Genomic DNA, 68,987 nt, shown 5'->3' with positions numbered 1-68,987 from the left:
CATTTTGAACGTTGTGAGCTCATTTCGTATTCAATATAGACTTAGGTTTGATGTCCCTAAGTCTCAGTATAGCTTACTCAGCATGTCATAAAGAGTTGAAGTTTCAGTGTTCATAATTAGTTCAAGAATACATGTCTCATTCTAGTCCTATTCAGTATTCCAGTATTATGTAACTCAGTATGATTTAGTATTCCAGTATTATGTAACTCAGTGTGATCCAGTATTCCAGTATCATGTAACTCAGCGTGATTCAGTACTTCACTATCATGTATTGCAGTATGATTCTCAGTTCCTGATTTTAAATTCCTGAATGTTGAACACCTGTATTTGGGCCTGAGGCCGTAGTTTATATGCTTTATGCATACTTGGGCATGAGGCCGTAGTTTATGCTTTATGTATGTTTGGGCCTGAGGCCGTAGTTTATGCTTTATGCATTTTTGGGCCCGAGGCCGTAGTTATGTATACGTATACTTGGACCTGAGGCAGTAACTTGTGCACATATATATTGGGCCCGAGGCCGTAGCTTATTCAGATAAACAGGTTGTTCATCATTCAGAAGAGGGAGTATTCATAACATTAATTCCTTTGTTCAGTTCAGCTATCGGTTATCATTTCAGTTATCCATTATGAGTTATCATTTCAGTTATCAGTTAACATTTCAGTTATCAACTATTAGTTATTATTTCAGTTTCAGTTTCAATAGTTACCATTTTAGTTATCAATTATCAATTCTTAATAATCAGCTCAATATTAGTTTCAACAGTTATAAATCTTTCTTTCAGTTGCTTTACATACCAGTACAATTCAAATGTACTGACGTCCCTTTGTCCGGGGCCTGCATCTCACAATGCAGATAATGATTTACAGGTTGACAATTCAAAGAGCTAGGACTCTCGTATCAGCTATTTGGTGATCCCCAGTTCTTTCGGGGCATTATCATTACTTTATAGCCTTTCAGTATTTACATATAGTTAGTGTTTTCAGTACTTCAATAAAGGCTTCCTACACTACAGTAATAGTTAGATAGAGTCTCAGGCTTTTCATGTTAAGCTATGTTGGCTACAAATATGTTTCAGAATTGTATTAGTATTTTCGCACTTTGATTTATATAATCCAAACTTTCAGTATATCGGCATGTGTTAGTTTATCTTCCGCATTCAGTATGTTATGATATCACATGTTGATTCAGCCAGCCAGTTGGTTCGCTCGGTCACATATAGTCAGGCACCGAGTGTCGTGTTACGTCCAGGCCCAGGTTCGGGGCGTGACACTCTTCCACATAATGAGCAGTCTGAACAAACTGCTATACCCCAGCCAGTAATCTGTCTCTCGTGTATAGTCTTCCAAGAATTGCCAAGTACAAGATGAAAATCCATTTTGGGCTACTTATGTTATTAAATTAGTCTCTTTCATTCCACTTTAGGTAGCTCACCTCTAAATTTATCATATACGAGCCTGATGAAGTATTCCTGAATATTCATTACTTCTTCTACTCCTATATTTGTCTCATTCAAGTATTTAGCAGCACCTAAGATTTTATGAGCGAGCCAAAAGGCCTGTCTAACATTCACATTCCAACCTATTTTTTGATAGCTAGATTGATAATTATTATTATTTTTTGTTATTTTGCTTGCCAAACCTCCCACATGATAATATCGAATACCAACTCATTAATTTAGATAGCAACAAACAACTTGAATTAATGATACCAACGACATATCTATAGCAAAAAGAATAAAACTTTTACCAGACAAGCAAATCTTTGCCAAATTGACGAATGCATAATAATTTTTTTTTAAAAAGGTCTGAGGAAATCTAATACTACTAATCTACTTCCAAGTTTGCTGTTTTGTATTTTGTGAGTCTATTTCCCACATTATTATATTTTAATAATCAAAATCTCAATATCGGCAGAGTTCAACTTTACCGGTAGAAATGAATAAAAGTAAAACTTGATTGAATCTGTTTAACTTAGTTTGATCAAATAAAGCCACAAAAAAGTCCCTTTAATAAGATTCTTCAATATTTCTATTTCTAAACTATCATAAGTACTAGATAAAAAAATTCCCGTTCGGCTCTTGGAATCATATCTAGTAGTGGTTGGAACAGCTCGTAAAATCCAACCACTTTACCTACTTCATTGTCCCCAATCGTTTCTCGCACCTCTATTGAAATAGAATGGTTTTATGTTCTTTCATCGATTGGTTATTCCTCTCCGTTCTTATCTCTTTTTCCAATTTCGATCTCCATTAGCTCACAAGATTGAATGGCCAATTCTCCTCCGAACTCTGGATTCTATTGTTTTCTCGACGCCAAATCAAGCTTTACATCGACGAATCTGAGCTTCCTCTCCAAATTCAATTCACTATTACTGAGCTACGAATATGGCTTTCAAATGAAAAAAAGACGAAGGAGAAGGTACAATTGAACTTTATGCGAGAAATGGAGGAAAATGAAATCCAAAAAGGGGGAAATAGCGAATTTTGGTACCGGAATAAGAATAAGAAGAGGGCGGAGAATGGCGGGAATTAGATTTTGGGGGATTTTTTTTCCTTCTATTTATGAAAATAATTATATTTATATACTATGACCAATTCCACTTCACCTTCATTAACCCCATACAACCATTAATGTTAATCTATATCTATATCTAGATTTATATTTATACTATATTAAAAGCACAAAGGCCTTATCGGTTCCTTTGTCTTTTTTATCCTTTTATAATAAAAATTTTATTGCACAAAATTATAATTTAAGTTACTTTCCTACTACTATTTAGGACTTTATATAATCAACTCTTATTAATATTCTTGGCCTAATATTTAGGACCTTCAATGTATAATAAATTCCTTAAATTTAAATTTCTCTTCGTTAGGCAGTATAATAAAATCTTTATATATTAAATGTTCATACACCAAATAATCCGACAATGCGATTCCTTAGTAGATGTGTATTTTCTTTTTTGTTTTATTTGTGTTAAGAACTCGAGGAATATTTTCTTTTTTCTTTTTCTTATTTTGTAAGGAATTTTACGAATACCTTTTTTAAGGAAGTATAATTTTATTTAAAAGATAATTGGCTAACCTAGACCTTTTTCATACGGAGATCTAATTTTTTTGGGAAACTTACACAAACGTCCCAAATAAGTCTTAACTTACCAACCTCTAACCATTAGTCATAGACTTACCAAAACTAGCCAAATACATATAAAAATTGAAAAATCAAATAAATAAGGTTCTTTCTCTCAAAAAATTACATGCAAAAATCACCTTCCATATTTGTAAGCGTAATTAGCAACATAGATGCAAGACGGAAAGGAAATTTTACGGATGAGGAAGCAAATAAGGTGATGAAATACAAAAAAATATATACAATATTCCAAAAATCTAAGCAAAAAAATGAACTTTTTCAATGGGTATAGTTGAAATCTATTAAAAACATATAAATAAGTCAATATACAAAATTTGAGGAAGATTGGAGGTGATTTGGACTGGTTTTGTACCAAACTTTTGTAATTAAATCGTGTTAAAAAAAATTCTTCTGCAACACATGTATGATACATGTATCTCACACACAGGTATACATGGATATACATGTGATACACAATTGATACAATATGATACATATGTGATACACAAATGATACACAGTGTAATACACATATCATTTCTTTTCATGTTCAGTTTTTACTTTGAATTTCAATTCAAACCATCTCAAAACTTCACCAAATCATCCCAAAACTGAGATTCAAGCTCCTTAAGATGTACTCAATCTATTCTAACAACACCCACTCAAAAGAAAGCAAAAATTTGACATTTGTTTTTACTACAAATAGCCAATTGGCTAATATTAGTAATATTTTATGAATTGACCAATTTTTTAATGAGTTACTTATAAATGGACATAGCAGGTAGTTTTTCATTTTTTTCTTTAATAATCTATATTTTCTGTCTCATATACATTATTTAATAATTTTTATGTAATTAAGGTCTTTTAATTGAAACCAATTATATAAAACAAAGGGCAATTTTGTTAGTTTTAAGAAATTAAAGGGGTAAAAAAGCAAAATACCAGTGCTACAATTGCATGATCTCTCTCAACTGTTCTAACAGACAGAGAAACAGAGAAGATACAGATTGGGAAGGATGATGGTGGATCTGAGTTCCTTCTCCGACGAGAAATTCGACCCGAAAAAATGGATAAACGAAGTGTTTCAGTCACGGCATCCACAGGATCCAGTGGACAAACACCTAGTGGATCTGGAAATGAAGCTTCAGATGGTTTCCGAAGAGATCGCCGCTTCCCTTGAGGAGCAAAGCGCCGCCGCACTCCTCCGTGTTCCCCGCACCACTCGCGATGTCAGCCGCCTCCGTGATGATGCTCTCACCCTTCGCTCCGCTCTCTCCGCCATCCTCCTCAAGCTTAAAAAGGTCGGTTCCGCATTTCATTGTTACTATAGTTGAAATGTCGAAAATCTAAGGGTTCCTTTTTTTGAGTGTATAGAATTTGTAATTCTGAGAATTTACTTACAAGTCTTCAATTATAGGCTTACCAGTAGTACTAGTACTATTCTTGTATTTTCTTGTTCCTGGTTCTTTATTATTACATGTTGTGCCATTCGCTTCCGTTACCCTATTTCATTGTTGTTGCTATTGTTTGTTGCTTTATTATCACTGTTCCTTGAGCCGAGGGTCTATAGTAAGTAACCTATCTACCTTCACAAGGTATGGGTAAGGTTTGCGTACGCATTACCCTCCCAGACCGCACATGTGGGATTGCACTTGGTTTTTTGTTGTTGTTGTCTTCAGTTATAGGCTTGGTATTATGAGAATATAGTTCAATAATTGTGGGGTTTTACCAGGTAGAAAGGTCCTCTATATCAATGAGTAATTCTCCTCTCTCACAACTTTGAATTCCTTCGCAGGCTGAGGGATCATCTGCTGAATCTGTAGCTACACTTGCAAAAGTTGATGCTGTCAAGCGCAGAATGGAAGCTGCATATGAGACTTTGCAGGTAATACTTTTCTTAAAGTGATGTTTAACTTAAATTTCAACTCTAGATAAAAAACTTCCCCTAAGGCTACACTAACAATTGTTCGAGTTTCCTGCTAACTTCCCTTGTATTTAAAAAACTTGTATTATCTCGTTGGAAGGATGCTGCTGGTTTAACTCAACTAAGCTCAACAGTGGAGGATGTATTTGCCAGTGGTGATCTTCCTCGAGCTGCAGAAACTCTGGCTAATATGAGTCACTGCTTGGCTGCCGTTGGAGAGGTGGTGTTTTAACTTGCTTGTTTTTAGTTACATAACAATGTGTGTCACACTTGCTTTATTAAAGTTCCGTGCAATTTTCAGGTTGCGGAATTTGCTAATATTAGGAGGCAGCTTGAAGTTCTAGAAGATAGACTAGACTCAATGGTCCAACCTCGACTAACAGATGCTCTAAGCAATCGAAAGGTGACTTTAGTTGTCTTTCTCCTTTGTAACCCTTTCTAAAAGTTACATTTTATATTTTCAAGTGAATGCATATTCTCCTTGAACCATAGGAGACAGTAAAAGACCCTCGTTGCTACTTTATAGGTTGATGTTGCCCAAGAAATGCGTGCTATTCTACTGAGAATTGGGAGATTCAAGTCCTTAGAGCTGCACTACACCAAGGTCCACATCAAGCCAATAAAGCGGCTTTGGGAAGATTTTGACTTGAGGCAGCAGGCTAATAAAGTTGCAAATGAGAAAAGTGAAACAGAAAGACTATCAAATGCTCAGGATTTTCATTCATCCATGATATCATTCTCAAGTTGGCTGCCTAATTTCTACGATGAATTGTTGCTTTATCTTGAACAGGAGTGGAAGTGGTATGGATTGCTTTTCTTCAACTTTTGCTCACATAATTCTACTTGGTTTTGCCCCTAGGGCTTTGCTTGACGCACTGTGAGATGTGAGAATGGGGCGCATGTGATGAGCTAGAACCCTGCCATTCACTAGGAGCTCGGAATTTAAATGAGTAGGGTTTGGGGGGGGGGGTACATAATCTCTTGAGTTTTGAACTGTGGGCCAACTAACTCACCTGGGGGTTTTTCGGTTATCAAAAAAAGAAAAAAAAATCTACTTCGTTTTTCTGCTGGAGTGTAATTGGAAGTCAAATGCTCTCCTGCTTTCAGAAAGTTTTAATGTTGTCTTACTAGAAGTTATGTTATTATTAATAGATAGAAAGTCTCATTATTGATTGAACTGCTTATATGTTAGATTGACATCTAGATGTCGATTCTTATATGAGTACAGCTACGGAATGAAAAAGATCTACCTATCAGAAGACTTAAAGTCCCTGAAATGAGTGGTTGAGTGGTTAAGGCATAGGAGTAATAACTTGGAGATACCAGGGTTGAAGTTGCTGCTATAAAACTCAGTGTGACCCCATCTGCTCTAACATCGGTAGATAGGTTATCTGGCACCTACGTTTCAGGGCTATAGCAAACTGCTTGATGAGTTGGTGATGTAGAAAAAAAAAGCATGTAATAAAAAAAAATTGCTCGTTCTTTCTGATTCCTTTCGTGGCTTCATTTACATTGCATGTTTTTTTTTGGATTTCTTTTTTCTATCTTCTTTTTTAGGTGCTCTGTTTTGTCTCTGGTAAACTTATTCCCTCCTCACTACTAGTAACAAGAAACGAAAACTAAGGTCAAAGGGTACATGCAACCTGTGGGTGACAGACTGCAGATTTAAGTTGATACTATTTCTAACTGATAAGCAGAAAGAGAAAAGTAAGACGTAAAACAGGGTCAAAGGAAGGAAAAGAGTGAGCTCTTGGTTACTATAGAAAAGCCTTTTCGGAGGGAAGAATCATAGGAGAGACCAAATTGACTGGCATTCATTTATTCCCGATCCGAGCTGTTAAAAAGAAGCTTGAATGCAACCATAACATTTTTTGCCCATTCAGGATATAGTATTCACAGAAACTTTGGAATCAAAATTACATTTACCAAATCATATTTTTTGGAGAAAGTGATGAGAGAATTCAAAAGTTTCTCCTTACTCAAAAAGGAGAAACTTTGGAATCATCTCATCACTTTCTTCAAACATTATGATTTGGCGAATGTAATGTTGAATGGCATTGCGACCTCTTTTATGCAGTTCTTATTTGGTCTTTTCTAAAGCATGAAAGCATCTTGGTTTTTCCGGGGAAGGGTTCGGCATTACGTGATTAATTGGTGAGTTTTTTCTTCTTTTTTTTTTTTTTTTTTTTGGGGGGGTGGGGAGGGTGGGGGGCAATTGAGTGGTTAATTGGTGAAATACTAGTTTAATATGCCACAGCTACTAACTTTGCTAGTCTGATTTATGAGGAAGATGCCTTTGATTCAATATTCACCAACCTCTTGCTTTATAACTCAGCCATGGCCTCCTCCCCAATAAACTCAAGAAGATAAAAGAGGAGGCACTTCCCCTACCAAAATAAAAATAAACTCAAGAAAATAAAGAAGATTAAAGGAGGCAAAGCTTAGGACATCTCTCTTTGGTGTTCCTTAGTGAACAATAGATCTTTTTGTTGCAGGTGTATGCTTGCCTTTCCAGAAGAATTCAGAACTCTTGTACCAAACCTACTAATTGAAACAATGTCAGCTATTGGTATGAGCTTTGCATCACAGATTAACCTTGCCACTGGGGATGCTGTGCCAGAGACAAAAGCCTTGGCTAAAGGTGAGGTTTTATCATTCTTTAGGAGTTTTGAGAACCATGATCTAAACATAGACTTCTTGCTCTCTTGCATAGTTTCACGTAGTTTCATCCAAGTGATAACGTTTATCATTTTTTTCTGATCTTACAGTTATGATGCTGCCTTCTCTGTTTCATTAAACATTCTGAAGAATCGGTGTCCAACTAGTTTCCAAGCATATAAGTGGCTTAAAGTAGTTATATATATGGAAGACTGAAAATTGAAGTTTCAAAGTGCAAATCAGCTATTTGGATGTCACTATCACCATTTTGTGCATGGAAAGAATCAGCTCTAATTACCTATTATTTTCTTTTTGGATGACCGAGGGTCTATTGGAAACAGCCGCTCTGCCCCATCGGGGTAGGAGTAACGTCTGTGTACACACTAACCCTCCGCAGACCCCACTTTGTGGGATTTTACTGGGTCGTTTTTGTTGTTGTATTCTTTTTGGATGACACTATCGGTATTCCTTTTGGATACTCAAAGTTCTTGGATATTTTTCATCCATCATGCCTCAGATTTTACATTAAATTTCAGGTATAATCGATATCTCAAATGGAGATTTGCCAAAAGGTGCCAAGATTCAGACTAAACATTTGGAGGCCCTAATTGAACTTCAGAGTACAACAGGGAGCTTTGCTAGGAACATTCAACACCTGTTTTCAGACGCTGATCCACAAGTTCTGTCGGATGCTCTGAAGGCAGTCTTCCTTCCTTATGAATCTTTCAAACGGCGGTAAGCATACAAAAAGCAAATATTCTTGTTTATCACCTTTGACTTCACAAATTCACATATTTTTTCCGTTGCATATGGCATCCCTTATCCAGATACCAAATTTTCTCTATTCTTCCTGGTTCTTCCTTTTGAAGAGCAGTGCTCTTAGTCTTATGTGAAGGTCTTTTATTTGATTGAAATGCATTTATATGGTGAGGTCGAGTTGAGTACCATTGCCATGTAAGTTATTCAGTGTTGGTCCTTTCAAGTCTTGGATTATTGAGTTGGAAAAGTTTTGTTCTTGACTAGGTGATTGAGTTGAAAAAATCTAATGCTTTTGATGAGGAGGTTTTTCTTTCATTTCTTTTCTGCAAGTGTTTTTAGGAATAATGATTAATTAATTTCTTGTGATATGCGAGATCTTACATCACACTGTTTCTGTTTGCTCTCTTACATCCTAGACCTTGATAATTTTATGCATAGCTGGAGCTGGTTGTAATAAATAAGTATTAACTCATAGGTCAATTAACATGGGTTTCCTGCTCAGGTATTGTCATCATCCTGGTACCATCAGACATGTTGAGTATTTACATGTAGAAATCTCAAAATTTGGTGGTTCTCTGAAACTGTTGAGCATTTTGTTCAAGTAGCTTGCCTGGTGCCGTATGAGGATCTTTATTGAAATCGCAAGGCCATCTGCTTTTGCGGTGTCAAGTATTAGAACACTAAATGCTTTTAAATTTGTGATCTAGATATGGACAAATGGAGCGTGCAGTTCTCTCTGGTGAGATTGCAGGCCTTGATCTCAGAGGAGCTGCTGTTACTCTTGCGGGAGTCCAGGGAGTTGAACTTAGTGAAACTGTACGAAGGATGGAAGAGTCAATTCCACACGTCATTTTGCTTCTTGAAGCAGCAGTTGAAAGATGCATCAACTTTACTGGTGGTTTTGAGGTGGATGAGCTAATTCTTGTGCTGGATGATGTTATGCTACAATACATTTCCACTTTGCAGGAGAACCTAAAATCATTGAGAGCTGTTTGTGGACTTGATATGGATGCTATTAGTACAAAGAAAGACTCAGCAGAAAGAAGGGAAGCAGCTCCAAATGCACGTAAAGTTGACTTCACATCAAGTGAGGAGGAATGGTCATTTGTTCAAGGTGCACTGCAGATCCTCACCGTTGCTGATTGTTTAACCAGTAGATCTTCAGTCTTTGAAGCTTCCCTCAAGGCTACTCTTGCTAGGTTGAGTACAAGTCTCGCTTTCTCAGTTTTTGGGTCAAGTGTTGATCAGAACCAACCAGATATAGTCAATGATGATGGAAGTGGGCAATTATCTGTTGCTCGAAGGGCGGTCTTGGATGTGGCAGCTGTGAGTCTATTGGATACTCCTGAGAAGGCTCGGAAGCTTCTTAATTTGTTGGAGCAGGTCAGTGGCTCCCACAATAGTTACACATATCTGGGAGCTTGTCTTTCTTCTTATTCGCTTAGCAATTGTATCCTTCTATTCCTTTAATGCGTCCTTGCCAATCTTCTTCTATGCAAATTTGATCTTACATTGATAACTTCTCTCTTGTGCCTTCTGCAGTCTAAAGATCCCAGGTTCCATGCACTTCCAGTAGCATCACAACGAGTTACGGCTTTCACAGACGCAGTCAATGAGCTTGTTTATGATGTTCTCATATCAAAAGTACGGCAGCAGTTCATTGATCTGTCACGCCTGCCCATATGGTCATCGGTTGAAGAACATAGTGCTCGGCCCCTTCCAACCTTCAGTGCATACCCCCAGTCTTATGTGACTGGTGTTGGTGAATATCTCCTTACTTTACCCCAACAGCTAGAGCCACTTGTAGAGAATATTTCCAACAGTGATCCCAATGCTGATGAGGCCCAGTACTTTGCAACTGAATGGATGTTTAAGGTATTGTTTTTTACTTGAATATTTTATGACGAACTGGTGAGCAAATACCTACAGGTATCCTCCTAATTTGGGAGGGGAAAAAAAGAAGAAAAAAAAAAAATACCTACAGGTATCCGTGCTATCAACCGAGAGCTTTAATTCATCTGGCCAACAACACCATTACTCCATTTATAATGTTCAAATAAAAATTCTCTAGAATACCAAAGCCTGAACTAACATAAACTTTGGTAAAAGAAATTAAAATTATCACGAGGAAACATCTAGAAGCTGAGTTTGATTACAAACTACTTGTGGGGTGTGCATTGTTTGCTCTTTCTAGGAAATCATCATTGCTGAGACACTGACCAACTAGTTATTTCCGTGTCTCCAAATGTATTTTCTCTCACAACTATATGTTGACTAATTTTCCTTTGCCTTTATTGAAAAGGTTGCTGAAGGTGCCACCGCACTTTACATGGAACAGCTTCGAGGGATCCAGTATATAACAGATCGTGGAGCACAGCAGCTTTCTGTCGATATAGAGTATCTAAGCAATGTACTTTCAGCTCTATCAATGCCAATTCCTACAGTTCTTGCCACATTCCAGACATGTTTTTCAACACCTAAAAATCAGCTCAAGGATCTAATAAAAACAGATTCAGGGAATCAGCTTGATCTTCCTACTGCTAATCTTGTCTGCAAGATGCGTCGTATCAGTTTAGAATAATGACTACTTCTTAGTCATGCTGTTACAGGAATTGACCAAAACCAGACCCATTTGTCGTAGAGAGTTTGTTTTCCTTTTTCTTCGTAGATAATACTTGAGCCGAGGGTCTCCCAGAAACAACCTTTCTATTCCTTCGGGGTAGGGTAAGGTCTGCGTACATTCTACCCTCTCCAGACCCCACTAGTGGGATTTTACTGGGTGGTGGTTGTTGTTCATAGATAACGCTTATGTTTACTTTCAAGTCCTTGATAAAGTTTTTTACAAGTGCAGCTCTAGAGCTATATGTGAAAGATAAACATAGTGCGAGTTGGATCTTAATTTTGTCTCCTTTTCTTTTCTTTCGCAACCATAGGTTTTGTTTGTTTGTGCAATATTAGTAGAATTCCAGCGGAACAGATTGCTTTTGGTTATATTGTGGGTATTGATACCTCGTTGGGTATACGCCTAAGGGGTCGTTTGGTTGGAAAGAAGTTATTTCAGGATTAATTATTCCGAGATTAATTATTCCACCTTTCCTTGAGGATTTAAAATGGGGCATTTGCATCTATACCCGCTTTTTATGTTACATTTTAACTTGTGTTCGCTTTGCAAAAAAAATTGCAAGCGTACCCGTTTTTTCGCATAACTTCAGCACACGGGGCTGAAGTAGCAAAGACAATCACGCAAAACTTCAGCATTCGTTTTTGAGTTGTAACTGGAAACTTCAGCTCTAGAACTAAAGTTTTTGTGTTGTAACTGGCAAACTTCAACTCTTGTCTTTGTAACTGAGAATCCCACTATCAAGATGTTCTAGTTTTTGATGACTCACCCAAGTTTAGTTTACAGTTATTAGATTTTAACAAGCTCTTTTGCTTTAAACAAGCTCCATGCTCAATTCTGAGTACTCCTTATTCAAATGGAATTTATTTTTGTTCTTTCATTGACATGGTCATGTTTGTATATTGCTATTCAAATGTGAATTTTTTGTATCTCACGAATCCAAAATTTTGTTTTTGTATGTTGAAGTGTGATAAAGCAGGCGTATAAATGAAAAATGTCGCCAGGTGAGAAAGAAACTGACAAACATTCCATGTTATTTTGTTTAGTGTTGGGTATACTGTACAGAGTTGCTTGTTGTAAGTCATTTTAGTCTGGTGTTGTAATAGAGTTATAAATGTTGAACTCTATTCAAGTAAAGGGTCTAGTTAATTTGAGCGAATTTCATGAAGATGTACTGCGTTAAAAGAAGTTGAACCGCAGGTATTAAAAAGATACCACAGGGTGCAAACCTAGTAGAGAGAAAAACTGCACAAGAGGGCCACGGGAGAAGAAGAAAAAAGAAAATGAAGGAGGAGAAGGGGAGGAGAAAGGGAGCTGAAGTTGTTTAAAAGTGGGTACAAGTTAAAAGTTTAAAAAAAATGGATATACCTTAAATGGGGGCGACCAAATAGGGTGCCATGTGCAATTTTTACATTAAAAAATACTACAAATTAATCCTGAAATATCTTCTTTCCAACTGTCTACTGTCAAAAGTAATTCCAATAAAAAATTCTGCATAACTTATAAAATGTTTGATTAGTCGCGTAAAAGAATATTTACCGCATAATTTAACATAATGGGTGTGTTGGTATAACGGGAGGGGGAGGGGGTTGGGGTGGGTGGTGGGTGGTGGGTGGTGCAGAAAAATGAAAAATAGAAATTTGAAATTGCAACAAAAAAAAAATTAAAAGTAAAAAAAAAAAAATTGTGAGGGAGGGGGTAGAGGGGTAGTATTGACCAAAAAAAAATATTTTTTTGGAGAGGGGGTGGGGTGGGTTGTTGAGGGTGGTGAAGGTTGAGAAGGAGCTTTGGAAAATATTTTTCCTTCTCTTGATAAGGGAAACATTTTCCTCCACTTGGAGGAAAATGAATTGATAAGGAAAATATTTTTCAAAACATTTAAGCCAGTCAAACATGGGAAAATTAAAAAATATTTTCCGGAAAATATTTTCCTTCGTACCAAACACACCCAATGTTTTGTTGGCCCTTTTAAACTACCCCCATTATTATACCCGCATAAGTTATGTGAGAATATGTGTTTATTTTATATAGGATAAAATATGAAATAAAAAGATTTGAATGACATCGTTGCATTATTATTCATTGTATATTACAACATGAACTAAAGTTTTTTTTAACAAAAAAGAGAGGTAACAAGATAAATTAGAAACTGTAAAAATAAAAAGCACAAGGAAAATATATGTATGAGATTCTCTACAACAACACTATCACAAAACTATTGGAGGAGTATCTGACAATTTGGTAGCTATCTGCCTAAACAAAAGAGATTAGTTTACTAATTAATCTTGACTTGCTCGAAGTAGGATAGGATTCTTGTGTCAGCTTATCCTTTTGTTTATGCTTTTGATTATATTATGGAGTTTGCTGCTGTGACTTTGTTTGGTCCAGCCGAGGGTTTTTTGGAAATAACTTCTCTTCCTACACATGATAGAGGTAGCTAAGTACACCATACTCCCAGACCCTACGTGTGGGAATAATTTGCTCAACCAGTACCCCTAAAGGCTTTTAATGTTGAGGATGTCAAGTGCTTATTAAATTAACCATTTTCAAAGTATATACATATGCATATATAAAATTTATGCTGAAACTTACGAAATTCGGTAACCCCTCGCTATAACACATAGGTCCACCTTTGTGTGGGCATATATTAGATATGTTGTTGTTTATATGATGGAGTTTTATGTGACATTTATTAGACTCCTATGTGCAGGGGCGGAGCTAGATAGGCGAAAGGGGTTCAGTCGAATCTCATTCGCCGAAAATTTATTGTATATATAATATTAATTTTTTTCATGTGTATATATTAGATGTTAAATTTTTTTAACTTTTTTGTGTGTTTACTTTTTAAATTTTTTGAATTTCCTTAATAAAAATCCTGCTTCCTCTACTGTCTATGTGCAATTGCTGGTCGAAAGATTTCAAATTAATTTGTTGGGAGGTTGAGAATATGAAGATTCTTCCTGTTTTAGCTTAAACAGCAGCATATGATTTGTTTATTTAATTATGTTAATGTGATTAAATTGGTCTGCTCCAGATGAAGCATGACAAAATTCAATTAATAATGCTAATTGTGTGTGTCAAATGTTGTTATTGATAACTCAGTTATTGGGTCCCTTGTCTTTAATCAGTCAACAAAATGCACCTCCTTTTTTGGTTCCCTTATCGGTATTGAAGCCTGATTAAATTCGAATCGTGTCGAGAAGTCCCAAATTGGGGGTAAATTATTCCATAATAAAGACGATTCCATAGGGATTCGAATCAGAGATCTTTAATTAAGGATAAAAGAGTACTTACCATTTCACCACAACCCTTGTTGGTAGCAAAATCCACCTCCTTTTTTGGTTTCCCACCCAATATTCGGTACTCGCATTGAGGCCTGAATAAATTCAAATTCGTGTCGGGAAGTCCCAAATTGAGGGTAAACTGCTCCATGATAAAGACGACTTCATATCCAAAATTCGAATCTGAAATCTTTGATTAAGGATAAAAGAATACTTACCGCTCCACCACAACCTTCGTTGGTAATAAAATCCACCTTCCTTCTCCTTATTAGAGACTTTAGAGTAAAGAATAGACAATGGCAGAGGAATTCAATAGACAATGGCAGAGGAATTCAACATATAACACAGTAGGTGTAGGTGTACGTACATTCACAATCAAGAACTATATATATTTATATGAAATAAATGGACTATTTATATTATATTAAGAATAATGTATATCCATTGAGGTCATACACGATTAAATTAAATTAAAAATTATCAAAATGCACATAAAAAATAAAATTATAAAAGACCTCTTGTGATGGTTTTATCATGTCCTCAATAGTTGGTTGCTCCGGTCTCAAAAGCGAAGCTAGGATCTGAAATTTATGTATTCAGTTTTTCAATTAGTATAAGCAATTGAATTCTAAATTAATAATTTGTATATATTCAATAAATTTCTTAAGACAAATATAGAGATTGAACTAAAGCTACTAGGTTCGGCCGAACCCGCGACCACAATCACAAAACTAGCTCCACCCTTAATCGGTCTGTAAGTGTGACGTGGTGACTATGATAAAAGAGAACGAGTTAGACCTAAAATCATATGTAAAAAACAAAAATATTTTCAAAGATTACAATCTCTTGATATTCATGTGAATCCTAGTGATAAGAACGAAAGAGTTTAAAATCTATATAGGTCATACTAATTAGAATATTTAGTTTTACTCATGTTAGTGCATTCATTAATTTTAAACACAATATTAACCAAGAATTTTTTAATTTTGTAAAAATACTTATATTGTATATATAATATTAAATTTCTTATGTTTGTATATATATCTATATTAGATGATAAATTTCACTGACTTCTTTACGTTTATTTTTTATTTTTATTTTTTGAATTCTCTGGATAAAAATTAAGCCAGGTACTTAGCTAGTTGGTACTATTACTAAGTTATTAAATGAAAATGTTTCATATTTCAAATGATTGTACCATTGCAACCCCCAACAGGAATGTACAAGGGCAAAGCTACAGCCTATCACGGGTGGTCAATTGTGTTAGGACCGAAAAAAGTCACGTGTCATGTGGAAGCTAGCAAATGCGAACCTTGAACGACGATAAATTATACAACAAAAAAGAAATACCAAAAGAGACACAAACATATAATGTGGTTCGGTCAACTGACATACGTCCACAACGGAGACGAGCAATCCACTATAATAAAAAGAGAGTACAAAATACCGAGAGAACAACCTCACGAAGAAGCAAACACAAGTGATACACTAACACTTGTCCCGTAAAGTTCTCCCCCTAAACAAGACTCTCAAGCCCCCTATGGTTACATTGTGGATGCTACTGAATCAGAAAGAAAGATCCTCAATTTATAGAACTCCAAACATTTTCCTACAAGAAAAAGGACTAGCCAAATCTAGAAGAATTATAATTTCCTTCTACAAAAAGGAAAACCAAATTAAGGTAATTATATTTCCCTTTTCCTTCAACAAATAGAAAAACCAAATATAGTAAGAAAATTATGGCAAACACCTAACAAATTGACCACCCTTCGTCGAAAAATTACACTATGTCTATAAGTAAAATATTAGGTTTTAGAGGTATATAACATATATTGAACACCCTTTATCGGAGAACTTTTTTTCACTTCTTTCAAGTTTGAACACCTTTAGAGAAATTTCTGGCTGCCACTAACAACCGTTATCTACCAAAGGCATATATTCAGGTCCTAATTAAGTTATTGTGATCAAGGTATATGTATTGGGGAAAAACTGAGTTTATATTAAAAGATGATGTGGCATGACACGTGGATTAGTTAAATGGTCAAAGCGCAACAATTGACTAAGAGGCACGGATGGAAACAGCCACGGGAAGAAGAATTTAAATAGGCACGAGACGACGTATAGATACGAGTCTCGTACCAATTTAAATTATTTACAGCCAACGGATAGAAGGCATTGAAAGCAAAGATCTGATGACAGAAAGGAGTCCAAATTCATTATTAAATACTTGATACGTTACGAAATTGGTATTTAATAGGAATGATTGTATAACGGCTTATTTAATGTCATTTATTACTCATGATTATATCATTAAAGCTGAGGCTTCATTCCTTTACCTAGAATTATCTATAAAAGGAAGAAGTATCATCATTTGTAAGGACACGGAATACTATTGAGAATTTATTGAAATACACATCTATTTGCTTCTTTACCATCGTTCTCAAAAGTATTTTATTTTTGTCTCCTGATTATCAGTAACCCGAATTTCTTTTTAGCTTTGACCAAAGACTCAGATTTTTGGTTAAACAAATTGGTTCCGTTACCGGGAATCTGATAATCTTTCCTTTTAAGCTATATCTTATCTATTGTCGTCACCATGTCAAACAACAACGCCGACAACAATAGTAATAACACATTGGGAAACCATGAGAATCAAATACATCAAAATCAAGATAACGTGGTTCCCTCTCCTCTAAATTCACCACGTCAATCTCGTGAAGGCACTCCTGTTACTGAATCCCGTGCTGATCAACAAGAGCAATCTGAACATTTTGAAGGAGTTACAACTGAAGCTTTGCAAAAGCTAATTGATGCACAGGTCGGCAAAGCTCTTCAGGCACTTGTTAGTCGATTGCCTGCTGCGCCACCTACACCAACTCCTAATAATAATACATTGGAGAACCCCCGTTCTGGTCTTGATAATTCTGGAAACGGAGCAACCCCCAGTGAACCACAAGAAGGGGGACCAGGTAATTTAAATAATTCGTATTTGCAAAATTTAGTACTAACCTTGCAGAAACAGCTTAAGGAACAAAATGAGCGTATTGAACAAATCCCTGGAGTTCCACCTGTAATAAAAGGAGTAGACATGGACAAATACTCACAACAACCATGGAAGCCTAGTGCTGCTCCCCTTCCAATTCCGAAAAAGTTCAAAATGCCTGACATCCCGAAATATGATGGTACTACAGACCCACGTGACCACGTGACTGCATTTACAACCGGCGTAAAAGGCAACGACTTGACCAAACAAGAAATTGAATCAGTATTGGTCAAGAAATTTGGAGAAACACTCACCAAGGGTGCATTAACCTGGTATTCTCTTTTATCTGAAAATTCTATTAATTCTTTTGCTGAGCTTGCAGATTCTTTTATTAAAGCACATTCGGGAGCACAAAAGGTTGAGAAAAGGATGGAAGATATTTTCAAAATCAAACAAGGGGATTCGGAGTTGCTTAGAAACTTCGTTGATAGATTCCAGCGTGAAAGAATGACTCTACCTCGTGTGCCTGACAATTGGGCTGCTATAGCTTTTGCAAGTAATTTAAATGACAAAAGTTCTGAAGCCACGAGACGACTCAAAGAAAGTCTTCGAGAATTTCCTGCAACCACATGGAATGATGTTTACAACAGGTATAGCACGAAGCTGCGAATCGAAGAAGATACCGTACCTAAGCTCCATCATGAAGAAAGGGGCGGTACCCGAAGGTCAGATTCCGAAAAAAGATCAGGTAAAAACAGGTACGATCCATATATGGGACCCGCAGGAAAGGACCCACGTTTGAAACAAGATAGCCAGCAATATGATCAAAAATCGAGGAACCGGGATTCTGGCTCTTCTTCAAAGTTCAGGAATGATCGGAACAGACAAGAATCACGAGATGATGACAGGAGTTTAAAGGCACGATTCGGTGGATATAATTTTAATGTCTCTACCTCCGAGCTCGTAGCTGTTTTAAGAAGCATGGGAGATAAGGTACGGTGGCCAAAAGAGATGCGGTCAAATCCAAGTAGACGCAATCCGGATCATTGGTGCGAATTTCACAACGATCACGGGCACAAAACTTCAGAATGCAGATTCCTGCAGAGTGAAGTGGATCATTTATTGAAGCAAGGGCACCTCACTGAGTTATTTAGTGAGAAAGGGAAACAAGCTTATATGAAAAACAGACAAGAGCCACCACAACCTCCTTCACCCAAGAGGACAGTGAATGTCATAAGCGGGGGAGAGGACATTCACGATGTAACCTACACAGCCTCCAATAAGGTTTCTAAGGTAACAATTACACACGGGAAACGGGTGCGGCAGGTCCTTGAAAATGAAAGTATTTCGTTCAATGACGCAGATACCGAAGGAGTGACAACTCCACATAATGACGCACTGGTAATATCTTTACTTGTACATGATACTAATGTAAAACGAGTTTTGATTGATCCAGGGAGTTCTGTAAATATTATATTACTAAGGGTACTACGAGAAATGCAAGCTGAAGACAAAATGATACCCAAGGCGCACACCTTGTCAGGCTTTGACAATTCAAGTGTAGTAACAAAAGGTGAGGTATTTCTAACAACTTTTGCTATGGGTGTTGTGAAGGAAACTAAATTTCAGGTAGTTGATATGGAAATGGCCTACAATATGATCATGGGGAGACCATGGATACACGATATGGACGTTGTCCCATCAACTCTACATCAGGTTATTAAATTCCCATCACCATGGGGAATTTGCCAAATTCGTGGGGATCAGCAGATGGCTAAAAGTGTCAACGCTGTAACAAGTACGAGCGCCGAAAATAAAGAAAAGTAGCAATTACAGGAAACAGTTGAAGGTAAAAAAGATCAAACTTCAACTGAACAGGAAAAGACGGATTTGGACTCAAGACCTGACACAATTCAAGAACCTGAAGAAAATGAAAGCATCAAAACGACAATTGAAGAGCTTGAGGCAGTGATGTTATTTGATCAATGGCCTGAACGGAAGGTTTATGTCGGGGCCAATTTAAGCACGAACATGCGAGGTATGATAATCGAATTTTTAAAAGCTAACTTAGACTGCTTTGCTTGGTCCCACGCTGATATGACAGGGATACCACCAAATGTGATGACTCACAAACTCAATGAGGACCCTTCTTTCACACCAATAAAGCAAAAGAAACGGAAACAAGGTGCTTTCAAGAACCAGGTGATTCAGGATGAAGTCCAAAAATTATTAAAAATCGGATCAATCCGTGAGGTAAAATATCCTACTTGGTTAGCTAATACGGTGGTCGTACCCAAGAAAAATGGTAAGTGGCGTGTTTGTGTAGATTATACCGATTTAAATAAAGCCTGTCCAAAAGATTCCTTTCTCTTACCGCATATAGACCAACTGATTGATGCAACCGCAGGTCATGAACTTTTAAGTTTTTTAGATGCATACTCAGGATATAATCAAATTAAAATGGATCCTGGTGATGAAGAAAAAACTTCTTTCATCACAGACAGGGGGACTTACTGTTATAAAGTAATGCCCTTTGGCCTCAAAAATGCTGGGGCAACCTATCAAAGGTTGGTCACCAAAATGTTCCAAGAACATTTAGGGAAAACAATGGAGGTATATATAGACGATATGCTCGTCAAAACCCAGCAATCTCATGATCATATTTCTCATCTATCTGTTACTTTTGAAATTTTGCGAAAATTTAATATGAAACTCAACCCAGAAAAATGTGCATTTGGAGTTGCATCAGGTAAGTTTTTGGGTTTTCTTGTTTCTAATCGTGGTATTGAAGTGAATCCTTCTCAGATCAAAGCAATAGAAGAAATCCCGGATATACTTACTAATAAAAAGGAAGTACAAAGATTAACGGGAAGAATTGCAGCTTTGGGGAGATTTATTTCCAAATCCTCGGAAAGGTGTTTTAAGTTTTTCTCTGCACTTAAAAAGCAAGATCATTTTGAATGGAATGAAGATTGTCAACAAGCCCTTAGAAATTTGAAAGCTTATTTGTCAAAACCACCGTTGTTGGCAAAACCGAAGGTGGGGGAAAAACTTCTCATTTATCTGGCCGTATCTGAAGTCGCAGTAAGTGCTGTTTTAGTCCGCGAGGACCAAGGTAAACAATCTCCTATTTATTATGTAAGTAAGTCCTTATTGGAAGCTGAGACACGATACCCACAGCTAGAAAAATTAGCATTAGCTTTGATCATGGCATCTAGAAAGTTAAGACCTTATTTTCAATGTCATCCCATTGTAGTAGTTACTGCTTTTCCACTTCGAAATATTTTGCATAAACACGAACTTTCAGGAAGATTAGCAAAATGGGCTATAGAACTAAGTGAGTATGAAGTTATTTATCAACCCAGGACCGCTATAAAGTCTCAAGTACTAGCTGATTTCGTGGCTGATTTTAGCCAGGGGATGCATTTAGAAGCAGAAAAAGAATTACTAGTTTTTAATGGTGCGAACCCGGGGACTTGGGTTTTATACACTGACGGTTCATCTAATGTAAAAGGGGCAGGCCTAGGAATAGTCCTCGTACCACCTGCGGGTGAGACCATTAGACAGGCTATAAAATGTCATTCTATAACTAACAATGAAGCAGAGTATGAGGCTGTAATTGCAGGTTTAGAATTGGCACGAGAACTCGGCATAACACAGATTATAATCAAGAGTGATTCTCAACTCGTGGTTAATCAGATGCTGGGGACTTATACAGCCAGAGAGTCACGAATGCAAGAATACCTCGCAAAGGTACGGGAGTTAATAAAGCAATTCCAAACTTGGAAAGTAGTGCAGATCCCAAGAGATGAGAATGTAGAGGCAGATGCTTTTAGCAAACCTTGCATCCGCAGCAGACGTGGCAAACAATACAGATGCTTCAGTCATACATCTATTTCATTCCGTTCTTGAACCTGATAAAAACGAGGTAAATTTTAATCATCTAACATGGGATTGGAGAAATGAAATTGTTGCCTTTTTACAGCACGGAACCGTGCCTAATGACAAAGGAAAGGCTTACGCGCTTCGCAAAAAAGCTGCACGATATTGTTTATATCAAGGAAATCTTTATCGAAAGATGTTCGGTGGACCACTAGCAAGGTGTCTCGGACCCTCTCAAACCGAATATGTCATGAGAGAAGTACATGAAGGACATTGTGGGAATCACGCAGGAGGACGGTCACTGGTAAGAACGTTAATTCGCACAGGATATTATTGGCCTAAGATGGAAGAAGAGGCAACCAGTTTCGTGTCCAAATGTGATAAATGTCAAAGGTACGACAATAATATGCACAGACCAGCTGAGTTACTACATCCTGTTTTAGCCCCATGGCCCTTTATGAAATGGGGAATGGATATCGTAGGTCCACTTCCACAAGCAAAAGGTCAGGTAAAATTTCTACTTGTACTTACAGATTATTTCACTAAATGGGTAGAAGCAGGGGCATTTAAACAGGTACGAGAAAAAGAAGTTAAAGACTTCATATGGCGAAATATAATATGCCGCTTTGGAGTACCAAAGGAGATCGTGTGTGACAATGGACCACAATTTATTGGAGCACAAGTTACAGAATTTCTTCGAAGTTGGCAGATCAAAAGAATAACGTCTACGCCATATCATCCAGTGGGGAATGGACAAGCAGAATCAACTAACAAAGTTATTATCAATAACTTGAAAAAGAGGTTACAAGATTCAAAAGGTAATTGGCCTGAGGTGTTACCTGGAGTACTATGGGCTTATCGTACAACGACCAAAACAGGCACTGGAGAAACACCATTTTCGATGGTTTATGGTACGGAAGCCTTAATTCCAGTTGAAATAGGTGAGCCAAGCACACGATACGATCAGGCAACGGAGGAATCTAATAATGAAGAGATGTGGGTTAGCCTAGATTTACTTGAAGGAAGAAGAGAAGCTGCTTTGATAAGGATGACAACACAAAAGCAAGTAATAGAACGATATTACAATAGGAAAGCACGCCTCGGATTTTTCAAAATTGGGGACTTCGTGCTTAAAAGGTGTTCCAATCTGCAAAAGCTGCTAACTCAGGAAAGCTAAGTCCAACATGGGAAGGACCATACAAAGTCCGTGGCATTGCGGGAAAAGGAGCATACCAGTTGGAAACAATGGATGGTAAAGTTTTACCCTCACATTGGAATGTTGCCCACTTAAAAAGATATTACTTTTAAGAAAGTACCTACGGTCAGGTATCATCATGTTAAAATTTCTCTCTTGGTTTATTAATATTTTACTAACGATTTTAGATGCTAGGCAAAATATCCTAACTCGTGCCAAATGATGAGTCACAACCTGCAAGGCAAAATGGAGTATTCTTAAATTCCTAGCCCAGGGTTACAATTAATCTGATGGAAATACACACGAGTTAGGCAGTCTTCATCTATAATCGCACCGTCGAGTCCCGTATATCTTTCTGTTTCAGGAAAAGGGCCAAAGTAAAAGAAATAAACAAGTGCTCGAGGCTTCATACTTCACCGCTCAAACACTTGGGGGACTACATATTATACACAGATATGTGTAGAGAAACAGATACGAGTATCGAACAAAAATCGGCCACAAAGAAGCAAGTGTTGAGAAAAAGTTACGAAGTCTTCAGCATTCATGAGAACAACAGAGTCATCTCTCAAACTCATAAACAAAGTCACCTCTCAAACCCTTCTTAACATGTAAAGATAGGGTCATGACTATGTACTGAAACAGGTTATGAAGAAAAACCTTGTTTATTTTATGTTATTTACAAATCTGTTACAAGAAAAACAGTTACGAGAAAGTTGTAGATGTATTGTAATACATGTAACAGTCAAACACTTGTTAAAAGTTTATGAATAAAAACTTGCCAAAGTTGTTTCATACAAAACGTGTGTTTTCCTATTTCTTTCATCGTATTATAACACCATTATGAAGTTGAGACGTCTTCTTCATTAAGTGTCGATAAAATAAAAGGGCCCTCTTTTATAAGCCTCATGTTAATAAGTCATGAGAAGAATCATAAAGCATTTTCAAAGGATAAAAATGCTAAACTATTCTATAAGTCCTAAATAAGTAAGGAAAAGGCAAGAATAGAACACATTGAAGTACTAACAAAACTTCTTAATATAATTAAAAAGACTAAGTAGAAACTTAGTCAATAAAAGTTTATACAAGTGCCCCATTATGATAACTGGGGACTTTCACCAAAAAATCCCTTAAAAACTAAGGGATAAAACCATCATCCAATTGAAGGGGTTAGCACATCAGAAGTTGCAATATTAATTTCACTTTCAGCCACAGGCACGATGGCAACTTCTGAAGAAGCAGCAACAGGAACGGTTTCAGCTGAGCTTGAAATGTTAGGATCAATGAGGGAAGCAAGAGTCACGGAAGCTTCAACTTCCACAGACTGAGTCATAGAAGTTTCACCCTCTGAAGCTGGAATTGCAACATTTTCAGCTGAAGCAGGAATTGTAATCCCAATTGTTGCAGTATTCACTTCTTCATTTAAAAGTTCTTCTGTTCCAGGAACTTCAAGTGCAGGAGAAGGAGTATCAGTAGACTGTTGGCTTTTCTCGATGGTATCTACGACTTTGGCCAGTTCAGACTGCAAGTCAAAACCTTCTTGAGCAGCTTCCGTCAAAGCATCACGACGAGATTTCAGGAAAGCCCAACTCACTTCTATGTTAAAATTTTCCTCTAGAAGTCCATATTCCTTTTCCCACATAGCAAGATCGTTTTTTAAGATTTGATATTCAGCTAAATGGGAATCAAGGGAAGCTTCAAGAGAAGCATGAGAACTCTTCAAGGCATGAATCTCGTCAGAAGAAGTCTGTAAGTCAGCCTGAGCTTGAGTCAAGCTTTGCACTAACTCTCCTGCATATTCTTCCTTCCTAGCCAAAAGTGCCTTCAGCTCCCTAACTTCTTCACTAGCCCTGGATAATTGTTCTGACAAAGAGCATTCCAAAAGCTCTTTGTCTCTTTTCAATTGGCTTGAAGAGGCTTTGACAGTTGCCAGTTCAGAAGTTAAACCACGGTTTTGCTGCTCCAGGAGATTTTTATCTTCTTGCAACTCCTCTATGGTCCCTTGAGCATTCTCGAACTGCTCCTTCCAATTGGTTGCTTCAAGCTGGGCTCCCCTAGCTATTTCTTCGGCCTCGTGGACAGTCTTTTCAGACTCACGAGCTTTTCTTTCCAGTAGGGAAATTCTTCCCATTAATTTCGTGCCAATAAGTTTAGCCTACAGAGGTAAGTCATTGAAATGAGAGATTGAAGATAATTAAAAAAAAACTTGTTGGTAAAAATACCTTAAAAGTAGAATGAACTACGTCATTCATCAGAGTTAAGCAACTATGTCTCTCCATCTTCTTCTTCTCGATATCTCCAATTAGAGGTTCGAGCCAAACATCGGCTCTGCCGGTCTTCCTCAAGAGGCTATGATTGGCAGGAACCTCCAAAGTAACACTTCTCATAGTCATACTTCCATTGCTAGAACCTGTCTCTGTATGATGAACAGAGGGACGAGGAGCAGTGGAAGGAATGGAAGGAAAAGATGTAGAAACCAACACAGGAGCGGAAGCAGGTGCGATAGAAACAACCAAGGGAACGGATATAGGAGCGGTAGAAACTGGCAAAAGAACGGAAGTCGTCAAAACTGGTAAAGAAATACTTACGGCTGGCAGAGGAATGGAGGAAATAGGAATAAATGAGGAAAGAGGAGCTTCATCAAAAACAGGGCCGAGCTCGCCACTCCCGAAGCCACTGTCAAAAAGATGCTGAATTGACTCATTATTATCTCTTGGTTCGGCGTCCTCGTCAGATTGAATCAAAACAGGCTCGGTGGCGGAGGTACGAGCAGGAGTGTTTTCAATTTCATCATCAATGATTATTCGTCTCCTGACCCTTGGCCTGGTAATTAGGGAGGTACTCTCCTCTTCTTCTTCAGAACTTTCCTTTGTAGCTTTCCTTTTAGGCAGCAAGGCTCGAGCCTTATCCAAATCAAGAGCAGCATTCGCAGACATGCGAATGGCCATAACTACTTCAGCCGTCATTCCTCTAATGCCAAATCCTGATTAAAGGATGGATATACATGATTAAAGTTGAGGAAAAAGTGCTTAACATGTAAAAAAAATTCATATAAAGGGGGATACCATGTGTTTTGACCTTCCAGCCATGTAAGGAAGAAATTGATTTCCAAGTTCTCTGCTCCCTAGAAGCAATCTTCAAAAGTGAGTCTACCCAACCACGAAAGCTGGGAATAGGTTCCACATCTCCCATGGTTGCTACAAAAAACCAAGAAGGGACGAGGTTAAAAACAACTTTCTTTTGAAATTCTCAAAAGTAGGTACGGTAAATAAAAGGAAACCTACGTTCAAAATTCCACTTCTCAGGGAAGGGAATATTTGTTTCGCCAATCAAGTCCACTGTACGGACAGCAACGTAACGGATATACCATCCACGATCTTTGTCATCCTCAGGATTTACCAAAACTTTTTTGCTCCTTGCAGTTAAGGTAAAAACCCCATGGCGTATTAAGTTAGGATGGTATAGATGAATGAGGTGAGAAAAGGTGAAATTGACATTGGCCTTGGAGGATAAATATCTCAAACAAGCCACTGTTCTCCACACCAATGGACCGATTTGGGCCAAACAAATTGTAAAGAAACGACAAAAATCGAGAATAACTGGGTCAATCGGAGGATTAAAACCTAAAGTGAAGGGGTAAGTGTAAACAGAAGAATACCCACTTCTAAAAGAGGAAATTCTTTGATTTGGGGAAGGAATTGACATTCGGAGACTATCCTTCCAGTTACAATCTCTTCTTATGGTGGGGATTGTAAGCTCGGTTACTATTGTTGGGTAAGTATCGGCTCTTTCTAAATTTTTAATTTGTTTTTGAAGAGACGTTTTGTCACTTTCAAAAGACAAATCGCCGGGAACGATATCATCAACTGAGGGTTCTTGAGAAGAATCAAGAATTTCCCTACTTTTAGAAGAAGGGACTTTTGGGATAGAACTCCTTGAAGAAGAACCAGAGGAGCCGCCTCGCGTAGATTCTAACCCTGTTCGAAGCCTACCTCCTCTGCCTCTTCTGTGTCTAACAGGGGTGTTGGGGAATTGATCTAGAATTGGACCTTTTTTACGGTTAGGGTTTGAAGAAGACATTGTTAAGAAGGAAGTATGTGTTGAAGATTTGTGAAGAAGACAAAGGAAGACAAAGTTATGTGTAAAATGGGAACCGTCAACTTTTGAAGTGTAATGATGAAAAACCTATAATAAAGGCAGCTATCACTTCGTAAATAGTGAGAATGAAGAAGTCTCGAAAAAGGGTATGAATAGCGGAATCAATTAGAAAATGACACATGGGCAGAACATTAAATGGAAAAGACTGCTGAGACGTTAATACTGTCATGAGCATTAATTGTGGCAAAAATTCCTTTTACATGAAGATCCACTTCCCAATTATTTAATTGATAAAAAAATGGAAAGTGGGGGGACTATCTGTATTGGGAAAAAACTGAGTTTATATTAAAAGATGATGTGGCATGACACGTGGATTAGTTAAATGGTCAAAGCGCAGCAATTGACTAAGAGGCACGGATGGAAACAGCCACGGGAAGAAGAATTTAAATAGGCACGAGACGACGTATAGATACGAGTCTCGTACCAATTTAAATTATTTACAGCCAACAGATAGAAGGCATTGAAAGTAAAGATCTGATGACAGAAAGGAGTCCAAATTCATTATTAAATACTTGATACGTTACGAAATTGGTATTTAATAGGAATGATTGTATAACGGCTTATTTAATGTCATTTATTACTCATGATTATATCATTAAAGCTGAGGCTTCATTCATTTACCTAGAATTATCTATAAAAGGAAGAAGTATCATCATTTGTAAGGACACAGAATACTATTGAGAATTTATTGAAATACACATCTATTTGCTTTTTTAACATCGTTCTCAAAAGTATTTTATTTTTGTCTCCTGATTATCAGTAACCCGAATTTCTTTTTAGCTTTGACCAAAGACTCAGATTTTTGGTTAAACAGTATATTGATCTCTCTTTGTCGAAAAATTATATTGTGTATATAAATAAAATATTAGGTTTTAGAGGTATTTAACATATATTAAATACCCTTTATCGGAAAAAAAAAAATTTCACTTCTTTCAAGTTTGAACACATTTAAGAAAATTCCTAGTTTCGCCGCTAACGATTATCTACCAAAGGCATGCATATATTCAGGTCCTAAGTTACTGTGATCAAGGTGTACTATAACAACCACCACAATACTCATAACTCATTTGTCACATTAAGATTTTCTTGTGCTAGTTATTTCTACATCATTAATTACTGATTTAAAGAAAATATTTAATTTATATCACTTAGAATTTAAATGTTTAAAATGATTTTAATAATGAACGTGCAACACTTTAAAAAAAAGAATTGAGGGAATAAAAAAGAACTTCATACAGTAGATTGCCACTGCCACCGGCAAGCTTAGTTTAGTCAACATATAATTTTGAAAACATAAAAAGACATGCAGGAATTGGTGTGGTATGAACCGTCCAAATCTTGTTTTCTTTTTGACTTGCTAACTCCAATCTTTTAAATTCAATTTTTTTTAAGAATAATTTTCTGGGAAAATCGTGGCCACTATTCTTTGGATACGCACTGGTTAACCTGTTTACTGTACAATAGCTCGCATATCACACATAAAATGTAAAACTGCACTATACAAGTTTGGTGTGACGAGCGTTAACTGAGGAGATTGCGCGTAAAAATCAGAAATAGCCATATTTAGAACTGGTAATTAAAAAAATAGCCATAATTTCAAATGCAATCAAAATTTAGTCATTTTTCATGTAAGATAAAATCTGAACAAAAATACTCTTAAAAATCCGAAAATATTCTAGAACAATATGCTGGAGTTCGGATTTTTTTACATATGAGCTTTCAGCATAATATGCTTGAATTTTATAATGTGTTGGAGTTCCATCATAATATGCTGAAAGTTTATATGCATGAGCTCTATAATCCTGCATATTATGCTGGAAAATTTCGTGTACTGGAGTTCCAGCATAATATGCTGAAAGTTTATACACATGAGCTCCATAATCACGCATATTATGCTGGAATTTTTCGTGTTTTAGTAAAATAGCGACTATTTTTTAATAAATTCACAAATACTGCCTATTTTTCATTACAAATCCGAAGAATGACTAGCCCGTGCTATTTCTAGGGAGATTGCTTCTGAGAAAAATCGATCTCAAGTTTTTCATGTAGAAAATTACTTACCCAACCAAGTCAGTCAACTTATGCAGATCTTATATTAATAAATGCAAATCTGGAAATTCCCAAACTTCACTAAAAGGTAATAAATCATTCCCATGATGCCGCCATCCATCTTCATGAATTTCAAGAAATCAGAGTGACTGAGAGTTAAGGGGGCCTAGATCTGTCCATTGTCTACACAATCTATAATGCTACTACTATTATACTAAATACTAAATTATTGAGTTTAAATTTTGTACATTAATGTTGTAAAGATATTTGTACAATTACATTACTTGATATTTGCACAATCGCATACAAGTCAAACTTTTCTCCAACAGCTTTACATGTTTCGGACTTTTTTGGTTGTCATAACGAAATGTTATTATAAAGAATATATTCCGTCCGTTCGCTTTTACTTGACATGTATATTAAAAATAGATTTTCATTTTTACTTGTTACTTTACGCATATCAAGAGAAGAGAAAAAAAATTCTGTTATACATATAATATTTATTACTTATTTCAAATCATTTTCTCAAATCTAATAAAATATGCATCAATTAATATGAGTATCATGGTAAATTATACGCTTCATTTATTATTTCTTAAGAGGCATGAAAAGTTAAAACGTAACAGTTAAAAGTGAACGAATGGAGTATATTATAACATAGCATGAAAATTAATTTCATAAAAAATAGTGAATGAGTGTATTTATAAAATAGTTATAGGTAAATTCTTTAACGAAGTACTACTTGGCAATAGAGTGTTCTGGTAACCTGTTTATTGTGTAAATAGCTCGTAAATCACACAGGAGATGTAAATCACATTAGGCAAGTTCGATGCGACGAACTCAGAAGGCTGTTAGTGAGGGAAATCGATCTCAGGTCTCCCATATGGGAAACTGGGGCAGGCTAAACTATATTGTTCAAATCATTCTTAAAGAGTTTTATTTTGCTCATCGGATCTCAATAAAGACCAAATATTTTGAACGACTGATTTATCCGAACAACTAAAAAAAATAAAGAAGTATAAACAATCTTTACATTGTTATAGCTTATATTTCTAATAATAATGCAAGTCGACAGTCTACAATTAAGTATTAATAATAATGTATTTTCATACAAAATTGCATCATTGCCTGTCCCCTCCCACTATTCATAACCTCTAATTATAATTACTACCCACTAACCCTCTTCTTTTTTCTTATTTATAACCAAATATTTTATGTTTGACCTCACTAACCAATTATTCATTAAAAAAGATATAAAACCCCACATAAGATATTAATTAATTAAAAAGAAATATCCCCAACAGACAGGAGGAAGCTACATTTGCAGAGAAGCACTGCAACTCTGGTACTATTTGTAGTAGTATTAATTTTCAGATTCTTGATAATCAATCTCATTCATTAGTAGACTCAATTTCAAAATCATTAAACCTCCAACTTTTTTATTTTTTTTAATTTTTTTTCATGCTTCTCTTTTACTGTATTATAGGCACTACCAAACACTGATAACAACTGAGATTTCTCTTTCCCTTTTACTTCAAAGGAAGGTTTCCTTTTTGGTATTTGCTTCAATTAAGGAAGGTCTATTTTCCATTTTCTAAAAGACCCTCTATCTTTTTTTTCTTGGTATATTTTCATATCTCAATTTTTTCATAAAAATGGGATTTTTTTTTTTTTTTTTGATTTTTTTGGGCTATGATTTGATTTGAATGGCTTTATTTCCAAATGGGGTTTGGGCATTTTAGAAGTATAAGAGATCTGGGGTTTAGATTTTGCTTCATTGTTTGGGAAGAAGTTGTGTTATAGTGTTCTTGGGTGGCTTATTTCTGCTTCTGGGATCTCATTGCAAATAGGTAAAGACTGAAACTTTGTGCATTTTTTTGTGTTTTTGTGAGTAAAATTGAATCTTTGTGTATCTTTTTGTGTTTCTGTGAGTAAAGATTGAATCTTTACACATTATTTGTGTTTCTGTGAGCTTGTGCATTTGCTTTAGCATTGAAAGTTTGAAGCTTTAATGTTTGATTTCTTGTATATTTAAAGAACTGCATAATTTGATTATATTTGATCTATTCCCTTTTCAGTTATAACAATTCTTTGTGTTTCATATATGGAATTAAATAGGTAAAGAATGAATCTTTGTGCAATTTTTTGTTGTTCTGTGAACAACCGGGAGGTCACGGGTTCGAGCCGTGGAAACAACCTCTTGTAGAAATGCAGGGTACGAGTGCATACAATAGACCCTCGTAGTCCGGCGCTTCCCCGGACCCGCGCGTAGCGGGAGCTTAGTTCATCGGGCTGCCCTGTGAACTTGTGCACTTGTTTTAACATTGAAAGTTTGAAGCTTTGGTTATTTCTTGTATATTTAACGAAGTGCATAATTTGATTGTATTTAGTCTATTCCCTTTTCAGTTATAATAACAATCCTTTCTGTTTCATTTATGGAATTAATATCATCTCTTTTTCCCTCATAACTCTGCCTATCTGAGCTTGCAAAATGTCAGTTCCAAACCTTTTGTCTAAAAAATAGTCTAACTACGATAATCCTCTAATACTGGAATGTATACGAAGGATTCGTATAGCCGATTTCAACTTATATGGAATTGAGACATAATTGAATGGTTGATCTGTTTTTTGCCTCCTCTCGTCTGCATCATATGATTTGCTAGTTCCCCACTTGTGGGAAATTATTGGGCTTGCTGTTGTTGTTCTCGTCTACATCATACGAGTTGCTAGTTATCAGATAATTAGAGGGGTTTCTTTCCATTGAAATAACCATTTTGCATCTATGAATACATTAAGATAGTAAAAGTTTCCATTTTTAAATGAACAAATTCTTTAATATATATAAGTTACATGATAGGCAGTGCCAACTAGTTGTGATCAAAGACTGATTATTGTTGTTACACTTAAATAGGTTTCGCTATTAGTCTGGTTGTTAGTGTAGGAATAAGCGTGATATTTAGAGAACCTCCAATTTCAGAAAATTGCCAATTTACCTTAGAAGACTAATTATTTATTAGTATTTGACTAAAATAGGCCGAATAGAGCAAACTTGATATAGAGGATTCATATGGCCAACCCCAACTTTTTTTTTTGGTATTAAGGCATTGTTGATTGATCGATTGATACATAAGAATAAGATAGATGATCGCTAGTTCATTTTGGAGCTGCTTGTCTGTATTTTTTTTTCCTTTTTATTTTTTTGATTTTCTTATTTTCTATTTTGCAGGTTCACCAAGAATGGCATCTGATCTTAATTTCCAACTGTCTAAGAAAACCCATATATTCCATCTAAAGGTGTGGGTTTTATTAGCCATCTTTGTAGGACTTTTTATTGTAATCATTCTTTTGCTGCTGCCGTTTTGTTTTTCTCGTAAGAAATCCAGAAAGTTTCATGATACACTACCCATAAGCCAAATTCCTGATGTGTCTAAAGAAATAAGGGTTGATCAAAATTCAGCAAGCAAATACGGCGGCCTTTATAGGAATCCCCTTGCATATCAGGACACATACAGTGAGAAAGATTCAGATAAGCTTTTGGCTCATTCAAATATTGACAAGATGAAAGATTTTGACATTACCAGTCAATCAGACTCATTTACTTATTTAGACAAAGACGGAACATTTGAGTCAGGGGAAAATGGAGCTGCTGGAACAGTATATCATCCTTCACATCCTACGAATGTCCCGTCCCCTTTATCCGGTCTACCTGAATTCTCTCACTTGGGTTGGGGCCATTGGTTTACTCTGCGCGACCTTGAAACGGCGACTAACAAGTTTTCTAAGGAAAATATAATTGGAGAGGGTGGTTATGGCATTGTTTATCGGGGACAGCTGATCAACGGAACTGAAGTTGCTGTTAAAAAGCTACTGAATAATTTGTAAGTTTGGATATGCTTATACTGTTCCTTCAAAAAGTTAGTTTCCTCACTTACACCTATACAGATTATTTGACATGTGGGATATTTTATCTCTAGAGGACAAGCAGAGAAAGAATTTCATGTGGAAGTTGAGGCTATTGGTCATGTGCGACATAAAAATTTGGTTAGACTTTTGGGCTACTGTATTGAAGGAACTCACAGGTACTCGTTTCCTGAGTCTCGTATGTCTTTCTTCATTACATCGTATAGGCAGTGCAAAAACTTACCACAATGTTTAGCAGTGTAACTGCACCTTTTCTGTTGAAAACTTGGGATTCAATCCTCATCTCCTGATTTAGGAAATAAAAACGAGAAAACAAGATTTTTAGGTGATACAATGGAAAAGTAAAAACTGATATTCCACCATCCTCTCTTGCTGCTGATGTTGGATATGATATTCATTTGTCAACCTCTTTTCGCAAATGTGCAAATTTTCGCATTTAATAGTTTAGTTTACCTTCTTTAGTACCAATTGAAAGGATAATGGCTTCTGGTAAACTTCTTTTTGTGATGCTAAGAGACATGTTTTTATCTTGTGTTAATAAGTGGAGATAAATTTCAGCATTGTTAGTCCGACCACAAATAACGAAACTGCTTTCTGCAACTTCAGAAAAGTGAACTTACTTCAGATGTCACTTTGTATCGTGATCCTTGTTGTATTTTAGGTTATTGGTTTATGAGTACGTAAACAATGGGAATTTAGAGCAATGGCTACATGGAGCTATGCGACAGCATGGGTACCTTACATGGGAAGCCCGGATGAAGATTCTCCTTGGCACCGCTAAAGCGTGAGTTTTCTCCTATTTAACTTTGCATTTACTTGTCTCACATTTTTTTGTTCCTGTTATTAATGCTTTTCATACTTGTAGTCTTGCATATTTACACGAGGCAATTGAGCCCAAGGTGGTGCATCGCGACATAAAGTCAAGCAACATATTGATAGATGATGACTTCAACGCAAAAATTTCTGATTTTGGCCTGGCCAAGTTGCTGGGTGCGGGGAAGAGTCACATTACAACCAGAGTTATGGGCACTTTTGGGTAAGTACTTTTATAGAGCTATTTTGGATACGCGTAATTCTCTTTTCTCACACCTTGTGTTTGGATCTTTTTCTCACAACAGATATGTAGCTCCTGAGTATGCAAATAGCGGTCTCCTGAATGAGAAGAGTGATGTGTATAGCTATGGCGTTGTGCTTCTAGAAGCCATCACCGGAAGAGATCCAGTGGATTATGGTCGCCCTGCTCCCGAGGTATGCTCACCCAATGTTATTATTAGTAAAGAAGTGTCTACAGCGAGCTTATTGCTTTGAGCCACAATTATAGAATCCTCTCCGAATTTTCTCTTTCACCAGGCACATAGTTCAAAGCCCATTATCTGACGATTATGAGGTTTATTGGAATTTAAGGTTCAATCTTGGAAATATAGTATCCCACTTAACCAACCAGCAAAACCACTTGTTACTAATAGTATCTAGTTTTTGCATCACAAAGAGAATGGTTGACTAATATGGCTAACATTGAACTTGTTAAAATGAAATGGTAGAATAACTGAAAATTGAAAAATGAGATTATTCAGAAACACGTTGACTGCCGAGATTGCGCATCGAATGAACTTATCGGTCGATCTTGCACATTTTACAGTAAGTTATGCTCTCTTAATTCTGCTTCTTATGATCTTTTCAGAACTTTATTCTCTTATTGAAAACCTACTTGAATTAAAAATCTCACCTCTATCAAAAGCTTTAATTTCATAAATGGAACTACATATTATAGGCCCTTTTGAAACCACAGTTAGTAATTTGAACTTTAACTTATCCAAAAAAGGTAATACGAACTTTGGAGCTAGTTGAGCGACTCCACGTCTTTGGCCCTTCTAGCAAGTATTTTGCTTGCATGTTTGGATGTACAATAATGACCTAACTAAGGAAATAACTATTCTTTCAGACCGCTTAAGCATTTAGCTAGGTTGACCTAGATAATTTAACAGTAAGATAAAAGTCTAATGGCGACTTAGGAATAAATTTCAGTTTAAGTAGATTCACCAAAGGGAGAAAAGCATGTCACGTGCGCAAGGGGATGAGAAACAAATTGAGAAATGGTCCAAAAAATGCTTTCATGTGAACACATCTTGATTTTCCACATTATGATTGTTGTGCTGGTATGCTGTTTGTTTGATGTACAGGTAAATCTTGTCGATTGGCTCAAGATGATGGTTGGCAGCAAACGCTCAGAAGAAGTGGTTGATCCAACAATCGAGACAAGGCCTTCCACAACTGCCCTTAAACGAGCTCTGTTAACAACTTTAAGATGTCTCGATCCAGATTCTGATAAAAGGCCTACAATGAGTCAAGTTGTTCGAATGCTTGAATCTGAGGAATATCCAATACCACGAGAGGTTACATACTAACTGAAGATTTTCTGAGTTATTTAAGTTTTTCAATGCTCTAAATTTGTTGGTATTTTAGGGTCGAAGACGGAGAAAGAGCCAGACAGGTGCTGAAGAAACAGAATCTCATAATCGGAAGTCTAACACAGATAGCAGTGAAAAACCAATTTTGACGATGAAGAGTAGAAGCGATAAATAAACACATAAACACACAGGGGCAATCGCCAGATTGATGACTTAAAGTTACTGTCTCTGAAATGAGAGGAGTGGCACATAAAGGATCCATAATTTTTTCAATTTGGTATATCTTATCATACTTGTAATTGTTTGAAAGAATCATTTTTATGTGCATGAAAATCAGTCAGTATATATAAGTTCCTCATTTTTTTACTCTGCCTTCTTTACATACATGGTTATGTATAGCTAGTTAACATGCATCATGCTTTTGTCCTATCCAAAATTTTTGTTACATTATTCTTGCCAATGGCAAAAGTTCAATGGTTTCTGCAATACAATTGAAGTGCTGTGTCAAACTTGTTTGTAAGTTGTAGCATTTTTTGTGTGGAAAAAAGACAACTGCAACTAGCCAACCCCAATATACACCAATAACCTGAGAGTGGATACACTAATTTTCTTTTTTCTTTCTTTTATCCGGCTTGGATATTTTGAAGGTTAACCTCGCAAAGGGGAGCCTTGAAACAACGGTAAAGTTGTCTCCGTGTGACTTATAGGGAGCAACCACTAATGCTTGCATTAGGGTAGGCTGTCTACATCATGCCCCTTGGGGTGCGGTCCTTATCCGGACCCTACGTGAACGCGGAATGTCTTGTGCACCGGGCTGTCCTTTTATAATGGTGGACATCTAGTCAAATTGCGCGTACCTCAACTGTCACTGAATACCTATTACCTTTCACCAACATAATTGCCGGATAATTTCGCCATCCAAAGCTTTTATATAGGCGGGAAGAAATCACCCGTCTTGTTTTTTTTGTCTCTGATGGGATTTAAACTCTCGTCTCCCATAGTTTTTATCACATCTCAATTTACCACTAGGCAACACTACCTCTTGTATGATTAATTTTGTCAAGGTAAAATATGATTCATTTCAAATGCATCAACTCAAGATGTTCCTGCAACTTTGGGGGGTATCTGTGTGTTGTGGGGGTGGGTGGGGGGGACACTATTGCAAGTTGCATGATAAGTATCCTCTAAACACAAATAGACAGTAATTATCTTCTCAAGAAATTGAAATGATAAGATGGCACCATAAGGACAAACTGTAATACATATGAAATCAGTGCTAAAATACAATCTGCAGTTTATAGCTTTCCTTTTCCAGTGATTGTCTCCTATAACTGGTGGTTTGATACACCTCAACAGAACCCATGAAAATCAATATGCAAAGCCATTTTTCATTACTGCAAATATACAATAGTTCTTTGGCATACAATCAACAGAACAAGGAGGGGGGGGGGGATGACACTAATGTGCAGTAGTTTCCTAGGCGACCACTAATATTGTGATCATGATGTAAAGGCTGGAGAATGGAGAAAATTCACAAGCTTGATGTTCAACTTGGTACAGGTCGAGGCAACAGAGGCTGAAGAGCCTTTACTACAATGCTCATATTTGGGCGGAAATCAGCTTCATATTGCACGCACAAGGCAGCAACTGCAGCCATCTGTTTCAGCATTGGAGATGTAAGAAAATGGAGATGATGAAAATCAAACAGAAATCATAGAATATAACGAAATGTTTCATCTAAAGCTGATTCAGATGCTCCTTTGGTTACTAATTGACATACTTTGGTCGCAAAGATAGGAATACATACTTTCATTAAGCAAGAATTTTTTGTTTCAGCGCACATACCTTTGCGACTGCCTTGGGTGGGTATTCTGTATTTAGCCTAGCATCAACACACTGCTTCACTTTATCTTCACTAAGTCTTGGCGTTGCCTGTTTGCGGTGGTGTTTAAATCAATAAAAAATCAAAATGAACTACTCCACTGAAAAATACTGTATCAGATAAATCATGTGAAAATCTAGAAGGCTATACCCAAGTTACAAGACTCTGTTGCCCACGTGGCAATGTATGATCTACAGGTTTACGGCCAGTAAGTAGTTCCAGTAGCACAACACCAAAGCTGTAAACATCACTCTTTGAACTCAACTGACCAGTCATTGCATATCTGCAACACAGGGATGAGGGTGAACGCGGGCGTTGGAAATTCCATCAGCATAAAAATGAATAATACTTTCAGTTCAATATTAGATTAGTCACGGGGAAGATCAACTTATAATAAATTAACCAAGCCTGTTGATTATTTGTATTATGCAACCAGAAATGGACTCACTCCGGTGCATGATAACCAAAGGTTCCTAGAACACGTGTGGAATGAAGACGAGCTGCCATATCAGGGGCTTGATTTGATAAATCAAAATCCGCTATCTTAGCGACATCATCATCAAAGAGCAAAATGTTGCTAGATTTAATATCACGATGAATGATATGAGGCTGCGCTTTTTCATGCAAGTACTCCAGTCCTCTTGCAGCCCCAACTGCAATTTTAACTCGTTGAGCCCATGACAATACTGGACCTGGCTGCGCACCCTTCACACCTTTTCTTCCTGCAATCACAAACTGAAAAATTATGCATTTTGCAGCAAATTAACAAAATATGTTACAAAAGGTTGTAAAAGAAGCATGATTGGCCACACACAGAAAAATAAACATCAACGGAAAGTTCCAATTCTCTCTGTCAGATTGGCCATACATACAGAAGAAATGTTCAACACAAACCTACAAGTCATAGTATTCTATACAACTATTTCTTTTCCTTTTTTGAGATGGAAAACAAATATTCTATACAACTGTTGGACTTTGATCAATCCAATTTACCAATTAAATTTTAAAGGGCTACCCATACTTCTCTTAAACCAATTTTCAACAACTTCAAAACTAATTTCTTATATTTTAGTGTTTATCCAAACCATGGTTAATGGGAATTGAGATGGAGTATATTTTTAAAAGAGAATTATATACAACAAAAAGCAAAAAGAATAAAGAAAAATTGATGGATTCTTAATAAGCAAGGTCCTTTGAAGATATCGTAGGTCCAAACACTCTTAAATATGGAACTTCACAAAAAACTTTCATTATACATGTCAGAGAATGCTTTAAAAAAGAACTTTAGAATTTGGGATGAAGCATGTATTGGCCACTAATAAGGGGGTCTTTTACTGCACGGCGCATTAATGAAGTACTTAAAGTGGAGTCTGAAATGTACTTAGACATAGTTGGATTGAATAGCAATAAATTCCAAACACAAGCTACGGAGACGAGTTCTTGGGATTTGCCAAAAAATTTGACTCATCTCGGCTTGAGGAACCAAATGCACAAAGAATTATGGATAAATCTACAGGTTTTAGTACTAATGAGAAGTAGGGGTGGGCGTTCGGGCAGTTCGGATTGCGTATGAAATTTCGGTTTGGATTTTCAGTTTTCGGATTGACGAAATGACAATCCAAATCCAATCCAAATAAGTTCGGATTGGATCGGATTTTTTAAGTTCGGTTTCGGATTAATCGGTTTGGATATTTTGGATTTTCGGTTTTGAGCTTATAAGTTGAGATGTTTCTTCTTTTTACAAAAATGAATATCCAAATGAAGTACTCATGTTAAATTGCCTGAAAAGTTCTTCATTCTCACCGCAGTCATCCAAATGAAATATTAAAGTAATAAAATTATTATATAAAAAATACAATAGAGACGTTAATACGTCAGATAAGAAGTAGAAATAGTAAAACCATGTCCAAATAGAAAGTATTCTCATAATAACTTAGTAATTAATATTGAACATATATGATGTAGGGTATTGAACTTATAACTATTGACATATGGATAATGGACTAAATATAAAGTATAAGAATTTTGGATTTTCGGATATCCAAAAATTCAAAGTACCAAATCCAATATCCAATCCGAAATCCAAAAATTTTAAAAATTAAATCCAAAATCCAATCCATAATCCGAAAATCCAAACCAAAAATCCAAGAACTTCGGATTTCGGTTTGGATTTCGGGTTTGCCCAAAGTTGCCCACCCCTAATGAGAAGGTAAGGATTAAAACTTGGTCCCGATAGAGTTTATAGCAAACTTACCGTGAAGAATGTCATGAAGAGATCCATTTGGGGCATACTCATAGGCTAGCACACGAAGACCGCCATCCACACAATAACCGAGCAATTCAACCACATTTTCATCTTTTAGTCTTGAGACCATTGAGACCTGTAATTACATGCGTCATCTCTAGGCAAGGTTACCAAGGTATGTGCAATTTGACATAGTCAAATAAAAGATAATACGGAGGAGCTAACCTGAGCTAAAAATTCTCGATCAGGCTGCTTACTCGAGTCTAACTTTTTAATGGCTGCAGCCCTGCCGCTTTTCAAGACACCATGGTATACCCTTCCATATGATCCCTCACCTATCAAAGATTTCGTACCAAAGTTATCGGTGATGTCCTTCAACTCATCAACAGCAATGGAAGGAACAGCAATGGGCTGGATGTTCACAGTCTGCATCTCTTTTTGTGCACTTTCTGTGGCACGCTGACCTCCATTGTTGCCTATGAAATATTCTCCAGTTAGGATTCTATGGAAATAAAAAGTTCATAGAATTAAAGCAGGATATTAGATGAAGAAAAGGGCCAAAAATAATAGCTAAAATCCCAAGCAATCAACCAAAGGCTAGAACATTTTACATGATCATTTATCAATTCTCAACGATTCAATTGGAACGCGATCACGAAGCATCAAATACAAACATACTAAATCTTTGAGCTTCCAATTTATTGATACCCAAGTAAAGAGTTTCAACAGTTTCTTCCAATTTCAACAATAAAATAAATTCCCAATGTTCAAGTATTCACCCCAACCCTAGCGTCTAGCCCTCGGGGATTTCTCACTAAGCAAAATAAGCATACACCATATCCCTAGAAGTCCCGACACCAAACCCCACTTCCCCAACCTTTCCCTTATCTGAAACCTCTAATGTGAGAGGGTAATTCCTCCAAGAACTCCTAGGCTTAGAAGGGATATTACTAGAACAACTACTACTACTATGCCTCAATACTAAACGAATTTAGTCAGCTCGCTCGATATTGCTATAATAGCAACTATTACTATGCATCAACTTTAAGCTAAGGTCAGGTAAGGCTTAGAGGGGATATTGCTACAACAAAATTACTACTATGCCTCAATCGTGAACTAACTTAGACAGCTAAGGTTATATCGCTACAACTACTACTACTACTATGCAACAGTCTCTAAGCTAATTTGGTCAGCTAAGGCTTAGAGGGAATATTGCTATGACAATTACTACTACTAGCCTCAATCCTAAACTAATTTAGTCAGCTAAGGCGATATCGCTACAACACCAACTACTACTATGCAACAATCTCTAAGCTAAGGACAGCTATGGCTTAGAGGGGATACTGCTACAACAACAACAACTACTACTACTACTACGCCACAATCCTAAGCAAATTTGGTCATCTAAGGCTTAGAGGGGATATTGCTATGACAATTACTACTACTAGCCTCGGTCCTAAACTAATTTAGTTAAGGCGATATTGCTACAACAACTACTACTACTGTGCAACAATCTCTAAGCTAAGATCAGCTAAGGCTTAGAGGGGATATTGCTATGACAATTACTACTACTAGCCTCAGTCCTAAACTAATTTAGTTAAGGCGATATATTGCTACAACTACTACTACTACTACTACTACTATGCAACAATCTCTAAGCCAAGGTCAGCTAAGTCTTAGAGGGGCTATTGCTACAACAATAACTACTACTACTATGCACAATCCTAACTAATTTGGTCAGCTATATAAATCATCTTATATTCATTCAGCTCTATTTGAGCAAATTTCCACAGAAAAAATATAATGGAAATGGAAACAAAGTACATGGAGGAAACTAACCAGCTGAATTGTGTGACATGAATGGCCCATTATCAGCAGCTCTGTGCATTTCATCCTCCTCACAACAACTAAAGCAGCTCATACTTCTTTTCAACAAAATTCTGCAAAAATACAACCAACTTAAAAAACCCTCATTTTTTAACAAATTCAAAGAGTCTTGAACAAAAATTGAAGAAAAAAACAATCTTTTAAAATAGGTCGCCCCCTTTTTTTTTCAAAAAATAAACAAAAATTGAAAGAAACCCAAGATTTATATACCTACAGAATTTTAGAAAATCCGCAAAAAAGAGCAGAAATTAGAAGTTCTTACAATATTCTGCAACAGATGTAACGTTCTTGGAAATTAATGTTGTGAAAATGTGTGAACTGAGAGAGCAATAAAGGAAGAAGAGAGTAATCAAAACACAATGTAACACGCTATAAGAGAAAAGTACTACAAGTAATACACAAATATTATAAATTATTTTTTTTTAAAATTATTATTATTAGTAGTATAGTAAAAGAATAAACAGTGTGGAAAAGAATAATGTTGGCTAGTTGGTGCGTCTCTGTCATCCACCCTTGACTTGGGCTCTTCTTTTTTATTTACACATGCACTGACACATAAGATAAAAAGTGTTTGTACTTTGCGCACACACACACACTGTTTTTGCTGTAAATGGAATGGAATTAACACATTCTTTTTTTGGTAACTCCATTTACAGCTTCTTTGGATGGTTGTAACAACGGCTGTTTGAATCGAATCGGAAAATCGCACCAAACCGGAAAACCAAATCAAATCGATTAAAAAATCCGATTTGGTTTGGTTTGACTTGATTTGGTATTGAGTAAAAAACTCGAACCAAACCGACATATAAATATATATCGAATCGGAAAATCGCACCAAACCGGAAAACCAAACCAAATCGATTAAAAAATCCGATTAGGTTTGGTTTGACTTGATTTGGTATTGAGTAAAAAACTCGAACCAAACCGACATATAAATATATAGATTTTATTTATATTTTAAAGACTTTATAGTAATTTTTCTTTAGAAAATATAGAAATATTTGGAATCCTCTCATGTATTAACCTTGAAAGCGTAAATTAACGAAAAATTATTGTTAGACGACTAAGAAAATAACTATCATGTGTTATTAAAAAAATTCTCTCATTAGAATATTTTAATAGATCATATGTTTGTCAATTTTTTCTATATTTACTAAACATATATTCACTTATCAAAACTTTATCTATAATTTTAAAAAAGTAAGATTGAAATAATATACATGTAACAAAAAAAAAACCGAAAACCCGACAAAACTGAACCAATCCAAACCGATATAATTGGTTTGGTTTGGTTTTGATAAAAATCGAATCAACCCGGTCCATGTACACCCCTAGTTGTTACACATCGTTTCATAATATTATTATAACATACTGTATCGTGTGATGAATATAATGTTTGGATGGATTGTATCATTTGTTGTTGTTTCATGATATCACACAGTAGCAATATGAAGAATAAACTTACAATATTATAAAGAAAAATTATAATATGGGGTAAATTGATAATATAAAAAGGTAGGGTAAATGATAAAATAAAATTATTTAATAATAAGGAAGGGTGAGATGAGAGAAAAAGACAAGATAACGATGCAACCTCACCAAATCAATCGTTACATAAAGTGACATATTTCGTCATTACGTAACGACGGATTTAACGATACGATATAATAAAATTTAAGTAACAACCAAAACAAACATCGTATTTAAAGTAACAATGTGATACAATACAATAAGTAACAACCGTCCAAACAAGCTGTTAGGCTTAGGCCTTTCCGTTTTCTTTAATATAATTATATTTGACAAACCATGTATTAATAGAAATTAAATAACTTTATTTTTGGTTACATTTTTTGTCGAATTTTACCCTTGTTAGGAAAATATCTTCTTCTTTTTTCTTGACCTCAAACGGAGCTCAAACTTGTAAGTAACTTTAGACCAAAGTTAAAGATTGACGGATAAAATAAGGACCTTTTTTCGTGTAATTTGAACATATTAAGTTCACTCATTTTAAATTGAAGCTCAAGGACAAATACAACATAATTTTCTCACATCAAGGATATAAATAAATTATTGAAATTTGGTCTTTACACGTTAATTATAGTGCACGAAATACATGTGTTATGTGTATTTTGTCACAAAAATAATTTTGGAAAAATAACATTGTATAGCTCATGTAAAATAATAGTCGAAAAAATATATAAAATTTTATATTTTATATATATATATATATATATTCTGTAAGTTATATACAAAAAATATACAAATTTTATATACTTTTTGGCTATCGTACTTTTTGCGTTATTTCAGTAATACATAGGCGTTTGTTTGTGGAAAACTTAAGAATAATTGTATTATTTCAGTTTTTGCCTCGCAAAAAACAAATTCTCATTTTAGACTCTTTAATTTCCGTGACAAAAATAATTGTTTTGCGTTATTTCAGTTCCGGACTCTACAAAGGGGGCATTTCTACAAAATTTCCAACAATTAAACACCTCTTTTGGAAACTCGCGAGTTACGTAATTATTCCTTATGCGCAAATATAGAAAGTTGTAATTATGTAAATATCTAAATTGGAAAATTTAAACTCTCTCAAAGGCTTAAAAATAGTAAAAACATAAAAATAGTACTAAAAGATTCGAATATGCACAAAAGAATTCTTGTCCCTATTGTCAAATCTATAAATAGCTTCAATAATCGAAATGTTTAATCATCCAAAAAAAAACAAGAAATTAAGTTTCTCACTTAAAAAACCCTTAAGAAAATTCAGCTTTGAAGGAATTAAATCAGAATAGAATTTTCCTTCCATTACAGCAAAGAAATAAAGGTAAATATTTTCTTATTATACATGCAATGAATTAGCCTTCAAATGCAATTTGATTAAATCTTGATAAATCTTCCTTACATTTCTACAAGGGACTGATTATCAGTGACGGAATTAGAAATTTTAATAAAAGAATTTCGACAAATGAAACAATTATTAAACCTGGAATTCAAATTCAGTAACCGAGTAAGATGTTTGAATAAATTTTACCGATATTCTAAAAACTTTTTCATAGTATAATTTTTTCGATAAAGTAAATTCACTTAAATCCCTTTTGAATCATATATGAAATGATATTTTTGCATCATTCTTCAATGAACTTCTGCAATTATAATTCCTATCCTCCTTTTGACATAAAAATTTTTAGATTTTTTTCTTGACTTTCTTATATCACAAATAATCAAAAAATACTAATAAATTGACTATGCATTTTTTTCTTTTTCTAAATTTCTTTTTATATTATTATATTTCAGGAAGGAAATTCAAGAAAAGAGACAAGAACCCAGAAAAAGAACGATAAAAATTTATCTGCACCGAACATTTACATCATGAAAACCGTCACCGTTACAATATTCATATTTTTTTGCATCAATATTTTCTCAAATATTGAAGCCACAAGTAGACTTCCAAATGAAAAATTGGTGGTGGTAAAAAACAACCACACAAATTACCTTACCATTCGATGTTTTTCTTTTGATGACAGTTTTCCATTAAATCATTTGATGTCAAATCAAGAATTCAGTTTCAAAGTAAATATTAGAAGAGTTTTTCCTACTGCTACAATGTTCAATTGCTCCACAAATATGGGAACTTTTGTGGCATTTCGATCAGATTATCAATGTGTTACAGATCCAGAACCTTGTCAATGGATGTTTGATGAGAATTTTACATATCTATACAGTTCAAAGGATAAAGAATGGGTACTTAACGAGTATAATCCGAATTACGAGTCTCTTAAACGAGGAGGAGTCATGAAAGGGTATTATGTTAACTAATCGTATACAGAAAATGGCCGATCTGAAGCACCGGCAAATCTAAGACGGATTCTGTCGAAAAACAAAGGAGATACAAGATATTAACACGATTCATCATGTGACGACCTACATCAACGGGTGAAGACAAACAATCCAGTATTAGAATGCCACGTGGTAAAATATCTTAACTGAAAGTTGGTTAAGAGTTCAAGTACCAGGTGTATTAGTTATGTATTTTAAGGTAGGTATAATTATTTAAATTTAGTGTCAGAATTACTTAAGAGTTTAGACAAATAGGTGAAATTAGGGAGGAAATGATATTTTATATCCGCTTACAATTTGAATAGAATAAAATGACTTTACAAGAATTTTCTATGTTTTATTTACAAATGCAATTCTATATTAATACAAATGAGCACCAAATTCCCTTCCCCCCTCCCCCCCAAAAAAAAAGAAAAAAAAAGGCCCTTGGTCCCGAAATTTTTTTTCTCAATATCCTATACTTTTTCTGTTTTAATTTACGTTATATTATTTACTTATTAATCCGCTCTAAAAAGATTGACATATTTTTATAATTTTAACTTCTTTACCATTAACAAAAAGCTACTATGATGCCCAAAATCATAAAATCCTAAGTTCTTATTATTTTAAATTTTGTATTAATTTAAATTATGTCACATAAATTAAGATGGAGGGACTATTATTTACGTTAAAATATCATGGTATAGCCAGTTTTTACACTGGTCAATGAAAAATAGCCACTATTTTGCTGCAATAGGGACCGGTCCAGTATAATATACGGGAGTTCTGGTGCATTTGTGTACGAACTCCAGCATATTATGCTGGACCGGTACACTTTGCTAACTCCTGTAAAATTTGCGGGAGACTGGAGCACCAGTGCTCCAAACTCCAGTATATTATACTGGACAATTATACTTGCTGGAATTCCAGTAAAATTTGCGGGAGTTCCAGCATAATTATGCTTGAACTCCCGTAAAATTTGCGGGAATTCCAGCATAGTTATCCTGGAACTCCCGTAAGCATACTTATGTTGGAACTCCCGTAAAATTTACGGGTGTATTTTTTCGGATTTTGAACAGTATTTTCGCTCAGATTTAAAGTGGCTAAATTTCGATAACTTTTGAAACTTGGCTATTTTTCAACGACCAGTGATAAATCTCGCTATTTTTAAATTTATCGCACTATTTACTTGTCACTATTAAAAGGGCAGTTTAGGCCCAGGCACAAATGACAATAGACAAAAAAATGACAACCAATTCCTTTTCTTTATCTTCCTCATCTTCTCTCTTTTCCTCAGCTCTACTTCCTCCCGCCGGCGGTAACCTTCGCCGTCTCTTCCACTTCCGGCAGCCACTCACTATCACCGCCGCCGGCGCCACTTCTTTTTCAGTGGCATTTCCAAAGAAAAAGCACTGGAAACAAGGTGAATATCCTGGTTTTACTGAACAAACTGGGTCCCATAACAAGAAAAGAACACCTATTAAGAATATTAAGAAAAAATTGGACAGAAAAAATAATGCTACAGCTTGGGTTAATACTGTTACTGAAGCTCTCTCTTATCATATTGATAAAAAACAATGGCTTCAAGCGCTTCAGGTTAGTTCTTGCTACTATCCCTTTCATTTCTTGATTTTACTTTTTTCTATATCCTTGTTAAATTTTGTGAATATCTTCCCCCCCCCCCCCCCCGCAAAAAAAAAAAACCTTTTTTCTCTTAAACCCCTGCATATCCTCTACCCCCCTCATTTTTTTAAGCAATTGATTGTGTATATTTGATTTTTGAAGACATGTTACTAGTCAATTTATCGTAAAGATACTTTTTTTTATTCTTTTAATTGAGAAATAAAGTAAGCTAAAACCAGTTTATAGGTGCAATATTACATGATTATTGATGCTAAAATGGAACAATGGCTATGAAAGTTCCGGCCCTGGTTTATAGATTTGTGAGATTGGGCATCTCTGAGCGGAGTGGAGTTCTTGCTTGTGTGGTTGCGGGGTTGTCTTTGTTTGAGCGCATCAGAGCCCGTTAGTGGAGTTGGTCCAAAAGCTGAAGTGGCCCAATTTCAGTAACGACCAGCATTTTCCGCACACTCAATTAATGACCAACTACAGCCATCGGACAAACTAGTCAAACCACCACTACTCACGGCGGGTGGCACCCAATTGTGGGCTGATGGCCAGTCTCATCGTGTAGACCTGAATTAAGAAGGTCGGAAGTTTTCTTAAAAGACCTATAATATCTTCAAAACATAATGCATTTGATCTTGTTATCCTCTCCATTGCTTAATGCAGTTACCTAGCTTCATTCTAGCTACATCTAGCTTCCAGTCATGCCCCTATATTATTATTATTATTATTATTATTATTATTATTATTATTATTATTATTATTATTATTATTATTATTATTTTTATTATTATTATGAGTTCTATCTGTAGTCTGCCGTCTTAACATAGCCAAGAAAAGACTTCCCTAAGCTCCTAATTTTAGCAAATATCCAGTTTTCTCATTACCTTCTGCATCCACCTTGGCGAAATTCAGAACCATTTTCTGTGTGGAACATTAATGGATATCTTATTTTTCTTTTATCTAATAACTTATCCGTGAATAATGAGATGCTTTCCAGCCTATATACTTTCCAAAACTGGAGTAATCGCTTCATTTAGGACCACCCTGAGTACCTTAAGCTCTTTGTTTGGAGAATTTTCACTATCAAATAAATTAAACCAGGAAAGTATCACTTTTCTGAGTTTTCAAAGTATTTACCTTGCATTTTTTGCACACATGAGTTCTCCTCGCACCCCGTATCCGCGAAAAGCGCAGAGGTAAATGGAAGGGTACCTGTTTTCTTTTTCTTTTCGAGGTAAATTTATTGCACCTCATTGATTTTTAGGCTTGAATTCCAACATCTCTTGCATTGTAACTCTTTGGTACTTCTATTGCTGGTGTTTTGCCAATTGGATGTTTCAATATAGTTGCTTTTTTGCGTCTAGGTATTTAAAATGTTAAAGGAACAACCCTTTTATCAATTGAAAGAAAGTACGTACATGAAGCTTCTTGTTCTTCTTGGGAAATGCGGGCAGCCAGGGCAAGCACAGCAACTTTTTGACACAATGATTGAAGAGGGATTGGAACCCACTACAGAATTCTATACAGCCTTGGTTGGTGCTTACTGTAGAAGCAACATAATTGACAAGGCATTTACTATTCTTCACCGGATGATCGAGCTCCCTCATTGTCAGCCAGATGTTTATACATACAGTATATTAATTAAGGCATGTGTGGATGCATCCCGATTTGATCTGGTTGAGTCTCTTTATGAACAAATGGCTGAACGTTCCGTAGTTCCTAACACTGTCACTCAAAATATAGTCTTGAGTGGTTACGGGAGGGCAGGGAAATATGAAGAAATGGAGAAAGTGCTTTCAGGAATGCTTGAGAGCATGAGCAGCAGACCTGATATATGGACAATGAACACTATTCTGAGCTTATTTGGCAACAAGGGGCAGATTGAAATGATGGAAAAATGGTATGAAAAATTTCGTAGTTTTGGTATTGATCCAGAGACGCGAACATTTAATATCCTTATTGGTGCTTATGGGAAGAAAAGGATGTATGATAAGATGTCATCGGTGATGGAGTACATGCGTAAACTCTCATTTCCATGGACAACATCAACTTACAACAATGTCATCGAGGCGTTTTCAGATATAGGTGATGCAAAGCATATGGAGTACACATTTGATCAAATGCGTACTGAAGGCGTGAGAGCTGACACCAAGACATTTTGCTGTCTCATTAGAGGATATGCAAATGCAGACCTTTTTCCTAAGGTGATCAACACTGTCCAATTAGCAGGGAAGTTGGAGATCCCTGAAAACACTTCTTTTTTCAATTCTGTTATTTATGCTTGTGCAAAGGCAGAGGACTTAGTGGAGATGGAGAGAGTTTTCAAGCGAATGAAAGATAAGCAGTGCCGACCAGATGACACAACTTACTCTGTTATGGTTGATGCATATAGGAAGGAAGGTATGACAGACAAAATCTATGATTTGGAGCAAGAAAAGCAGATGATGTCTGCCTCAAAGTTCAATGACAGTGTTAGTGGTGACGAGAAGCAAGAGTTAATGCCTACTTGAAAACTGAATATGCAATTTAATTTGACAATGCATTAGAGCGCCAAAGCTACATCATTAGTGGTTTTCTACTGAGCTGTAGAGTGATAAAATTACTCAGCTGTCGCCTTGTCAGTTAGTTTACGAAGAGTTGGAACCTAAGCCATGAATGGAAAACTGTTACCGTATCAGCGTAACCTCAATATAGTGTCATGTGGTATTTGCCATGTTTGTTCTCTGACTTAGTATCAGTAGTCTTGTTTTCCAAGCTAGCTCTTTATTATGTCAAGAATGCTGCATTTGAAGCTCCAAGCTGGTTGTGCTGTTCTGTACTTTTTGGTTGTTGCTTTTTATCGTTCAAATACCAATTCAGCATTTTCCTATTTTTGTTATATGAAGGATTATCGGAAACAGCCTTTCTGCCCTTCTACAGTAGATGTAAAGGTTGCGTATATCCTACCCTCTCCATACCACACTTGTGGGAATGCACTGGGTGGTGGTGGTGGTGGTTGTTGTTATATGATGGATTCATAGTGCTAGTTACCCTCTTCACTTTTCTTTTATTTGGGAAACATCTAGTTATTTTGGTAATGCACGTATTTGGTGGATTTGCATGTCTAAGCCTCCACACAAAATCCTCTAACATAGAGAAAGCTACAAGCAAATAAAAACAAAAGTACAACAACACAAAGTAGGGTCTAGGGTGGGTAATGAGTACGCAGACCTTACCCCTACCTCGATGGGCATAGAAGCTATTTCCGATAGACCCTCGGCTCAGGAAGACAGAAATAAAATAAGAAAAGACAATTCATTAGTAACTTTAACAGAAACCGTAGAAATAGTAAGAGAAGCATAAAAATCAAAAGATAAATGACATGCAATAACAGTAACCAGTATCTAAGGCCCGAGGCTAAGATAAACAGAAAGGATAGTGTGGACTCAACATAAACCGCAAGCCATCTAAGATCAACCCTATCCAACCCCGCCGCACCCCGGATATGAAGTAGGGAAAGCTTTACTACCACCTAGCCTACAACCTTAATGCTTGACCTCCAGACCTTCCTATAAAAACAAAAGTACAGTTCGGGGAATACAGTGGCAGTTTCTGTAGCATAAAATTTGCCATCCACTGGTTCTTCTGGTACTTAGATTCTCATTTCTCCGCAAGGATCGTACAAAATGACATGTCATTTCTCTGTTAGAAGAATTAACAGAGGTCAAGAAACCTTCTGGTGTCTCACTACCAGATATTTGCAGATGGACTATGGCAAAGCAAAAAATAGAGGGAGATAATGTATAAAGAGAGCTTGTGGAGTTCCAATTGAAATCTGATTTTGTCATCTGTTAAAGAAAATACCAAAATAAGTCATTGGCTTTCTACATGCCCATGAACAAACTCGGTGCAAGGATAGTAAATAGAAATGTCATATGTTGAAATCTGAGTCTTAATATCGATGTACACCTTAATTATTTCATCTAGTCGAGTACATACATTCCCCACCAACATAGATATTTAGTAACTTTATTGGCAGAGTTACTCGGTATGTACTACTGAAATTTGGCTCACTTGATTGTGTGTGACCATTTGGAGGCCTTTGTTTCTAACTTGCAAAGCACAACCATTATTCTCTCATGACAGACACTTGAACTTTAGCCATGCGTGGACGTTTCTAGTACTACAACAATAAATCTAGTAAAATCTCACAAGTGAAGTCTAAAGAAGTGCAAGGAGACCTTATCCCGGTAGAGGTTGTTTCTAGAAGAAACTCTGCAAATTCAATAGCAGAGTTGGCTCATGGAATGCAAGTGATTATAGAACTCAGTGCTTAGAACTTAGTGGCAAAACCAAGACCTCTACAGATAAAAATCTTTTTTTATCAAAAAGGTCAACCCTGTCTATAAAAACATAACAAAAGCAAAGACTTTAACATCTCAATCCATGATTTTCCATTATCCTCAAACTTTACCCAAGAAACTTGGAACAATATTTCTAAAACCACATAAAAAAATAATAAGATATAAAAATAAAAAAGAACAAGAAAAAAGTGAAACAAAAGCCAACAAGCTAGAGTAAGCACAACCACTCAAGGCGTGAAACACGATTATATTCCAATTAAGCTTGTGGCTTTTCCCACTTGAGAGGCTTGACTACTTCCCATGTGAAGTCAGGATCATCTCTGCCAAAATGTCCATAAGCAGCAGTCTTCAAGAATCGGCCGTTGCCACCCCTCAATAGATCGAGGTTAATGGAGATCATCCCGGGCCTGAAATCAAAGTTCTCCTTGACAATGTTGAGAATTTCCTTATCAGGGATTTTCCCAGTTCCATAAGTGTCGACAAAGACAGACAAAGGTTCAGGCACACCAATGGCGTATGAAACCTGAACAATGCATCTCCTAGCAAGACCATTGGCAACAATGCTCTTTGCCGCTTGCCTCACAATATAGGCTCCACTTCTGTCAACCTTGGTAGGGTCCTTCCCTGAGAAAGCACCACCTCCATGAGCACCCCACCCACCGTAAGTGTCGATGATGATCTTACGGCCAGTGAGACCAGCATCACCATGAGGTCCACCGATGACAAAACGGCCCGAAGGGTTGAGGTGGAAAATGGTCTTCTCATCAAGATACTTCTCAGGGATCACAGGCTTGATGACATGCTCTTTGAGATCACGAGCAATTTCATCATTTGTGACAGTCTCGTCATGTTGAGTGGAGATTAAAACAGTGTGAACGCGTAATGGAACCATCGCACCATTGTCATTGTGGTACTCAACAGTCACTTGGGTTTTACCATCAGGTCTAAGCCAAGCACAGGTACCGTTCTTGCGAACCTCAGTAAGGCGAGCTCCGAGTTTAGTAGCAAGAACATGGCTAAGAGGCATCAACTCAGGCGTCTCATCAGTGGCATAGCCAAACATGTGACCCTGGTCACCTGCACCAATCTCCTCGGGTCGCTTAGTCAAATGACCATGAACACCTTGAGCAATATCAGGGCTCTGCTGCTCAATGTTGACAAGGACCTTGCAATTGTCAGCATCCAAACCCACATCAGCAGACACAAATCCAATTTCCCGGCAAGTGTCACGTACAATCTTCTCGTAATCAATAGTGGCCTTGGTGGTGATCTCACCAAAGACCATAACCAAGTTGGTCTTGGTGCAAGTCTCGCAAGCAACTTTGCTCTCAGGGTCCTGAGCTAAACAGGCATCAAGCACTGCATCTGAGACTTGGTCACAGAGCTTGTCGGGATGTCCCTCATTGACTGATTCAGATGTGAACAAGAAAGTCTCCATTGCTCTAAATCTGCATTGACAAATTGAATGACATCAGCAACTATGGCAAAAGACCATGGAAGTACTCTATATGTGAATGAAGAGACAGACATTAAAGTAAGATTAGCAAAGAACAATATGAGGGTGCTTCAACAATGTAACCTTTATGGTTTGAGACAAATTACTCAATTTTACATCTTATGAGTACTTTAGCATGCACAGATAAAGGTGTATCAATAAAAAGCAAAAGAAAAGAGTAGTCTTTCTAAAAAACCCAACATATAACCCGTTAATACTCATGCAGCTACTCTTGAACTCAAGTTATATAGCATCTCAAGCAATATATGTATATAGAAGATCAAAAATTACGTCGAAATCAGTATACATATATCTAAAAAGCTACAAAAAAATGCTGTCTTCTGACACACAACACATACGTCTTCGTTCTTAATTGGCCTAAAATATTAACAATACAGATTTCACATTAGCACCACTAAATTGGCAGAAAATGGAGGAAAATTGCAGATATAGAAAACAAACCAAAACCCACTAAGAATGATATAATTCAGATCTACTTTTTTTAAATGAACTGGGTCGAGTTAAAAAATGTAAACTTGAAGCCATAACTAGTAGACATCCTATAAAACTAGAGCAACACAGTGAAATTAGCATGGCTTTTACATAAGAAATGACACAAAGAGATGAAAAGATTGAGCTAAAGCAGCATATTGAGACATCAAAATCGCATCTTTAACTCAAACTGTCACAAAACGGTAGCTATAATTGAGATCTACTTTCACAAAAAAGAACTTGGGCGAATTTTAAAAAATGCAATCTTGAATCCATAATTAGCAGACATTCTCATAAAATTAGAGCACACACATAAAAATTAGCATGGCCTTTGCATAAAAATGAAACACACGTGTGGAAAATTTGAGCTAAAACAGCACTGTTTTGTCATCAAAATTACATCTTTGACTTAAATTCAACACATACAAAGTCAGATCTACTGAAAACAACTACAATACTTGAACAATACCAAGACAGATCCAGTATTTACAATTTACGGTTTGAAATTTCAGCTCCTTTAAATTATTATATTTTAATTTAATAATTTATACATATTAAAGAATTTCTTAAGAAAAATACAAAATCACTAAGTTTGCCGAACGGAACCAACAAATTCACAATAAATGATACATATATACAGAGAAAGAGAGAGATTGACCTTAGGTGGGGCAGTAGAAAGTAGTGTAAGGGCGAGGAGGAAGTGAAATGGAGGAGGAGATTATATAGGAAGAATTGAGTGTGTCCCTTTTCTCATAATTAGGGCTAGATTCATTTTGGGATTTTTTTTGGTAGGTGAGGGAATTTAATCAACGGCTTAGGATTAATCTAAGTTATCGAGAGAACCGTTGGATGAGCCAGTTGAGTATTAAGGAATTTAGCATATAAGGCCGTCGGTGGATCTGATAGAACCGACGCGGCTTTGTCCCACCGCACCACTAACTCCGGTTCGGTCCACTCGTTTTCTTCTTTATATAATATATTTATTTATATAATATATTCCTATTCCTATTCCTATTTTTGGAAGATAGCATGTAAATAATGTTCGCTCTATTCATTTTTTGTTGTCCACTATATTAAAAATATAGCTTCACTTTGCTCGTTCATTTTAACAAATCAAGAGAAAGATAATTTTTTTTATTGTTTTACCCTCATCATTAATTATTTATTTATAAAATTATTTATCAAGACTTTTTACAATACTATCATTATTAGGGGTTATATCTTAAAATATATACTATAATTACTTATTTATTAAGGGACGTGAAAAATTTAAAGTGGATAAGTAGGGAGTAATTTAAGAAGAAAATGAGGAATTAGAGAGGGGAAAAAAAGCATTCGTCAAAATAAAAAAAATCATTTAAATGAAACTCTTTTCTTTTTTCTTTGTGTGATGAAGTAGGGGAATAGATGAATTATTATGATTACAAAATATTAATTTATATCAATCTCATCAACAAAAATAAGAGCAAGTTGCTTTTGGTCAGTCCGGTAAGAATCTTAGTAGATATAAACACATAATTTTAAAAATATAATGAGTTTAATGTTAAAAATCTAATAATTAAGTTGAGCTCATAAAATTTAAATCATGCATCCGCGCTTATGATTGGGAAATATGATGTGAATATTCTTTATGTTTACGTCTGCAGTCTCTTTCTCGTAGACGTTCATTATTCAACTTAACGTTAAATTAAACCAAATATTAAGAAGATTATACTTTAATCCCACAGAAAAGAAAAGGACAATTACCAAGTTACATTTTAAATTGCTCATGTAATAAACTTATAATATTTCTGCTGAAGAATACCGCCGTGCACACGAGGACACAACCATATGTTCCTTTTTAATTTCGAAATAATATTAACCATTCATTAATTAGCCATTGTGATTTAATAATTAATGATGATATTAACTTTGTCGATTTCCTCCCTTTTTCACGTGCATGTAAAGGGAGAAATAAATCAAATAACCATTACATAAGCCAATTATGCAAGTGCTTATATTAGTACATAATAATCTGAAGATATTTACATGTTTATTTTATTTCAAAATGTACTATTTTTTGGGACCCCCATTTGTTTTAAAATACATGGTTTGAAATAAAATACTACCATAATTATCGGACATCACTATTGAAAACAAATTTGGGTCGAGATATTTACAAGATAATAACAGGCAAATTTGATACAAATGACAACTAATTTATTATAATAGATTAAACTACATTAGTAGTGCAATAAATCTTTAAATTATAAGTGCATATAACTTAAATTTGTTGTAGTATACATTTGATTTTGTTGATCTAATTTGATGAGTTTGTCTCATATAAATAAATCTTTACTCGCTGTTTTTTTCTTGTTTTGCTTCTAACGAAATGATTGAATTAAAACTATAACAATTTTGTATATATTTAGCTATCATTCTAGGAAATATTACGATTCTTTTTGCTCATCATTTTGTATATATATATATATATATATTCCAAAAAATATCTTGTATATTCAGATTTGGTAGGTAGAAATAGGTTTATTATATAGCAAATGTAGCGGACACAAAGTCATCAAGTTAAAACATCATTTTCACTTTGATATTGCCAAGTACTAACCCTACTCCAACCCCCACCAAATTCAAAGCCAACAACCACCAACTAACTTAAAACCCGTTTGGCCATAGATTTTAACAAAATAAATTTAGATTTTATTTGGCAAACATATGTTTGGTCATAAATTTTCCCTATATTTTAGCAAAATCCCAAATTCGTTAGTTTTTGGACCAAAATCTTTACAAACACTAAGGCCCGTTTGACCATGAGTTTTGCCAAAATAAATTTGGGATTTATTTTCAAAACTCATGTTTGGCCATAAATTTTGTCCACATTTTGGCAAAATCCCAAATCCCAAACTTCAAAACTTGGGAATTATATACATGTTTTTCCAAAATAAAGTTGGGAAATATGTTTTGAAAACGTATGTCCAAACACATTTTCATCTTCAAACCAAACTTCACTCAAATCAGATTTTTCAAAATAAATTTGGAATCTATGGCCAAACGCTTGCTAATAATATACATGTTTTTCAAAATAAATTTGAAAAATATGTTTTGAAAACGTGTGTCCAAACACAATTTCATCTTCAACCCAAACTTCATCCAAATTAGATTTTTCTAAACAAATTTGGGAATCTATATTCTGCATGTGGCTTAATACCATTTTGTTAGTGCTTCACTTCTAGTAGATTTTGACTCTTAATTTTTTATTTTTTATTTTTTGTACCATCAATATATAAAACTTAAATTCGATGCAATAATTTCTATATTCTACTAGAGAAGCATCTATATTGGTAACTTAATAAAAATAATTACTAACTTGCTATCACATGTAAATCTACACTATTAGTATAAAATCTTTGCATTTCAGTGTATAGAATTTTTTCCTTCCTCATATCTGTACTAGTTTCAATTCGTTCCTGACAAAACAAGACTCATATATATCCTCTTTGATTTTGTTAACGTTGGATGCCATTAAATTGAGGTTGGAAATAAAAAAGGCTGCATTTAACTTGAACGACTACCAAGTGAATGTCATTTTCACATAAATCATAATACTAGTAAGGTTACTACTGGTTTTTTGTCTCTTCTCAAAAGTAAAAAAATACTATCTTACATAAACACATTTTATACCAAGGAATATGAATTGCATATCAAGTGAAGTTGCCCACATATAATTTTCTACTTGTGAAAAGGACTGAACTATTATTTCTCCTTTTTATGTTAGCATGAGGAGCAGAATAGTTTGTTGATCTTCCTGGGCGTCGCTGACATTAGGCAGTCCAACTGTCTATTGTGCGTAAATGAACCCTACAATTATTACCAGATATTAGGAAAACAAGGATTAGTCAAGTAACTTCTATTGTTCCAACTATAGAATGATAAGAACAGAAGAATAATATGGCTATCTGATGTAAATATCAGAGACAACTGTTTTGCAGGCTAAAACACAGTCACTTAACATTAAGTGCAAGTGAATCCAACACATAGGAAAGGTTGTTAATGAACAAGATGTCATAATATGCGGAAATCATATAACAACAGGATTTCAGTAAATAATAAAATAAACTATAATTTAGGAATCGAGTTGTGATGAAAACACTTGTAGATCATGAAGCACATTAGTTGCAAGTCTCATAATTAGCTCAACAGTATTTTGCACTATAGACATAGCTGAACACTAAAATAATCATATTGACAAAAGGTTATATAAAAGAGTTCTGCAGGGTTAGTATAATACCTCCAAATAGTTTTAGCAAATAACCTGTGTCAAGCGTCAAATAATTCCATGAATACCAAAGAGACTATACTGTAGTCCAATTGCACTGCAAGGATAAAAATTTGTCAGAAAGCTCTTTTGCATGATCTTAGATATAATGAAAATACCATAGATCCAAAAAGAGAAATATTTTTTTCAAGCAATACACATGCCAATTAGTCTATGCCGAATCGAAAATATAGTCCGTTGGAAAGATCTACCAGACCAACATGGAAAAGTTGATGACACCACTATGCCTTGCTGACAAAGACACATACCTTATCCCTTATTATATCCTCTTTGGTAAGAGTTGTAACAACTGCATTTAGGTGAAAGATAAGAGATGTTATATATTAGTTATGAAAAAAACTAAGAAAGATAAAATAAAAATCAACAGTCAAATGAACCACTCTAAGTAGCCTTTATCCTCTCATCTGATTCACATAGCCCAAGTACATAAGACTTTTACATATGATCAACAGAATCTAAAGCACAAAACTCCTTAAAGTAGCTCTCTGGAACACTAAATGTGCATATCTTAAGATCTAGAAGAGTATCACTTTAATGTGTAGTTAAAACATTATGCCTAAGAAGAAATTGACTAACCAGGTGTACACTCTATTTTGAAAACAACGTAAGTAGCGCAGATGTAAAAATAGAAAAACTAAGGATGAAGAAAGTAGTAAGGTAGATACTGAGTAAAACTGAATTGATCACGTTGGTAAATGAGTTTAAACTGAATATGAGCATAAAAAAATGTAATTGCTTATGACTAGAAAGAATATTACACAACTACTTCTGGCAACAAAAAATCACATTTAGTACTTAGTACTACTATCACATTCTCATTTAAGACTATATTAAATATAACTGAATGTTAAATTAGCAAAAAAAATATTTTATAGAACATATGAAAGCCTTAACCTGTCTCAAGCTACAAGCTCAACTTGAACTTTGCATTCTTCAAATAATCTAAATCAACATTCCTTATCTACCTTAATAGCTTCAACTCTTGAATTTCACAATTGCCAAAATAACACTGCCACAATAGGAGAAAGTACAAAGTGTTTGCTACAAATTCTTCTAATATTGACCAAGCATTTGAATCTGTAAACATTAAAGTTATGCCAACAGAAAGGATAGCAATAGATGTTAAACTAAGTAGAAAAAGAGCAAACAAAAATAATCAGTAGCACAAGTTGCTCAATGTCCCTTAGCTCATTTGCAAAAGTGGAAGTGTCATATTTAGGAGACTCTTCTCCACATGATTTCAGAAAAGAAATGGCATAGGAACGCACGGTGAAGAGTGGAAATGACTGCAACAGAAAACATGTGCTTAGTCCAATTCCTTTGCCTGATTTGCTAGTAAAAGCACCTTTTTGGAGTGTCATATATGCTACCACTGCTATACTTTTCGAGGCAACAGAGAAGGACTTATTTAACTGTAAGACACAACAGAAAACAATACAAGTAGCCGTGGAAATTTGTGGTAAAAGTATAACTATAAAACAAGAAAGGAGTGGTCGATAAAAAGGAGTTTTATTTTAACAGGAAAAAATGAATTCAGAAAGGTAAAATCGAATCAACAAACAAAAACAACAGTGAAAGATCTATTTTTTTATAAACAGGATCACTTAGTTTCTATCAAATATATATGATGTCAATTATTAGTACATTCATAATAGTTGCAAGAAAATGATGAAGAGGTTAAAGAAGATCTGGAAATTGTCCAGCCAATTGTAAAATTTTGAGGAGTAAAACTCATCAGATTTTATAGCATCTCTTTGACATACCTTCAATACAAATCAAGCAATCAACTACTCAATTCCGAACTGATTGGATCAGTAATTATTTCAATCTAATAGTGAGTTCATATAAATAGCTCTTTGAATCTAATTATCCCAAGCGCAGAGGAAATGTAATCTTTTAACACGCTTCTAGGTTAACATCCTACCGATTGTACTATAGACAATCCCAGCAAAGTGCATCTCTAAGGTCATCTTAAGTTGATTTTTTACTGTCAATAAATCGAAAAGCTAGTTTTATTTAACCACCAAGTTGATAGTTTATAGAGGCAAAAATTAATTATAAAAAAATATGCCAAAACAGTCTATGCATTATGGAAATAGCAAAAGAATCCGTCTCAAATACATACAGGTCGTCAGCATCTGAGAAATATGTCAAAGCCCCAAATACCCCAGTTATCGCCAAATAAACCGACAGAAAGCAATTGAAACAACCTCAGCGCACAACTGAGAAAACAAGAAGCGCATAAGCTAATAATTGGAAAATTAATTGACAGAGAACAAAGATAACAAATGAAGAGGTCAGAGATCGAACAAAGAAACAAAGGTATTTGATGATATATACGACCAACAAAAAACATAGTAGAAGTGAGAAGAAAAACATAGCAAATAGTTAGTAATTGAAGCGGTCACCTCGTCCTTGCTAACTCAACTGATAAGTTTGGTTGTTCAAGTATTTTTTCAAACACATAAATAATAGAGAAAACAGAAATATGCATAAGAAATTAGGGTAATTCATTGAAGAATTTTCTCAAACACCTAGAGAACTTCAATAGAAATGGTATTCGTTCAAGAATTTTCTCAAATATTTCTCAAGACAAATATAGATAAACATGAATCAAGAGATACAGATAAAGACGAATCAAGAGATGGTAGAAGGGATACCCACCAGAAAATACGATTGACGGAAGAAAACACATTGCAGTACAAACTTGAGAGCAAAGAGAGAGAGAGAACAGATGTTCTGGAGCGTTACTTTTCTGGAGATGTCGTTAGTTCTCTACGTTCGGTTGAGATTTTTAGCTGAGAAACCAGAGGTGCTGCCACATGTTAAAACTGGAACTACACGTGTTAAGCTGAGCGATCGACTGAATAGCTTTGAAATGACAGAAATATCCTCAGATCAATTTTTATTTCTATAAAAGCACTCATGTTGACCGAGACGTGCCTGCTATTCCCTCTTATTGTAAGTAGTAAAACACCATTGAGGCTAACATGTTTTAAATATTCGTCGCTTATAATTTTAATGATCATAACAACTTATTACTCTATTTTCGAAGTTACTATACTATGTTATTGCTTGCTATGAAGAGGTTTCTATTATTTTGAATCAAATTGACATGACGGTATAAAAATCTTATACATTAGTAGAACACATAACTTAAACTCCTGCCTAAGTAATTTGTTTCAACGCATACTCTACTTTGCCCCAAATTAATTTCAGAGTCAAAAGTATCGTACCAGCAAATATGGAACATGACTTTTTATTCGTCCATGACAGAGTACCTGAAGTGAAAGTTTAGCGGTGTAACTCGCGAAGCAAATGTAGAAGTGCAGCTTGATATAAAAGCCATTTTGAAGAGAGACAGAGTTCAAGTATCTTGAGTCTATAATGTCACACCTCTTTTTTACCTGCGCCCGCAAGGGCGTAAAGGAGTTTTTCCATTTAAAGGACAATCGAAACAGGATTTGTTCATTTAATTCAGAGTCGCCACTTGGGAGATTTATGGTGTCCCAAGTCACCGGTTGAATCCCGAATCGAGGAAAAGAAATGACTCTGTATTACGGTCCGCAAACCAGAAATTTGGATAAGGAATTCTGTTAACCCGAGAGAAGGTGTTAGGCATTTTCGAGTTCCGTGGTTCTAGCACGGTCGCTCAAATGTCATATTCGGCTTATTTATCTGATTTTAATACATGTTGAACCTATGTGCAAATTTTAACTTTTTACCGCTTTTATTATTATTATTTTTAACGAGAATTGCAACGTCGTGAAAACACATCTCGAACCACGTCACATCAATGCACCCGTGGTTATTGACACATTTCGACTCCGTTGAGATTTGGATTTGGGTCACATAAATGTGCACCCGAGTTTAAGAAACTAAAATATTAGAAGCGCGTTTAAAATGACTAGCGCGTTATTATTTTGGGGAAAACCGTGAAATTCGCTAAACGACCCGTCCCGAAATCTAAGTATTTTAATATATACATTTAACGAGGGCCCCGCGATCTTTGTATTTTTTATTTGGCGAGGCTCGTCTCGTTTTATTATTAAAGGAAAACCTAAAGTAAACTACGATTTTCTATTTAGTTTTATTGTCTCTAAATAATAAAAAAACTTAGTTAATTTATGAACTACTATATTTAAAAACCTGCGTGTTAAAAAACATGCCCAATTTTGGGGCCTTTGATCAAAGCATCGGGCTAGCAAGCATATTAGTGGCCTAAAAGGAGGTGGGCTTGTTACCAAATTTGAATGATCCATACAATTGGGTAACGGTATAGCCCAGACTGCTCATATTAACTTAAACGATCCTGAATGAAGTTTCTAAGCCACTAGTTTAATACCAATTCACTAATTCATTACCTATTGTAATTAAAACGAATTAATAATGCACTGAAAGCAGGCAAGCAACTCGCAAAATGATTTTGTATTTCCAAAACATGCAATTGACACTCCAACTTTGTTTTTAACTAACAGATCAGCCAACGTCTTATGCCACTGCCATACTAACATCTAGTTCGACATTTACATGACTGCTATTACCAATTTGAACAACGGCCATTAATGCAAGCACAATATCACAGGTTCCAAAATAGAATGCTAACTCCAGTTATTTTCTAGCTTTAAGTGTTTAAACTGAACAAACACACTAAACTAACTATAGCTAATGCCTACAGTCAATGCTTTAACCAAATTCCAATACTATTTACATTTTACACTTTCCTTTCCTTTCAATTGATGTAGTACTTTCCTGAATTAGCAATTGGCATAAAAACTGATATTCAGAACTAGTCGAACATAATCCGACGATCCAGTAATCTAATAGTCACAGTCCAGATTAATTTAACAGTCTAACAAGCTCCTTTTTAACTACAGGAATCAGTTACCGGATGCTAACATGTTTTAGTATGAACTATATTTAAAAAAAATCTCTCATACAACTCCATTTCAGTCCACTTGCTACATACTAACAGGGATCTACCTATCATCAGTGACTGAAGAATTTAAATACACAAGCCATATAGAAACCAAAGCAAAATTTCAACTCTTCACGTATATTCAAATTTCATGTTTTCAGCTTACAAATGCCAAAGTTACAGCTGTGTACCTGGAAGTTGAAATACGAATAAGAAGGAAAGGAATAGTCAGCAGCAATAGATAACACAGCAACAACAAACAGTCATCCACGAACAGCCCAGTAACATGTACAGTAGACCCAGGTAAATTTGAAACCAGTCAAAACCAGGACACTCAAACTCAAACAGCTCAAACCACCTCGGAATGAAATCAGAAAAATACACTACTGCCACACTACACCCAAACTCATCTCGAGCTGTCTCAAACCTTTGAAATCTTGACAGCAACAAAACTCAATCGAAAATCTACCCAAACTTTGACCAAAATCACTCAACATGAAACTCTAGACCAATGTAACATCATTTTTTTTATGGAACAGTAGCTCCTTTCAGGGTTAAATGCTATAACTTTTAAGAATATTATCTAAGACCTGGCCTGAATGGAACAGTAGAACCCAAGTGTGTATGCCTAAATTCTCAGCCTGTTTTCAGCCTTAAAGACTCTGTTAACAATGCTCTTACAATACTCTCCAAAAAAAATCCCCCCTATTCTAAGGTCTGCCCTGTATTTTATACCCTAAGACAGACCCCCTTTTCCAGCCTGTTTTAACACTTAAATCATTAAGAAATGTGTTTCTTCCATCATATTCCCTGACAATCACTACTAAGTGTCTAATTTCATTGTTTAATTCAAAGGTGTATGGATAATGCTATATTTTAATCAATTCCTTTTAAGTCTCCACATACCATTATTTTTTGTTTCCCACTAACTATTAAACAAATGTCTATTTAATGGTATATTAGTACTTAGTGGACAGAACACTCAAACTACCCATTTCTTCAAGTTTTCAATTCCCAAATTACCCCTGAAATTACTGTGATTTACTGTCCTAGTCCAATCCCCTGTACCTCATCAGCTATAACCAATTTCCTTAATCAAAATCACACAGCAACTCAAACTACACAGATTAGATCAAATAGCAAACTGATATTAAACTGCTAAGATGCACATGTATATGGGAATAACTGACTGCATTCACAATTCTAAACCAAACCTAGACAAAATGAATGAAACATTGTAATATCACGAATTCATATGCAACAAACTGATTGGCAACTGAGAGTAAAGAATCAAACATAACATAATAAGACAATTTGAACCAACAGTAATATCAAACGATCACAGTTTTATACAATCACTCACTGAACTTGCCTAACCCGAAATACTCAACAATGTAAAGAAGAAACTAATCCAGAGTGAAACTAAACTGTGAGCACGTGATTTTTGTTCCATGAAAATTACTCCAAAAGAAATCGAAAATAAAACAAGTTACCTTCGGGCACAATTTTGAGAATTTGCGTGACATTTTTGGTAATCATTTTTTGTCCGTAAATGTTTACTTTTTGTAGTTAATCACGGAATATAAAATAAATATATTACATGCTTATTTAGGATTTAATTGTACATTTAGGAATTAATTAAATCATAGTTTGGTTTTTAAAGAAAAATCGCAAAAGTATGCTTTTCGTCTTATGTTTTGTTGCCATGGTGTGATTTTACCTATTTAAATATTTTAATATGTGTGTGATAATTGTGTTAAGTATTAATTAATATGTGTTTAGTTTTACTTTAATTAGGTATTGTGTTTAAATTAGAAAATAAAAAGAAAAGAGTGCAAATTGGTCTAAAAATCGGATTGGGCCAGTTTATTTAGGAAAATTCGAGGCCCAAAAGCACCAAAATCAGGCCCAAAAAACACTGCATTGCCCGGTCCAGATCAGTTGGCCTCAGGGATATCCAAACGATGTCGTTTTGGTCATACCTGATCTGGGCCGTTGATCTCAGAATGATCAACGACCAAGATCACATCTCCATACCCACATTTAAACCCGACCCGTCTCACCCAGAGACCCACCGGCCTCACTTAAACCCATACGACATCGTTTCCACTTAAGCTGGTTAATCCATGCCATCGATTATTGATGATCGAACGGTCTAGGTTAATTTTCCCCCTAACTATATAAGCCCAAAATCTTCACCCCGCGCCCTAAGCCAAACCCCCCTTGCCTTTAGGTCGTCTCCCTCACCGAACCCCAAATACCTTAGAACCCTACCGCTGCCCCCCTTTCCCCTCACCGTAAACCCGGCGGCAACGACGCCGGTGACCACCATCTTAACACCCCTAGTACACCTCAACCCCCTGAACAAGGATCTGCTACCCCCTTGCCTTGAATCATTCCCCATCGCCTCGAATCTTTGTTTGAAGGTTCGAGCAAAATCCCGATCTACACCAACCCACCCCAGATTCACACCAGGCACTCCCCTGACCTCCCTCGTGACCAAACCAGGCTTGGTTTGGTCCGAATCTAACCAGGAAAACCTGAACCCCTAATCTGAGCCCCAAGAACCCTAGAAATCCAGAAATCAGGATTTTGTCCTAATTAGCAGATGTTTGAGGGTCTAATAGACCTTAGTCAAAGTGTTCTCTATTGAGTACACTTGATTAAGGTCTGTTCGACCTCAAAAAGGTCGAGTCTGAGTTCGGGCCCGTTTCACCTAGTTTGCTCGAGGTATTCTTTTCCCTTTCTGTTTGATCTATTGTTGTTTGTTTGTTTTTGTTGTTCGTCTGTTGTTTAGAATAATTTTATTTCCAATTCCTTCACTTTGTTCTTTTCTTCTCTAAATCAGACCTTTTATTTGGTCGAAATTTTCGTCTGTTCATTGATAAGTGTATGTGTTTAAACTGTATAATTGATTGGAATGAGTTTTGGTCGATTAATTAGCCCCAAGGTAATCCCCTGTTTTGTCAGTACAATTTGAACCCCCTGTTAATACTGCTCGATTCCGATTCATTTGCTATTGATTGTGCGTATTGTAATTCACATAGTCGATTCGATATATGTCGTCGATTAGTTTCAGCTTTGAATGACAATAATTTGACACACGTTGTTTGATTTCTGCTGAAGCATCGTTCGAATCCAATTACGAATTGATTATAGCTGCTTATAGTTTGTGTATTTGAATCAGAAATCGTTTAAGGATTGCTTATAGCTGCAGTTTAAGATAGATTTCAAAGTTCAAATTGACATAGAATTTTGTCCCTACGTGGACAGCATGTGCATTATCAATTGTGAATGAGTTAGGGTTAATTGGACAGCATGTGCTGTCAGGGCATATTCAGGCTGCCCATACTCTTGTTTAGTTTAATAAAAGGGAAACCACTTTTAATATTTAAAATAGGGCTGTCAGGGGAATCTCATGGGAGGACTTTTATTTTAATCTGTGAGTGGAAGAACAGAAGGAGAACATGGGAGGGGTTGCAGTTTGTTTAACAGGCTGTTTTGAATGGGCTGATGCTAGGCTTAAATAGAGGGGAGTTGGGAGCCATCAAAAAGGGGGCCCTAAAAAACCATCTTTTGGGGGAATTGCTGAGCAACATAAAATCACAGAGAGAACAGAGGGGAGGGAGCATTTTTTTGAGAGTTAAAAGAGGTTCTGAAAATAGCTGACTAAAAAGGGGCAGATAAAACATCATTCCATTGAGCTTTGGTTCAGTTCAAAGCCCTAGTAGCTGATATTGATCTTCTGGTCTGACTTCAACTTGTTGGAACTTCCTATGCAATCTACTGGTCCAACTTTGGTTTGAGTTCAAGTCCATTTGAGTCTTTTGCATGCTGTTTGTTGCTGTTTGGGTTTCACAAGTCATTTCGGGCTTCGTTTGAGTATGTTCCCGGTGTATCTGGTTGCTGAAACTGCTGTGTTGCTAGTGCTATTTGTTGTTTATTACTGTTGCTGCACTAATCACTCCTCTTTTCCTTCTTGTTGTCCAATTTCCAGGTACACATTTTGAATTTCACACTAATGTAACAGTAAAAACATGAAATGAAAGATGCGAAGGAGTTTTAATCAGCTGTTGCTGTACTTACGGCTTTATAAAATTTTGTTAGAATTGTGTAATTCTTTAGTAGCTCAACAGAAAAATACATCGGTTAGCTTGTACTTAGTTGAAACTTAGTTTTGTTTAAATATTGTGATCTTGGTTATTTAGCCATTTGTATGATATGGAATGCATAGGTGTTTAGTATATCAATAGTTAAATCTCATCTCTATTCTTGTTTCAAACATGTCAATCAGGTTGCTTCTAATTTTGGGCGAAAAAATGCAATAAGTAGCTGATTTCATTAATCAAGCCCAAATAAGTTAGTTTAAATTCGAACTTGAAGAACATTTAGCGTAAGTTTAGCATTTTCATTAATCTTGTATGTAATCTCCTTTAGCAAAATAACAACATGTTCACCCATGAAATAAGGCACGAAACAATTCCTGCCTCATAAACAACTAATCAGATAATTAAACAAGAATCCGGAGTTGGCCAAGCATGCAATTCAATTAGAATGTATTTGCTTTCTTCCATTTCTTAGAGACGAACATAATAAATATGTAGTCATTGTAGGTTTACCCGTTTCATAAAATGAGATGAGCCTCGCCAAATGAGATGCACAAACTGCGGGGCCCTCATAAATGTATATATTAAATACTTAGAATTCGGGATGGGTCATTTAGCGAATTTCATGACCCTTCCCAAAATAATAACGCATTAGACTATTTAGGCGTGACTTAATTAAATTACATTCTTAAATTCGGGTGCGCATTTATGTGACCCAAATTCAAATCTCAACGGAGTCGAAATGTGTTAACAACTACGGGTGCATTGATTGTGACGTGGTTCGAGATGCATTTTCACGACGTTGCAATTCTATAAAAAATAAATGATAATAATAAAAGCGGTTTAAACTTAATAAAAGCACATAAGTCATAACATGTATTTAAATCAGATATTTAGCCATTATAACAATTTAAGCGACCGTGCTAGAACCACGGGATTCGAGGGTGCCTAACACCTTCCCTCGGGTCAACAGAATTCCTTACTTAGAATTTCTGGTTCGCAGACTTCATTTGGAAAGTCGAATATTTTCCTCGATTTGGGATTCAAGATAAACCGGTGACTTGGGACACCAAAAGCCAAACCTTTCCCAAGTGGCGACTCTGAATTAAATAAATAATTTCATTTCTAATATTGTCACTTAAATTGGAAAAACTCCCTCGCGCATTTTACCCTTTGGGGCGGGCGCGCAAAAAGGAGGTGTGACACAAACTGATTGGGGTTCGAGCGATTTCAACTAAATCCAATTAACTATAAAATCCAGTTAATACAGTGATGAAAATTTGGACCAGAAACAGGTCCGAAAGAGGGGGGAAGAAGTGATTGACAAACATAGCAATGAAACCTAATTAGGCAAACAACAAACAACAATCAAAAAAGAAAAAGGAAAAGAGGAGAAATACCTCAAAAATCAGAAACCAAATGAACTCCGTTCTCATTGACCTTCGTAATTCCGACTTGAACTTCTGAGGCCAAAAATGGACCTTAATAGAGTGTTCTCGACTGAGAACACTCGACTAAGGTCTATTAACAACCTCAAAACTCTCCTAATTTGGGACAGGTTCCAGTCTTGGTCTTTTTAGGGTTTGTTAGTCGATTTAAGATTCGACTAGTTCTAATGGGATTCGAACAAAAGTAGGGGTGATTTGGGAACAAGGGAGGTCAGGTGGCTCAACAGTGTAACTTTGGGACTGGTTGGGTAGATTTAGGGTTTTGCTCGAATCTTCGATTGAAGATTCGAAACAAACCGGGATGATTCGAGGTTAAAGGGGTAAGGATTTGTGTTGAGGGTGGTTAGAAGGTTCAGGGGTGTGAATTTGGTAGTTATCGGAGAAGGTGAGGTTTTTGGCTGATTCTTTGATTGAAGATTCGACAAGATCGGGGATGATTCGAAGGTAGTGATTTGAGGGGTTGGGGTGGGGAGGTTGAGGGGAAGCTATGGTGTGAAATTGGGGGTCATTGGAACACCGGAACCGCCGTGAGGCGATTTCCGGTGGGCGGAGCACGGTGGTAAGGGGCGGAGGGTTCGTTTGGTCTCTACGGCTTAGAGACGAAGAGGTGAGGGGGGCTTTGGCTTGGGGGGGGGGTATGGTTTGGGATTATATATGGGGGGAAGTGATTTGATCCTAGCCGTTAGATCAATTGAGATCGACGGCTTGGATCAACTCACTTAAAGAGACGGTGTCGTTTCGTTCACCTCGAGACCGGATCGGTTCTTGGATGGGAATGGGTCGGGGCATGGGGGGGCGATTTGCGGCCGTTGGATCAAATGAAATGGACGGCCTGGATCGACAGGCTTGAAACGGCGTCGTTTCTTTGATGATGGGGGTGGACTGGACCGTTCGATCTTAGGAGATCGACGGTTCATATTGAACGTGGCCATACGACGTCGTTTGGTTGACTTGGTCGATTGGGCCAGATAGGGGTGATTTGGGCTGGTTTTTGGTGGGTTGGGTGTTTGGGCTTGGGAAATTAATTGAATTGGCCTATATTTATTTCCTTCCTCTTTTCTTTTCCTTTTCTTTTTATTTTCTTCCTAAATTATTTCTAAAATTATAAACCAAGTTAACTTATTAAAAATACTAATTATCTTCTAATAATATTTATCACATATAGTTAAATGATAAAATCACACAATTCAACATTAAATGCTAAAAAAAATGCAAAGTATATTTTTTTTTGATTTTTCCATTTTCGTAAAACAAGTTACTTAATTAATCCTATTTGTAAAAAAATTAAATCCTAAATGCACATGCAACATGTAATTTTTGTATTTTTCATTAATCAAAACAAAATAAACATGCTCAGCCAAATACAAACAATTAACCAAAAACGCCACGAAAATTCTCAAAATTGCACACAAAGGAAAAATTGTTTTATTTTG

The 68,987-nt window shown here is 35.9% G+C and overlaps 5 protein-coding genes across 8 annotated transcripts; 3 read left to right on the top strand and 2 right to left on the bottom strand.

The window, feature by feature from the left end:
* Positions 1 to 4,071: 4,071 nt before the first annotated feature.
* LOC104234991 (conserved oligomeric Golgi complex subunit 7) lies at positions 4,072 to 11,377 on the top strand. Its single transcript, XM_009788659.2, has 10 exons — positions 4,072 to 4,429; positions 4,924 to 5,013; positions 5,153 to 5,272; positions 5,354 to 5,455; positions 5,579 to 5,853; positions 7,548 to 7,693; positions 8,247 to 8,445; positions 9,177 to 9,852; positions 10,012 to 10,344; positions 10,772 to 11,377. Exons 1-10 carry the CDS (start codon positions 4,145 to 4,147, stop codon positions 11,048 to 11,050), a joined length of 2,505 nt encoding a protein of 834 aa, XP_009786961.1. The 5' UTR covers positions 4,072 to 4,144; the 3' UTR covers positions 11,051 to 11,377.
* Positions 11,378 to 29,923: 18,546 nt separating this feature from the next.
* Positions 29,924 to 35,329, top strand: LOC104223221 (probable receptor-like protein kinase At5g18500). 2 transcript variants are annotated; one of them, XM_009774604.2, is made up of 8 exons: positions 29,924 to 29,979; positions 31,861 to 32,512; positions 32,609 to 32,713; positions 33,217 to 33,339; positions 33,421 to 33,591; positions 33,674 to 33,803; positions 34,736 to 34,948; positions 35,019 to 35,329. In XM_009774604.2, exons 2-8 carry the CDS (start codon positions 31,872 to 31,874, stop codon positions 35,136 to 35,138), a joined length of 1,503 nt encoding a protein of 500 aa, XP_009772906.1. In that variant the 5' UTR covers positions 29,924 to 29,979; positions 31,861 to 31,871; the 3' UTR covers positions 35,139 to 35,329. The 2 variants fall into 2 exon arrangements, with proteins under 2 accessions (XP_009772906.1, XP_009772905.1); XM_009774603.2 differs by lacking the exon at positions 29,924 to 29,979 and adding an exon at positions 30,296 to 30,484.
* An 869-nt stretch (positions 35,330 to 36,198) lies between these two features.
* On the bottom strand, positions 36,199 to 41,341 carry LOC104223223 (pto-interacting protein 1). 3 transcript variants are annotated; one of them, XM_009774605.2, is made up of 8 exons: positions 41,240 to 41,341; positions 40,930 to 41,030; positions 39,316 to 39,566; positions 39,100 to 39,226; positions 37,294 to 37,567; positions 36,996 to 37,128; positions 36,809 to 36,895; positions 36,199 to 36,620 (listed from the first exon to the last, which is right to left on the bottom strand). In XM_009774605.2, exons 2-8 carry the CDS (start codon positions 41,009 to 41,011, stop codon positions 36,510 to 36,512), a joined length of 1,065 nt encoding a protein of 354 aa, XP_009772907.1. In that variant the 5' UTR covers positions 41,012 to 41,030; positions 41,240 to 41,341; the 3' UTR covers positions 36,199 to 36,509. The 3 variants fall into 3 exon arrangements, with proteins under 3 accessions (XP_009772907.1, XP_009772908.1, XP_070016670.1); XM_009774606.2 differs by lacking the exons at positions 40,930 to 41,030; positions 41,240 to 41,341 and adding an exon at positions 39,702 to 40,199; XM_070160569.1 differs by lacking the exons at positions 40,930 to 41,030; positions 41,240 to 41,341 and adding an exon at positions 39,702 to 39,787 and having other exon boundaries at positions 39,316 to 39,592.
* Positions 41,342 to 46,010: 4,669 nt separating this feature from the next.
* LOC104223224 (pentatricopeptide repeat-containing protein At3g06430, chloroplastic) lies at positions 46,011 to 49,291 on the top strand. The gene is made up of 2 exons (XM_009774608.2): positions 46,011 to 46,389; positions 47,787 to 49,291. Exons 1-2 carry the CDS (start codon positions 46,021 to 46,023, stop codon positions 48,930 to 48,932), a joined length of 1,515 nt encoding a protein of 504 aa, XP_009772910.1. The 5' UTR covers positions 46,011 to 46,020; the 3' UTR covers positions 48,933 to 49,291.
* Positions 49,292 to 50,831: 1,540 nt separating this feature from the next.
* Positions 50,832 to 53,471, bottom strand: LOC104223225 (S-adenosylmethionine synthase 2). The gene is made up of 2 exons (XM_009774609.2): positions 53,411 to 53,471; positions 50,832 to 52,213 (listed from the first exon to the last, which is right to left on the bottom strand). The coding sequence occupies exon 2, from the start codon at positions 52,201 to 52,203 to the stop codon at positions 51,022 to 51,024; it is 1,182 nt and encodes a 393-aa protein (XP_009772911.1). The 5' UTR covers positions 52,204 to 52,213; positions 53,411 to 53,471; the 3' UTR covers positions 50,832 to 51,021.
* Positions 53,472 to 68,987: the final 15,516 nt, after the last annotated feature.

The sequence above is a fragment of the Nicotiana sylvestris genome, chromosome 10 (genome assembly GCF_000393655.2).
Source record: "Nicotiana sylvestris chromosome 10, ASM39365v2, whole genome shotgun sequence".
Lineage (NCBI taxonomy): Eukaryota > Viridiplantae > Streptophyta > Magnoliopsida > Solanales > Solanaceae > Nicotiana > Nicotiana sylvestris.
Note: the sequence above shows the minus strand (reverse complement) of the source record. Positions and strands in the feature narration are given on the sequence as shown.

What these genes read in the sequence shown, in the direction of transcription:
- LOC104223223 (XM_009774605.2), bottom strand. Translation starts at nt 41,011, where the DNA reads ATGAGCTGCTTTAGTTGTTGTGAGGAGGATGAAATGCACAGAGCTGCT. An exon ending in TCTTCATGACATTCTTCACG is followed by an intron (nt 37,568 to 39,099) that starts GTAAGTTTGCTA and finishes TTGTGATTGCAG; the next exon opens with GAAGAAAAGGTGTGAAGGGT. An exon ending in CACCCAAGGCAGTCGCAAAG is followed by an intron (nt 36,621 to 36,808) that starts GTATGTGCGCTG and finishes ATGCTGAAACAG; the next exon opens with ATGGCTGCAGTTGCTGCCTT.
- LOC104223224 (XM_009774608.2), top strand. Translation starts at nt 46,021, where the DNA reads ATGACAATAGACAAAAAAATGACAACCAATTCCTTTTCTTTATCTTCC. An exon ending in AATGGCTTCAAGCGCTTCAG is followed by an intron (nt 46,390 to 47,786) that starts GTTAGTTCTTGC and finishes TTTTGCGTCTAG; the next exon opens with GTATTTAAAATGTTAAAGGA.
- LOC104223221 (XM_009774604.2), top strand. Translation starts at nt 31,872, where the DNA reads ATGGCATCTGATCTTAATTTCCAACTGTCTAAGAAAACCCATATATTC. An exon ending in CTCCTTGGCACCGCTAAAGC is followed by an intron (nt 33,340 to 33,420) that starts GTGAGTTTTCTC and finishes TCATACTTGTAG; the next exon opens with TCTTGCATATTTACACGAGG. An exon ending in AGAGTTATGGGCACTTTTGG is followed by an intron (nt 33,592 to 33,673) that starts GTAAGTACTTTT and finishes TTCTCACAACAG; the next exon opens with ATATGTAGCTCCTGAGTATG.
- LOC104223225 (XM_009774609.2), bottom strand. Translation starts at nt 52,203, where the DNA reads ATGGAGACTTTCTTGTTCACATCTGAATCAGTCAATGAGGGACATCCC.
- LOC104234991 (XM_009788659.2), top strand. Translation starts at nt 4,145, where the DNA reads ATGATGGTGGATCTGAGTTCCTTCTCCGACGAGAAATTCGACCCGAAA. An exon ending in GCTTGGCTGCCGTTGGAGAG is followed by an intron (nt 5,273 to 5,353) that starts GTGGTGTTTTAA and finishes TGCAATTTTCAG; the next exon opens with GTTGCGGAATTTGCTAATAT. An exon ending in GACAAAAGCCTTGGCTAAAG is followed by an intron (nt 7,694 to 8,246) that starts GTGAGGTTTTAT and finishes ATTAAATTTCAG; the next exon opens with GTATAATCGATATCTCAAAT.